The sequence below is a fragment of the Mustela putorius genome, unplaced genomic scaffold, assembly GCF_011764305.1.
Source record: "Mustela putorius furo isolate JIRA1106 unplaced genomic scaffold, ASM1176430v1.1 tig00003898_pilon_pilon_pilon, whole genome shotgun sequence".
NCBI lineage: Eukaryota > Metazoa > Chordata > Mammalia > Carnivora > Mustelidae > Mustela > Mustela putorius.
This window is the reverse complement of record NW_025422047.1, coordinates 5056112-5128200: the sequence shown is the minus strand read 5'-3', so window position 1 is coordinate 5128200 and position 72089 is coordinate 5056112. Positions and strand designations below refer to the sequence as shown.

Below are 72089 nucleotides of genomic sequence, written 5' to 3'. Positions count from 1 at the left end.
TTCACGAGTTTAGAAGGTATGGATTTCTTGCTTTATCATGTGGTGGGACACTGTAAATGGGAGCTGGCCCAACCTTATCTTTCCCTTCTGCCAAGAATGAAATCCAGGTTAATGTGGTATAGGCCGTCCAGCAGGAAGAAACTGCTAGCCGCCACTGGATCCCAAAATTCTATTACCATTCACTGGAGGGATAAGTGATGCATGCAATGTAGATCTTTATTGACATGGTGGAAGGCAACTCCATTTATGGTGGTAGGTAAATAACTCAGAGATGTTTGTACTGTCACATTACAAGTGTTTTATATTTTACTGTAATAATTGCCAGGAGAAAGGTTTTTTTGTTTTGTTTTTGTTTTGTTTTCTGAAGTCTGGGATTAAGAAGTAATTTATGATTCTAGGTGACTTGTCAAGAAAGAGAGTTGCTCCATTTTATGGTATTTCTATTGGTTACTTCTATTTAGAACTCCATCTAGGGTAGAAGATGCTTTAGGTCTTTCGATAGAGAATGGCTTTGCTGACACATGGTTTATTTAGTGCTTGTCCTGTCATTCTTCCTCTCAGGCTAGCATAATCCTTGGATCTGATGGTACCTTCTACTGGGCATAGGCATGGGGAATTAATTCCTTTTTTTTTTTTTTTTCCTATTGTGGGACTCATCATGTATGCACCTGACTTATCTTTTTCTTCTTTTTACCTTCTTTATCTTTATATCCCCAACACTACACAGCAGTAGGGATTTAATTTCTTTTTCTTCATTTTCTCTTTTACTTTCCCTCTGTTCTTAAATCTTGAGCAGTATGAACTCATCATTTTGAGGAACAATTATTTTGGAATGTAGATGTATAGAGATGTTGCCCAAACAAACCAGTTAAGACCAAATTAGAAAACCTCTTTGTCTCTTTTCTTTTTATCTACCTCCCTAGGAGATTGGATATATGATTCATGGATTCATGCTTGACCAATCAGAGTACTCCCATTTCTTTGGCTGCATGGAGTGTTGGGCAGGGGTAGGCACTTGACCCCAGCTAAGGCAGTTTCTCTGAAGTTTCCTCCTGGAACTGTTGAAAAGACTGGTTTTGCGGAATCTGCTAATCTTGTACTATGGGACTTAGGCTTTTGGCAATGTCTTGCCACTAAAAGGAGAATGCCAATTCAAAGATAGAGTTGTGAAACCCCTTTAATCTTGCTTTGAGACTTCTGGATCCAGCCATGCTGGGAACCTCAGATTTTTAGTTGCACAAGGCAATATACAACCCCCTGCTTTTTTTTTTTTTTTTCCTATGAATTTATAAATTAGTTTAAGTTCAGGTCATTTGTAACCAAATAATTCTAATGTAAGTAGTGAGCAATCTTTTGCATTGCAGGCAGGGATCCAGTCTTTCAGATTTTAAAGATTTTTCCAGAAAAATTGGTCAACTCTAACTTTGCTTAACATCTATGACATTATTCTAAAAATGGTCTAGTTTGTTTACTATCTGGTACATTTAGCTTATCTGTAGTTCTAGAAATCTATTGACAGAGCTTTTTCCCGGGCAAGGTCAGTCTTGGAAAGTCAACATGGAAAGAGAAGGTGATCAAGTAGACAGACCTCAAGGGAAAACTGAAGAAAACCAGAAAACCTTTTCCCTCCACGAATCCCGCCGTCTCTTAGTCTACAGACTCAGACACCACTTGTCTTTTTTTGCTCAAGGATATTTCTTGGAGATCAGTGAGGTAACATGTCCTCTGTCTCAAGTGTGAGAGATGGAAAGAGGAAGCATCTTAGCTTCCACAGGATGTCCCTGTTCAGTATCTTGGGCAGTATGTTGATAAGGAGATCTGGATTTATAAAACTTATATGGAAAAACAAGTAGCCCAGCAGTCTGATGAAAAATAGGGTGGTGAAAAAGACATGTTGAAAAATCCTGAAAAGAGAAAGTTAGAAACTGTTAACCAGAGGTTAGAAAACCAGGAACAAAACAAAACATTCCTAAATGCATGCATTGCTCCTTCTTGCTATTCAAATTGTTGTCTTTATTACCAACAATGCCTTGCAAAGGCAGCTCCTTCCCATATGCTGGCTTGCCTGTTACTCTTTCTTCTATTACCATGTTTTATTTTCTTTGAACATTTATCACTATCTGAAATTATCTTGTTCTTTTATCTTTTGTTTTATTTTCGTTTCTGTTTTGCCATCCTGTTTTCCAAAGCATTGGCAACAATTTGTAACCATCAGCAGGGTATGTGTTTCTGTGAGTCCATATTTTTTCCAACACTTGATAACATCAGATTTTAAAAATTTTGCCAAATGGGTGTAAAGTAATGGTCTTAATTTGAATTTCCTTGATGAACAATGATGCTGAACATCTGTTCACAGGTCTTATGTGTTTCCTCTTGCCCATTTATCTATTAGGTTGTTTTGTTTAGTCTTACTGAGTTGTAGAAGTTCTTTATATGTTCTTGATATCAATCCTTTTCCACTATGTGTACTGTGAATATCTTCTCTCTACTTTAAACTGTTTACTTGCTCTAAGGTGTTGAAGAACAAAAGTTAGTAATTTTAATAAGGTCTAGTTTATCAATTTTTTAAAAAAATTTATTTATTTATTTGACAGAGAGAGATCACAAGTAGGCAGAGAGGCAAGCAGAGAGAGAGAGGAGGAAGCAGGCTCCCCGCTGAGCAGAGAGCCCGATGCGGGACTCGATCCCAGGACCCTGAGATCATGACCCGAGCCAAAGGCAGCGGCTCAACCCACTGAGCCACCCAGGCACCCTAGTTTATCAATTTTTAATTAGAATCAATGCTTTTTGGTCTTATTTAAGAACAATTCCCTACACCAAGGCCTAAAAGATGCTCCTATTTTCTACTAACACTTTATGATAGTTTAGAATATGTCCACACATTCTTTGGTATCATGCCCTTCAAGAGACTCTTCTTCCTCAGCATGTGGCCGGGACTTAATGAGTTGGTTTCTAAAGAAGAATATCATGGAAGTTTGTGGCTTCCTAGATTACATACTAAAGACATTGCAGTTTGCTCCTTACTCTTAGGAGGAAGCCAGCTGTCATGAGCCCTGTGGAGAGCTCCATGTGAGGAAGAGACCTCCTGCCAACAAGCTGCAAAAGTTGCCAGATGTGAGTAAGCTATGGAGGAACTAGATCCCCCAGCCTAGCCAAGCCTTCCACTGACATTAACTTTGGCCAACATCTTAATTGCAACCTGGTAATAGACCATGGACTAGAACTACCCAGCTAAGTGGCTCAGATTCCTAATCTATAGAAACTGTCATATAAATGTTTGTTGCTTGAAGCCACTAAGTTTTGGGACCATTTGTTGTGTGGCAGTAGATAACTGATGCCAAATTTTAATTTTTTTTTTTGACATTTAGTCCTTAATACATCTGGCCTCACTTTCTAAATATTCTGTATAGTAGTGATCCAATCTCATTTTTTCCTCATCTGGATAACTACTTTTTTCCCCCTACCATGTTTATTGGATGATTTTTCCTTTCCTCTCTGGCATATAATCACTGTCATACATCACATATTGAAGTTCTATATATGCACTGCTCCTATTTCATTGATTGATTTTCCTATTCCTGTGGCAGTATCACTCTGTTGTAATTACTGCAGCTTCATGGTAAGTCCTGATATCTGGGAACGCATATTCCCCACTCCTTGCTCTTTTTAAAAATTATCCAGGGTGTTTTTGACTCTATTCTTTTAAATAGAGTATATTTTAGAATAACTGTATTTAATGTAATGAAAACCTTTAGGGCAGTTTGGTTGGAACTGAACTAAGTCCTATTTGAAGAGAATTGATCTATTTATGATATTATGGCTTTCTATCCATGATCATGGTATTTCTCTTCTTTCATTCATGTTACTTTTAATGTTTCCTAATTTCTATAGATTCCTCTGTGGTGGTCCTGATTTCTTTTTTAACTGATGAATTATTTTGGCCTTGTGGTTTTACTCTGATTTGCACAAGTGAATCTCTACTTTTTCCTTTCCTGTATTACCCTAATCGAGCTGTGCTGGTCTGCCACCTGCTGCAGAACAAATTCACTACCTACCTCCTCCTACCAGTGAAAAACAGCCCCTTCCCCACCAGTTTCCTGAAGTTTTTCTCTAGAATTGATCTTGGTGACAGGAGTCAGGGTTCATTATAGTGCAGCATCTTGGTCAGAATTAAAATGAGAAACAGTTTACAAACCTCTTCCTAGTATTCTCCTTGAAGCTAAATACACTATTCATGAAAAAGTTCTGGGATGACATTCCCACAGAAATCTTAGGAATAATCCAGCTTTCTTATTTCTTGAGTCAGTACCCAATATACCAGTGCCCCATAGGATACTGGAACAGAGGAAGAGGAGAGACCTTTTTAGTTTGTTGTGATGAGCTAGACTTTTAGGATGTTGTCAGATTCTCTTTGGGATACCAACTCTTTCAAGGCAAACAGTTCCTATCCTGGGAGCCCACATGGGGAGTTCCATGCGAGGCACTGCTGTCAAATTTTAGGCTAAGGCACCCTGGGAGTTTTAAGGAAATTCTGCTAGCTGTTCTGGGAACATTGTATTTCAGGATAGCCAAATATGTAACACTTCACTTATCTGGTATGAGGGGGGTATCCCCCATAAGCAAATTTTCCAGACAACTGGAGGTGATAGTTAAGCACCAGTAATTTTGTTAGCCATTTTGATGGAACTCTTTCTAAATAATATTTCATGCCACTTTGAATATATGTCTCTCTGTGCCTTCTTAAACGCATTATATTGAACATAATCTTACCTTTTTTGGAAATGCAAGGGTTTCATCGAATGCCAGTTTATTTTGCTATCATACTGATTCCCTTAGGACTAATATCCACTTCGTTGTTTTGAATCTTGAGCTCTTACTCAGTTTAAAAGTATTTTTGAACAATTATTATGGGCTGGGTACTGTTGGGTTTGATTCTCTTTCACAATCGTTATTTTCTCTTATTTACTATTAGGCTGGGGGTATATGTGCATTTACAAGTTCTCTACTATTTCTAATGTAACATGTTGACATTTTACAATATCGGGGGGGGAGGCACATCTGACATAATAGTGTGAAAACCCCATTCATCATCCTATAAACCACAAAAGGATCTTTCCATTCATAATCTACTGATGTTTTTGGAGAACCAGATCCATCAAGCTAATTCAGATTGTTAAAGGGAAGAGGGAGTATCAGTTTGCCATATTTCTCTTAGGCGACAAAATTCCTGTTTCTGATTACTACTAGGCTATTCACTTCTGAAACTGGGAAGTTGAGATTAGGAATTGCCTTTGGACAAGGAAGTCATACATTAGAACTGAGAAACATAGTCATCAATGACACTAGTTTTTTGACTTCACTCTGGAAGTACATGTGTATACAAAGGTCTCCTTGTCTAGAGTTTATTATTTTCATTTTTATTTTTATTTTTTCCAGGATGGCTAAGTGGAACTCCCAGTTTTCCAGGAGGTTTACTCAAACATATTTACCTACCTTTTGCAGAACCGTGTTCCCTTCTTTTGTAGAGAATGATCCTGGGAGAATAAAGGACATGAATAAATAAGCAATTTCTGGGAGTTATCATCCCTATCAAATAATATTCAGTGAGCTATTAGTTAATGTTATATTTAGATAGTGTCTTAACAATTTTTTATATACAGAACATGGAATTTTTAAGACAACCACGTGTATGTGTGTGTGTGTGTGTGTGTGTAATTTTGTATCACTTTTTTATTTATTGGTAGGAATAAATTGAGGCATAAAAAGGTAAGATGTGTCATACAGCTAATAAGTGACAGGACCAGGCTTGGAACCTGGGTCCTACAAATCTACATTCAGGGCTCTTTGAACTCTTCTTTTACCTCCTGCTTAATCCGTAACCCTTAAAAAAGTTTATAAGCTATGAAAACCATATAAATATATTCTAAGAGAAGTTTTCAGAGCTATAAAAATGTAAAGATGAGGATATATCCTGGATTTCTGTGGTATCTCAATTCCAAAATATTTTCTCAGTTATTTCATTTTCCTTTTAGCTTCCTTGTGAGATAAAAAAATGAAGAGGAATTACAGTCACATTTTAAAATTGTGAAAATGATGTTCACAGAATTAGAATTAGAAAGAAACTTTTTGGGTTACAAATTTGGTTCTGTAACTTGAGCAGCATGTCAACTGGTCGTTTGCTCAGGCGGACTCTGTAAAGATTGCTCAAACATCATAGGTCATCAAACCATCATGGAACTTTGGTAATCTTGATGAAGACAACAACTCTGCTTTTTCTCCAGTAGTTGGTGAGAAGGGATGCTTTGATGAGTCATTGGTGGACAGAAGGTAGGATATATCAGGGAGCATGGGAAGCTTGGTTCTAGAGAGGTGGGGTCCAGTTAATTTCAGGAGTTTTGTTTTTGTTTGTTGTATAGTATGTAAGGTTGGGACTTGTATATTATATCTTGTATATTATACAAGAATGACTTGTATAATATACAAGGTTGGAACCAGAGTGACCTGTGACTTCCCAGTGGGAACCATGGTCACTGTGAATGTGGTCTAATATATATCCTAACATCTGGATGACCCCAGGGGCAATGGTTGTGGATATTTGCTTTTTAGGGAGAGATGACTTTTTGTTTTCTGACATTATGAAGACCATATATCCAATGATAAAATTTCTGGTGAATGTCAATTCTGGCTCTAAAGCCAATATAAATTAAAAAATTAAAGTCTAACAAATGTTTTATCTTTTTGCCTATGTACTTGCTGCCACAAGCAGGCCAAGAGGCGTGGTGCTCTACATCCAACTCTGTGTCCTTTAGATCTCGGCATGTATGCTAATGGCACCATGGTGTTAAATATGAACAGACACTGAAGCTGTATCATAAAGTAATGACTTCTCATTTTTTTAAAAAAAAGATTTTATTTATTTATTTGACAGACAGAGATCACAAGTAGGCAGAGAGGCAGGCAGAGAGAGAGGGGGGAAGCAGGCTCCCCGCTGAGCAGAGAGCCTGATGCGGGGCTTGATCCTAGGACCCTAGATCATGACCTGAGCCGAAGGCAGAGGCTTAACCCACTGAGCCATCCAAGTGCCCCTGCTTCTCATGTTTTATCTCATGGGTTAGATTAGCTGGTGATGGATGCCCTGGTGCTCTGTGTAGTGAGCGATTTGGGACCATGTTGGGATCACCAGGAAAGAGCACTGTGATTCTGGGAGATGGGAGAAGTGGTATCTGTGTCCTGTGTTGGCTTCCTCTCCATACAGCATACCCTCAGTTAATGTTCCTTCTTGCTTCCACCCAGAACTCTGTGAGGTCTTAGGCTAGTTTCTTTGAGAACACATTATTTGGATGGCGCTAAGAAAGGGAAGATCATTGTTCCATAGCATCTTCTTTGTTTGTGTATTTAGGGTTGGAATGCTTTAGAATTATGTCTGATACTATTCTTGGAATCTTAGAAAATGCACATGGGAAAATTGGTGTGTGTTTGGTGGCTGATAGTGTTTTGGAAACTCCCTTGAAGGCATTGACACTGAGAGAAGCTGAAGGTGGAGTGTAATGCTTACCTTATGATTTTGGCTGTTAGACTCTTTTCTTACAAAATTCATGCTCAAGACTTTTGATCTGGGGGAAAAAGAACCAAGATAGGGACTGAATAAAGTACATACAAATATTCATACTATATCATTGTTATTTAAAAACAGTTTTATATTCTAAAGCTATACTGTCCACTATTGTAGCCAGTGACTATATGTAACTGTTTACATTTAATGACAATAAAAAAAATCAGTTCCTCAGTCACAATAGTCATCTTTCAAGTACTCAGTAGGTGACTAGTGGCTACATACTGGATAGCACAGAAAGTTCCACTGGGCAGCCCCATTCTAAAATCTTGGCTTAGCAATGAAGCCACACTTAATGTTCAGGAAGGATCTCAGGAGACTTGAAGGGGTTCTTTAAGGGCAGGGACCTCCAAGTCCTGGTATTCTAGCCTCCAGGTCACAGTGTGGACTGAGTTTACTTAGAGGCTATGTGCAGTTTAGGTCTTTTTTTCTTGATCCCAAGATTCTAAAATATTTAATAAATGGAAATGCTTCCCAACTGATTTAAGATTTAAATTCTAAAGAGGGTCAGGAAATGAAAGTGAGGTTTTTGGCTTTAGTTTCTCACTATTTAAACTCTTTTGACAAAATCAAAGATTAGTTTTTTTGGAGGGGGCTTTTCTCTATTATTTCTAATTTTTAATGTTCATAGTTTCATATAGTATATAATTTGGTTTCTTACTATGATAGCCCTAGTTTGTATCTACAGATTAGTTTCATGTCTATTCCATATGGTTGAGTTTCTATATATTTTGGGGAAGTAAAGGTGATATTAATTTTAAGACCTTTTTGATAAAATTTAAGGAATGCCTTTCTTTATCAAGGTGCCAGACCCATAACCCTTTTTACAGCATGTGTTAATGCCTTTAATATAAACCCAAATAACTGGTAATGTGATAAAATTATGAAGGAAGGTGTGCTTTTTTGCAGTCTTTTAAGACAGATGGGAGGACCTGCATTTTGATATGGGTGTGGCTTGTGGGGATCAACCAGCTTGCTAAGAGAGGGGACGGTTATATGGTATTGAGGCTCACTCAATTCTGAATAGGAATTGGTCAGAGAAAAGTTTGCTCTGACCCAGGCTGAGATGGAGTTACCACTAAAACCAGGATGTTCCTTTGTTTGCCAAAGCTCACACTTCTCTTTCAAGGAACCGAGTCTCTAGTTCTTCTTCTATTTTCCTCAGTGTTTCCTGGTACTTCTTCAAAGGGAAATAAAAGAAACCACAGTTATTAGCCAGAAGCTTTATGCTCTTTCTAATCATATTAAGCACGTTTTCACTACATTGTCATGTGAATGGTTGGTATTTTCACTGCCATTGTGTCTCCTTTCCCAGTCCGGAGAGGACTACTTCCACTACTCCAGATCTCTCATTGCACTTCACCACTGGGCAGGTGTCTGCGGTTATCAGGATTATAAATAGGAAAAAGGTGCTCATTTTAAATTTAAGAGCACATAACTTGTGAGACTAGGGCACTAATAGAATGATTCTGGTGGTAGAGTGTCATCCTCCCTAAAAGCCTTTGTAATGCCACCTTGAAGAATTAATGTTGTTGCAGTGTTCTTTAAAAAGCCTGGTTTCATTTCATCCTGTACCCTAACAAACCCACTGCTATCCCTTTATTGAGAAACTGTACCTTTATGCAGAGGGCCTGGTCCTCACAGAGCTGAGCCACAAATGCATAGTCTTCCATTACCTGGGAAGCCAAAATTCAGTCTTAAATTTTGTTCAATAAATTGCTATAAGAACAGTAGTGTACTTGGTGCCTCGTAGGTTCTAGGCCCTAAATGTGCTTTTCTAGTTGTTCTAAATATGTATTTCTGTACATATAAACTCATATTTTTTTAAAGGATAAACAGGCTATTCTTTATGGTCCCAAAGAGAATTATTTGGGGACAGTTGGGAGAAAAATAGATACTAATTTATTGATACAGATTATGGAAGGTATCCTATAAAAATAGGGGGACTGTATTCACACAGTCTAGTACATTCCTTCAAACTGTGTGACCAAGGATCAAGATTTCCTTCCTTTGGGAGAAGTAGCATTGAAGTTATTGTCATTACCTTGGCTAGCTCTTTCTCTTGGTCTGCACAGGAAGCTTCCAGCTGTTGTAACTTGGCCTATAGAAAGCGAAGGAGACTGGTAACTCAGCCAGGCAAAAGCGGGTTCCATTCTGAAATGGGATCTTCAAGGTTATCCTACAGGTCGATTAAGTGCCTCAGGACCAATTTCAGATGTCTTTTTATTGGAGGGGATTCAAACTTGAGGTGAGATGACTCTTGACTTTGAATTTAAATGGTAAATATTAGCCAAATGGAGTACTGGAAGATATATTTCCCATGCAGAGATTATAGCAAGGACCAAGACTGTGAAATAGCACAAATTTGGCATAATCGAAGAAGTTATGTGGTGGGAACCTAGGGGAGATTTGTTTAGAATGAAGTGAGGTGGGGAAAGGTAGCCATGTATGAGATTACGTAGGGGTTTATAGCTTCTAGAGAGTTTGATTCTTTATTCTAATTGCAGGGAGAAGCCAGGGGAGAGTTTGAAGTTGTAAAGACACAATTTGGTTCATTTTCTTTCTAAAGAAGAGTTCTTTCTGTGTGTGAAACGTATTGTTTAGGGGTAAGTGTAAAAGCAAGAGGATCAGTGAAGAGGCTGCTTTAGCATCCAGGTGAGGGTTTAGAGTGTTTTTCAAAAGGGTGGTAGTTATAGCACTAGTAGATAGAAAGGAATAGATGCATTTGGGATATATCGTATCAGCAGAGGGGACATACTGCAGTCTTTCCTCCTTTCCCTTTTCAGTTCTGTTGTTCCCACTCTCATCTAGCTACCATTATTTCATGTTTGGACTCTTCTCACAGTTCCTTTCCTCTTCAGGCAATTACATCTAGGACCAAATAACCAAATGTGCCAAGGACTGTATTTTACTTATTTTATTGTATTTCAAACAGAAAATTTTTATTTATTTTTTTCTAAAATTTTATTTAAATTTTAGTTAGTTAAGATGCAGTGCAATACTATTGGTTTCAGGAGAAGAATTTAGTGGTACATCACTTACATACAAGACCCAGTGATCATCATAAAAAGTGTCCTTCTTAATGCCCATCAACCATCTAGCCCAGTCCCTACCTACTTCCCTTTCATTAGCCCTCAGTTTGTTCTCTGTTGTTAAGAGTCTCTTATGGTTTGTTTCCCTCTCTTTCCCCCCCCCTCCTGTATATCTCTTTGCTTTGTTTCTTAAATTCAACATATGAATGTAATCGTATGGTATTTGTTTTTCTCTGACTTTCACTTGGTAAGGGCTATATTTTAAAGGTTTATTTATTTATTTCAGAGAGAGAGACAGAGAGTGAGTGAGCATAGAGGGAGGGACAGAGAGAGAGAGAGAGAGAGAGAGAGAGAATCCTCAAGCAGATTACATGTTCAGCCTGGAGTCTGACACGTGGGCTTGATCCCAGGACCCTGAGATCATGACCTGAGCTGAAACCAAGGGTCAGATGCTGAGCCACCCAGGCAACCCTAAGGGCTGTATTTTAATCTTTTTTTTTTTTTTAAGATTTTGTTTATTTATTTGAGAGAGAGGCAGTGAGAAAGAGCATGAGCGAGGAGAAGGTCAGTGGGAGAAGCAGACTCCCCATGGAGCCGGGAGCCTGATGCGGGACTCCGGGATCATGACCTGAGCCGAAGGCAGTCGTCCAACCAACTGAGCCACCCAGGCGTCCCTAAGGGCTGTATTTTAAAGACAGTGGTCTGAGTCACAGGTTGTTGAGGTAGGCATCCTATTAACTACTGAGCTGATCACCAGCATGCAGGAGGAACAGAAGCAACAGAGATGATGTATATTTCATAGAATTAGAGATGCCACCTGAGAATTCTACAAAATAGGTGGGCAGAAGGGAGTAATTCAAAGGGTTGATAATACTCTGGAATGTTTTAGGGTTGGGCCAAGCACTGCCAGGAAAAAAATGGTCATTGTTGTGCTGGGAACTTTCTATCTAGAGTCTATTGGAATCAGCTCACCTGACGTGGCCAGTATAGCCAGACTTAAAAGTGTTACCACTAGATTCTCGCAGGCTTACATTAGCAAAACACATTTTGGGCAGAAGAAGGAAGAAAATTAATCTCCTGATTATTGCAGAGTTATGGCAAGGGTAGTCAAGGAACTTCATATTCCTTTGTAGTCTTAGTTCCAATTTATTCCTGAGATACATACAGAGTCCTGATTTCTTTCTTCCCAAATAAGTTTCCTGGATGGGCATGCCCAAGCAAGATTACTTAGTGGCTTTGGACTTCCTTTTTTTTTTTTTTTTTTTTATTGCTATCAACACTGATTTGTCCAACAGAACATAGGGCAGTAATGCTCTCTTCTTTCATTTTCTATTTTCAGTGTGTCCATATCTTTGGAGGCTTCATGCACAGAGTATAGGCTTAAGTATGGACTTAAATGTGGATTTAAGAAGCAAGAAAGATTGAGAAATAGGGACAGTCTGTTTAAAAGCCCATTGTATATTATATTGTTAGGTAGTAAAACATAATTTTTATCTTTATACTGAAGAATTCTCTATTTGTTCTTAAATATATAAAAATAACTCTCAATTTAAGAAAAAAGAAACCAGGGGCACCTGGCTGGCTCAGTCAAAAGAACATGCAACTCTCGATCGCAGGGTCATGAGTTTGAGTCCCATGTTGGATATAGAGATTATTAAATAATAATATTAATGATAATAGTAATAATAATATTTAAAAAAGAAGAAAAAGAGAGATTAGGGAGGCAAGGACAAAGAGATAATCCTACAGAAATGATCAAGTAAGAATTTTATCTGCTCTCTGAATAAAAAAGTCTAAATCTTGTATCTTTGATCAGATGGGTTGTGGTTGTGCTCATGTTCTTAGCTCTGGAACACAACTAAGGAAATGCTAAGCACTCTATGATGCACTTAGCAGAGGTCACTCTGTACTTGAGGGACCAACTGACTGAATCCCTTTCTGGATGGGAGTCAATGACAGGATGTGTAAATTACCTAGCACACAGTAGATTTACAAATCCAAACTCTGCCTGTGAATTCATACATGTGTTTCAGCCAGACTTTTAAATAATCACCTTAAAATTGTGAGCCTTTAATGTTTTAGAACTCCAAAAAAGAGAATATTTTGTATATACAATTTCATTTAATTTTCAAACCGAGGCTGGGAGGGACTGATTAAATTGCCCACCTTCTCATATCCTCTGTAAGTACCTCTGGGGCCAGGATTTAAATGAAGGACTTCAGCTGCCTCTAATATTATTATGTATTTGTGCATTTGTATTCTGCTTTTTTTGATGGAAAGAGAATAAAAAAATATATGGCTTCAGACTGAAATTCCTTACTAAGGGCAGAGGAGAATTCAGCACTTAGCAGCCAAGGCTTAAGACTGGCATGGCTGAAACTACAAAGAGTTTGTCCTAACTTTGACAGTTGTTTCCACTTGAAGGCTTGTTTTCTGGTCATGCAGCCCAAACCCATTCGAGATGGCTTTTTTGTTTACCTTTGACTCTTCTGGGGATCCCTCTGTTTTGTCTTGTTCACACTTGGTTGCCTTATGTGATTTTCTTGTAAGCTGTGGGTTCAATTAGAAAAAATAGATTTCAAGTAAAAAATATATCAAATTAAAAAATATGGAGGACAAAGATATTCTCTGCTGTGTGGGGCCAATTCCTTGGCCTTGATTGAAGCTGCCAGGAAATGGTCTCTTGGTGGATACTTGGTATATTTGGGAACATCTTTGTTCTACCTCCATCTTCTCATTAGTTTTTTATTTTATTTTTATTTTTTTTTTTTTTATTATTATTTTTTAAATTTTTTATTTCTTTTCAGTGTAACAGTATTTTCTCATTAGTTTTGACCACCAAGTAGAGTCTGCTCAAAGAAGGAGTACTTCCCTGAACCCCCTCGTCCAGGCTGGATTACTCAGGGCTCCAGCATGGGTCAGAAAGTATGGTAATCATAAAGAAGCCCACTGTATTTTGACCAGGAGTTGAGGTAGAGGGAATACCTGGACAAAGGAGAGGTAACTTTTTGGCATTCAGTATTTTAAAAGTCTCTAGTGAAAGTAAAATTAACCTCTCACCATAAGGGTCCCAGTCCATCCCTTCAAAAGATTGTCAATTGGGATCTATTTCTTGTGATAGAATGAGGAAGCCATGGGATCATAGACTACCTGGAATACCCTATGCACTCCTTTCACCGGGCACTTGCAGGCCAAAGCCATGGCACTTAGCTCATGCGGTTCAGCCTCAGGAGAGCGGAGCAGGAGTAGCAACCATCCCCAGCACAGGTCTCTCTGACATGTGGGATTCTGCATGATCTTTTCCCCTCCCTTGCCTCTTTGATAACTAGGGGATACTCAGGAACATGAGAGCTCCTCCCCACCTTTCTTTGAAGTTCTGCTATACTGTGGACCAGAGTCTCATTCTTCCTATCCTGTTGAGAAAAAGAAGCAGAGTATAAGTAGAGTATAAGTGTGCATCTGCACACCATCATCTGTCTTTATTCAGTTGATTTTTCTCCATTTCACCCCAGAGATGTTTTCCTGCAGTAACTGTACCTTCCTGCATAATGGCAGGTGAAGGACCTGTGGTTTGATCTCAGTATGGACACACCAACTTACCAGGGATTGAGATGTCCACATGCAGGCCTTCCTAATAATAATTTTACCAGAGAAACCCTACCCTCTACACATCTCCTTCCCATGGAAGAACACAATCTGCCATGACTTTGGAGTTGACTATTCTTTGTATGTAAAAAGGGGAGACTATTTTACCTGACAGTGCTGAGGAATCAAACCTATCAAATTGTGCTTCCTGCTTTTTGCTTACGAGTCTGGCTGTTTCTTCTTCCAGCTCCTGCAAGGCTTTTTCCCTCTCTACTGCGGTGCAGTTCTCCTTCTCCCACTCCTCATTTTCAGTCAAGTCTCTGGTCTGGGTGATCTCACTTTCCAGCCTGTATAACATAAGTACACACTATGAGGAATGACAGCCTTCGAACTGGTAAAGCATGTGTCAGTTTTAAGGGTACTCAATGATAATAAATACAAAAATCAAGTTGGAAATCCTTTCTTTCCTGGAACCTTAGGATCAGAATCACTTTAAAGATAAGACAAGCAAGATTCCTATGACTTCCACATCAAACACCCCAGTGTTCTTTCAGCTCAGGTAAGCATCACTCATTCTTTTAGGATTCTTTTTGAAAATTGCTATATTTCAGGGTTTGAGACATAGACAAACACCAAGGAATGAAGAAGAAACTCTTTTCATATATAAGATACAGGTCCCCAGAGTAAGCTGGAAAATTCAATTGTGTTTCATTTCCTCCACCCAGTTCTTTGGGTTAGGAACGTCCCTCATGAAGCCCCAACACTTACCTCTGAATCTCGTTTTCTTTCTCGTGGATTTTGAGAAGAAGTTCTTGATTTGCTTCATCTATTCTCTGCATATCCCTTTCAAGGTCCATGTTCAAACTGTTAATGTTCCTCTTTGACTGGACCAATCTTAAGATTTCCACTTTCTCTGACCTATAAACTCAGCCCCCCAAATGGACAAGGGCCAGTTATCTTAAGATCAATAACCTTTGGACCAAAGAGGGTATCGAGAAGACATGTAACTCATTAGCCTGGCTATTTCTGGTAGTGTACTTTTCCTTTTTTATATTTAGGAAATTGCATTTCTTAATTTCTTAATTATTAATTAAAATATAATTAATATTCTTAATTCTTAATTTCTTAATTCTTAATTTCTTAATTATGCTCTACAATTTGTTTCAATAATTCTTAACTCAGCGAGGGCGGTTTTACCCAGCATTTCTCAGCCAAAGTGCTCAGGATTATAGTGCATCTCCACTTTGGTTCCAAGAGAAGTTTTGCTTCCTTAAATAGCCTTTTGCATTGGAGGGAGTGGTTTTTCAAATTGTTCACAATGCTATGCACTTTTGTCAAGTACTTCTATTTGGGTAGCAGGTACATAATTTATGCTTGGACCCTGCTTTATGCAGAGCCACAAGAAGTTTCCACCACCAGTTAGGACTTGGTCTTTTCCCACCTCCCCCATCTGAAAACTTCTCCACTGCCTGCTGTAATGCTTGAGAATCTACTATGGGAGTCACTTCATTGAGCACACAGAAGTAATCCAGGCATTCACATTCATGAATGCAGACATCTTTTTTGAAGTAAATTTGAATGAAATAATAGTAACTTAATGCTAGTATAGTCTAGAAAGTTATCTGGCACATAGGAACCTCTCAATAAATTTTTCATTTTCTTTTGTGGCACTTAAGTAATTGGTTTCTCTCTAAAATAATTAACTAGAAATAAGATAGTGAGGCAGAGAGACTTTTGTTTTGAGTAGGGATGAGGGATGATTTTGGAAAAGAAAAGTCGTACCTTGGAAGGGCTGGTTTGGAGGGTAATGGCTTTGCAATGGCTATCACTTCAGGAGGGCAATGGGGTGCTTGGGGCGGAGAGCGGTGAGGGATGGATGGATAGGAGCTGAAGGAAAGAGGGAGACTAGAAGATGAAGAAAGGAATCAACAGCAGTCATGCTTCATACCTTGGTTCTTGGATGTGGCTTTGCATAATCATGACTACTTACTCATAATCTAGCTGAGTGTTCTTGTGTCCTTCCATTGTAGATTCCCTAAAATACCAGCAGAGATGTATCTAATAAATCAGGGGAAACAGGTCCATTTATAAAACACAGTAACTGGCTGAGAGTCCCAAAAGACAGGAATAAAATCAAGTTAACTGGTTTCCTCCCTCCCACTCCTACATTTTGGACATAACAAAACTTAGCCTTCTGAGTCTTCTGTGCATGATAGGATTATGCTTCAGTAAGGATATGGTGAAGATAGAGGGATAATGCTGGAAAATTCAATATATATCCTGCTAGTACTGAGATGATTCACCAACACAAAATCCTTTGGAAGTGTATACATGGCAATAAGAATCAACAGAGGTCATCAATTGTTCTTAAATCTCTTTTTTTCCCTCTATGCCCAGCTGCTTCTCTTAACACCCCATGGGCATGGATACATGTGCATAACTGCCCTGAAAAATAATCTCTTTGTTTTCTCGCCTGGCTTCTGCAAGGATCTCCAGATATTAAGATCCTCTAGTATTAAATAGGACTCAGAAAAAATAAGCAGTAGTAAATAATGTGGCTTATTTTGGTACTTAGTTGCCTCCTTTTCTCCAATAAACTCTACCTCCCTTCTAATGTATGATCTTCTTGATTCTGCCCTAGTCTGTTAGCTTCTGAAGGGTTTAATCTTTCCCCACTGGAACCATCCAATAGAATCTCAGAACCTTCCATTGGGTCATGAGTCTGCTATTGACATAGGATGGGTGGGGCAGTATGTCACAGTAGGGTGGGTAGCAATGGTTTCTCATCATTTGTGCCAAGTTCAGAGCCTAGATGGGTACATGTTTCATGACTGAGTCTTCCCTTTGGTGGTGGTAGTTTCAGTGGATCTGATTTCTAGGCAGTCTGAAGGGATAGCCTCTGTCTGTATTCCTCTGGCAGACTGAGCACTTTCCTTGTCCAAATGTGACTCATGTGGGAGCTCTGGGTCCTAACACCAGCATCCCAGTCCCATAAAGTGGCCAATTCACTACTCATTCATTCAACAAACACTGAAACTTTGAAGGAGCACCTATTTTTGCCAGGCACTCTTCTAAGTACTAGGGAGATAGAGTGAACAAAATAGCCTGAAGCACCTGCCTTTATGGAGTTTACATTCTAGGTTATGTGTGTCGGAGAGATGGGACAAGCAACAAAATAAATGAGTAAATTTATCTTATCTGGTAGGTACCTTTTGGCCAGATTCTATACAATTTGTAACTTTTTGTGTGTGTGTGCTAGTCACGGAAACCTGGAAATTTCAGATCTTGACTTAATAAGGACTGCATTGAGTTGATTTGTGGGCCAGAGTGACTTCTTAACATACTGTAGTTTCTAACAAACTATTTGTAAAATTAATGGCCTCTGATGACCCCCATTACCATCTCCCTTCTTCCTGAAAGAAGGCATTTCATTGCTTTATGAAGCTGTACACAGAAGAGTAATTAAGTAACAATTCAGGCCAATGGCCTCTCCTAGGAATTAATGGTAGGGAGAGTTCATTAACCCCAGCTGGTTATAGCTTTTCCAGGAAATGCCCTGGACCAAGGTTATTGTAGCGATTAATGTATTGGATAGAGACTTTAACTGGGATAAAAATAAAGCTCTATCTCCTTCCTGGGGAGGTTTTCTCCTTGAGGGGCTACCAAAGGCAAGCCCGTAGGAGCAGCAGAACCTCAAGCCTGGGGTCTTCTGTGGGATGAAGACAACAGATTGCCATTAGTGAGACCTGTCCTGCTAAATCAAAGTAAAAACAGGGCCTTGGGGGCAAATTAATGTCCTTGATATAAGCTTTCCTGTTATTTGGGAGGTGGCTTTTGATTAACACCCAGTACAGCTGTTTCCACCTTGTTAACTTTTCCATGCCACACCTGCCCTACGCAGAAGAGTGGGGGAGAGATGCAGGTTTTGCTGCAGTCTTGCCAGGGATGGAGTAGCCTTTATGTGGAAGTCTGCTGTGTAGACACCCTCTTTCCACAGGCTAGACATTTAGACTCTTTTTCCTGGGGCTTCACCCTTCTGCTGCGAGGGCCCTGGTCAGATACAAGAGTCCCTGATAACCTGCCCGGGCTCTGGTCCTTTCTTCTGCCTCACAGGAATGGGGAGACATATTTCTTCTGCTCACTTCAGTTGTCCTTACTTTACTTTGGCAAAGTCTTCTCTGGTATTTTTATAAATCAGCCTGATTTTGAGGCTCATAGCCAGGCAAGGCTCTAGAACCTCATTTTAGATCAGTTTTCAAATACAGAATCAAGTATACTATTTTCCTTATGTCCTTACTTATTTTTAGTGACTATTTCTGTACAGTCTTTAGGCTCATAAAATCTTTGAATTTCTTTTCAGAAGACTTCTCAGAATAGCTTTCTCTAAAGCAGAAACTTGAACTAAATTGAAATGTGAAGCGAAAAGAGAGAGAGAGAGAGAGAAAATGTACCAGTAGTTAATGTTGTCATTATTTAATATCTAGTAAACTGTGGTAGTTTAAATTGATAAAAAGTAATGTATTTTCTTTTGAAACTAAATCTTTCTAAATTTATTGCATAATTGCTATTACAACAGCAATAACGAACTAAAAATGAAAGTTCATCAAGGATCTCACTTCAGCAAAAGCCTGTATTTTTTCCAAGTTTTCTTCTATTTTTTTTTTTTTTTTTGCCTGTTAACAAATCGTCTTTTATAGTTATCGTAGAATAGATATATTTTGCCTTTTCATGAACTTCTCCCAGGTTGCTACATACTTTCTATAATTATATTTTTAATTGCTGCATAAAATTCTGTTGAGTTGATAATATTCATAATCTACTTCATCATACCTTTCTTACCATACTATTTATCTTTTTGCATACCTATCTCCTCTTGAACGCCAGGAGGGTACCTATATTAACTTTTTAGAGCTGTCATGAGAGGTACTACCACAGACTGGGTGGCTTAAACAACAGAAATTTATTTTCTCACAATTCTGGAGGCTATGAATCCTGAACAAAGTGCTGGCAAGGGTGTTTCTCCTGAGGCCTCTTTTCTTGGCTTAGATGGCTCTTTTCTCTCTCTGTCCTCACTTGGTCATCCCTCTGTGTGTGTCTGTGTCCTAATCTCCTCTTATAAGGACACCAGTCGTATAGGATTAGGGTCCAACCTAATGACCTCATTTAAAGTTAATTACTTCTTTAAAGACCCTGTCTCCAAATAAAGTCACATTCCGAGGTATTAGGTATTTAGATTTCAACATATGAATATTGGAGGGGGGCACAAATCAATCTATGTGAAGTCTTAACTGGGACCAAATTTATGAATGTTCAGGTTGTTCTCCCTCTCCCTAAATAACAACACTTGAAAGAACACATATGTATAGTCATTGTCTTTTTTCAGGTATAAAAGAATATCAAACTGTATTTTTGCCAGTTTTGAATGTCTTTTCATTAGTGTATCAGTCAACGACTTTTTATTTTACAGATGAGGAAAATAAAGACAGGAGAGATTAAATGTCTTATTGGAATTAAAAAAAGATTTTAAGAAATCTGCCAAACCTGAGGCCACACCTCTCAACATTTTCTGGTTCATTCCTCTGTAAACCTAGGAAAATATAATAGGAAGAGGACATTTCCTCAATTGTACACCTGGTATTAGGGACTAGCAGGTGTTCAGGGTGTCTCACCTGCTAGTGACATGATTTTTGTTTTCACTGAGGTCATTTCAGAGGTAACCACACTTGATCTCTGCTTTAATAACTTTTTGCTTTACTTTAAATTTGCTTCTGTAGTTCGCAGTTAGGAAGCAATTACTAAATGGAGGATTCCTAAAAGGGATAACTAGAGCCTCTGCAACCTGACTTGTAGAAATGTTACACTGAAATCTAGTGTAATTTTATACTCCCTTCTCGTTTCTTCTATGTTCTGTCTGCCATGTACTGGGAACAACTTTAAACTTGCTGATTGCTCCCCTTTGATCATTATAGAGAAGTCTTTCGTACATTGAGATGCTAGGATATCTTTAACTTAACAGAAGTAATATGCTGGAATATTTATACTATGAATGCCTTATATTTAGCTTAACTTTGGCTATATAGTTCTTCATTCTTCATTTATTTAGCAGATATTTTTCTGAGTACCTAGGTAGATAACAGGGTATCCCAAAGAGGACTCAAATACTCAGTTGCATGAGGCACTACAGTGTGATAAATGTTATAGTGGAGACAGCTAAAAATTGCTTTGGGATTCTGATGGGGAGCATCTCACTTTATGAGTTAGGGAATCTTCAAAGGAAAGGTGCATTTTGGATTGAGTCCTGTAGGAAGGGAGTAACTTTATAGAGAATTGGAAAAGATCCTCTAAGAGGAGGCAATAACAGGTTAAAAGGCACAGTATGCTCAGTGAGTGGTGAAAATTCACTGTAGTTTCTGTCTGAAGTAGCACATTCCAGTGTGTGGTACATGAATTATTAGTTGTGTAACTGATAGTTTTATGTGGGTGGAACATGGAGATAACATTTTTGATTTTAAAAATAAATTTTAAGTAGTAATAGTTAAATATTTAGTAAAGCTACAAAGTAGTACACTAAAACTTGATTTAGAAACATTGCTTTAAATGAGAATAGATTTATTGGGTAAAAACTACTTGGTTTAAAGAAAAATATTAAGTAGACAGTTGTTTTGCAGAAAGAGGAATGTAGCAAACATTGTGAAGGTAGAATGTGAGTGACTAAAGTTTGGGAATGAATGCTCTAAGAATGTATGTGGCATTGCAGGAAAGGGATAGTGAGGTCAGCTGAGGAGCCCTGCATAGTTGCTCAGGATGTTGGGCTTCATCTGGAGGCACCTCCAGAGACATTAGAGACTCTTACGTAAAAGAGTGACATGGTCATTGTATTTGAGAAAGATAATTCTGGAGCGGTGAAGGATGGATGGGAGGAAGAAGGCCCCAGTGCTTTCCATACTGTACATCAGGATCAGACATCTCAGGGGAGATATTTTACTTTGTTTCTATTTGGGATGGAAACTCAGGTTTTTATCATGCATTTTTTTTTCCCCTGCTGGAAATTGTATATTGGAGTTTTTTCCCCTTTATATTATTTTCTGTTTGGCTTATAAAGGTGATATTAAATCTTCTTGGTGAATAGAGTTTTATCACACCTGTAATGAGAGGGTTTTTGTCCATAACTCCTCACTGTAACTCATAGCCATTGCTTTGAATATCTGCAGTCTGTAGATGGTTTGGCCTCTCCTTGTTTATTCACATTGTTCTCACTGGGGCTAATTCTTCTTCCCATAAATGGATATGTGATGATCCTGAGAATTTTCTGGTTGCTTTCAGTCACAAAATGATGTTTCAGTTCAGTAATCAAAGGATCCAGTAACAAATCATAATAACAACTCTGCCTTTGGTGTGGAGTGGAGGTTTCTGCCCTCTTGCCGCTGAAGCCTACTGTGGGTAGAAAGACTGTACTGGGAATGGGCTTGTTGACTTAATCTCTTTCCACAGGGAGCATATCTACCTCTCCTTTCCACCAATTTGGCTACAATTCAGGCCAAGTAAAAGAGGAAAGGAGACTTTAAAGTCCATACTTGACTAATTCTGTTAGGCACCGGCACCCTGTCTCATGGGGCCTACTCGAAGTTTAGACCTGATGCTCTCTCTTGTGGATGTTCTTAAGAAGTTGTTGGAGGTTGCCTAACCACTCTTATGACATAATTGGAAACTCTAGCTCTTACCTGGACAATTGCATGCATGTCTAATTGAGTCATTCATTTGCATCTTCTTCAGCCACTCAGACTTTTGTCATCCTGCCAGCTTCTCTTTGTTGATCACTTGCTCTCCTGGGTGACTGGGACTGGCTATATAATTTGTAGAACATAGTGAACCGAGTTCACTTTGTGTAGAACTCTGAGAATATAGGGCCATATCTCAAAATTTAAGAATTTTAAGACAGTGACAGAACACGTCCATGGAGCTGGCCTTGCAGGTGGCTCTCATGAATGAGACCTAAGACAATTTGGTGCAGGCAGACATACTCACATATTCTTTGTCTAAATAGGATCTGGAACACAGGGCAGCTCCCACTTGTTTAGTCTGCTGTCAAAGCAGTTAGCTAACCTGTATCATGCCCTTAGATTTTCTAGATGACTCTCTGAGAGTGCTCTCCAGTATTCTCTGTGTATTCGAGGACACCTAGGAAGATTTCCTAATAGGCTCCTGAAAACCCTTTTCTTGCATTCATTTCCTATCATTGGTAAAGTAAATCCCCACAAACTTTGTGGCTTACCACAATACAAATTTAATATTGTGTAGTCCTAGAGGCAGAAGTCTGACATGGCTCTCAATGGTTAAAATCAAGGTGTTGGCAAGGCTACTTTCCTCTGGAGGCTCTGGGGAAGAATTTCTTTTCTTGCCTTTTCCAGCTTCTGAAGGCCATCTACATTCCTAGGCTCATGGCCCCTTCTTTCTTCTGGAAAGCCAGAGGTGTAGAATCGTGAAATCTCTCTGATTTTCTGACCTTTGCTTCTGTGATCACATTGTCTGCTCTCACTCTGACCTTCTTGCCTCCCTCTTATAAGGTCCTTGATTAATAATTTCTGGTCCAGGATAATATCGCCATTTCAAGATCCTTAAACACGGGCGCCTGGGTGGCTCAGTGGGTTAAGCCGCTGCCTTCAGCTCAGGTCATGATCTCAGGGTCCTGGGATCAAGTCCCACATCCGGCTCTCTGCTCAGCAGGGGGCCTGCTTCCTTTCCTCACTCTCTGTGATCTCTTCCCTTCCTCTCTCCTACTGTGATCTCTCTCTGTCAAATAAATAAATAAAATCTTAAAAAAAAAAAAAAAGATCCTTAAACACATCTGCAAAGACCAGTTGTTATGTGAGGTAACATACCCACAGAGGATGGGGACATGGGTGTGTTTGGGGGAGGGGGTCATCATTCAGCCTACCTCACTTATCTTGAGGCAAAGAGAGAAGCAGCCCTCCCATCCTTCCCTTTGAATTCACATCTCACTAGGCTAGGGGGAGTTCTATACCCCACTGTGGTTATAGACACAGCACAGCGCAGCGCTCTGAAGGGATCTTTCCTCCAATCTTGGCTCTAAATTAGTTCTAAAAGTAGGTGAAGAGATTAAGAATCATCTAAGAAGTTCTCCAGGTAAACTATTTATACTCCAGTCCTTACTTCAGGGTCTGTTTCAAGTTCATTTTTTTGTCTTATGCTTTCCTGATTTTACTGTTAAAATATTCCAGTTCCAATTAGTATATCAACACTGGCTCTTACAGAAAGTGTTAGAATAGCATCTAAGTAGGAAAACAATAATGTAACATTCCATTTTTTGAGTTAAATGAGTCATTTCCCCTTGATGAAAAGTTAATGTAGAAAGTTCTGGAAAGTGATTCTTTTCTTCTGTGCCCTGCTTTGAGTCCTGATACCTTGCAGTTTCCACACTTACATGATTTAGAATAAAATCTCAAATGTTATTTCAAGAACAAGTTTTTTTTTTTTCTTCCTTTTCAAAATGGGATAGTCGAGTGGATAGCTCTGTGTGACCTGTTTGACTTTTTTTTTTTTTTTTAATTTTTTATTTTTTATAAACATATATTTTTATCCCCAGGGGTACAGGTCTGTGAATCACCAGGTTTACACACTTCACAGCACTCACCAAAGCACATACCCTCCCCAATGTCCATAATCCCACCCCCTTCTCCCAAGCCCCCTCCCCCCGGCAACCCTCAGTTTGTTTTGTGAGATTAAGAGTCACTTATGGTTTGTCTCCCTCCCAATCCCATCCTGTTTGACTTTTTCCTCCATAGCCTGACAGCTCCAAGATTCAGTTCTTTGCCAGTCTGCAGAATCACTCCCCTCACTGATCTTAGGAATCTAACTCATGTAGAATCTAGCCAGTCCCCATTCCTGTTTTCTCTGACTTTGTACTGCAGCTTGGTATCTGAGCTAGTACCTCATTCCCAAGACCAGTGTCCTATTTTATTCCTTAGTTTTAGGGTTTGGAATTCTGTCACAAGCCTACCTGGGAACACAGTACTGATTTATCCTGCAATTAGACTATTTTTGTTGGAACCTGATGCACGGATCTCTGACCCTAAATTCTTCCTCAAAGCTGGGCCAATCCAAAGTTTCCACAGTTCTCCAAGGTTCTGCCTGCCCTAGTGCTCAGGTCTCTATAGTCTGCCTGCTTACTGGATTTACCGCTATTACCATTGGTTGGGTTTCCTTGGTTCACCTGCCTTGTCCCCCTCCTTTGTCTCTATACCGGCTCTCTAGATCTTAATGCTTTTTGTACAACCATCCTCTGCTTTGCTGCCAAATCAGAATCTTAATAGCTGTCCTTTCCAGAATTTTTGTTTTACTCCTGTTTCAGCAGCTTCTCTTCCTGTGGAATATGCTACTGTGGATGGAATGCTTGTTATAATAATATTAATGTATAAATTGGGTTTTTTTATGAAAGTGAAAAATGAGATTTTATAATGAGGATGTAGTTTGAAAATTATATGCATGGGATATAGTTTGGTGCCAAACACATAAAGCATTTTTGGGAGCTGTTTCACAGATAACATAGTGTTCTCGAAGAGTGAGTTGTGCTACAGTTCAGGAGAGAGGGTGATCATCTTTAAATTCGATCTTTTTCTTCTGGTACTCATTGATTTTTGTTTGGGTCCTTGTCATTTCGTAGACCTTTTTCCTATAAAAATGTAAATAAACAAAAATAAAGTGAATGTTTTCTTAAGCTGATTTTAGTTTTTAACAAAACATCTCTGAGGTCAAATTCAAGATAATTTCAGAATTCTAAACAGGTTTTATAACCTCTATTGGCAAGGGCTCTGTATTTGCAGAATCCATAAAGCTTTTAAGGTATAGTTGATATTGAAACAATAATGACCCTGGAACAGGATATTTCCTGGAGATTAATGACCAGCTGGGAGGGGTTGATGGCCTGAGGTGTAGTTGAGGGCCATTAACCTCAGACAGTCATTAAAGCCCAGGAAATGTCCTATGTCTAGGTCGTTATTGTTATTATAAATTGAAAATGGAAAAAAGAAACAGGCATACAGATGATCTGAAGGGCGCCTCCATTTCCAATGGTTTGAACAGGGAGCGTTCTAGGAGAATTTATTCCCCTGTCCATTAGCCAACCAATCTCTCTGAATCCTCTGTCATATTGCCCTTCAAGTGATGGGTCTTTGTGCTGGAAACCCCTGAATTCTCTAGACACCTGAGTAGAGAAAACAGTTCCCTTGTTGTAGCTACCTTTGCTCAGAGTGACTGGATTAAACAGATAGTAATGGTGATTAGCTTTGCTCCTGGTCTTAATTGTACCCTCCATTGCCTTCCACTTGCTTACCATGGGATCAGCTGTTTTCTTCTCTATTTAGCTGCAATAAACTTTCCACAGTTAAATTTTTAAGCCCTTGAATATGTTGTCTGTGCTTATTTCCCAGGTTGCTGAGGGCTGAAAGTGCACGTTATTTGCTTTGCAGTTGTGCTGTCTTTAGTCAAGCTACATAGGCATCCTAGTCCAAGTCCTTATTAAATTTCTGAAGAGTACTATAATTCAAAGATATCTTCAATTCCCAACCAAGAAGCGATGCTTAGTTTTGAATGCAGTAAGTTTCAGCTTTTATACTAATCCTATGGTGGCAAATTCACCCTCCTTTTTTTTTTTTTCCCAAACAAAATATTCAAAATGGAGAAGTTACCGCTTTATGGTTTCCACTTATGTTTCATAACAAATAGTTGGATATGAAATACTCAGCTGGAATATTCTGAAACAACTTGCCAAATTTATTTTATTTGTTGGCTGTAAGAAATTTCATGTAAGATTTACCACCCCATCTCCCCCCAAAATCAGAGCAGTATGACCTGAAGATCATTAGGCTACCATTTCATTTAGTCGGTAGTCACAATGTTTGATTCATGTGTTGGATCAGCTCAAATTCACTGATGACTGTAAAAAAATGAAGAAAATAAATAAAGAAAAACTCAAAGTATTTCCCTTGATAACACTGGTCAGGAATATCAGCTTTATAGAAGAATAGCATTTCACTGGATGGTGCTAGGCTGCCAATATTGTTATGAATTTTATAAATATACAGCCCATTCTCAAAAGGCTCTTTTTCTCCCTGTAGTGGTACCTGAAATTCCTGTTGCTTATGACTTTGGCCTAAGATATTGAAAGTCCCAGTTAAAATACAAATGCTAACTTTTCAACCATTGATATTTACTTTAAGTTGTTAAATCTTCCAAACCACAAGTAGCCTGGGGATTCAACAGAATCAAAATGGCTTACCATTTTGATTCTGTTGAATCCCCAGGCTATATCTATATATCTATATCTATATATAATTTATTATTATAAATAATAAAGGGAAGTATCATAAAAGTATTCTTTTTTCAAATCCCTGTCCATGTAATCTATGAAATTCCTTTTCTTGGCAGGATCTTCAGAGTAATTCACATTCTCTTTGATGTTCCTGAAAGTCTTCCTGTTCCACCATTCCTTCTCATTTTAACAGGTTTTTATCAAACGTGTTTTTTTGTGCTAGTCTGTGCTCTGTTGCTTTCTAAAATCTCTTTATGCTGACATTTCTGGTGAGGTGGGCTGATTTTCATGCAGGCTGCAGGATTTGTTGTTGCCTTATGGTGGCACAACTCAGGAAATGAATGTCATCGTGTAGCGTTGTTAGTGTTACTCTGGTGAAATGTGGAAGGATGCTCTTCCCACCAGCTACAACTGTTTTTGTTTGTTTGTTTTTGTTTTAACAATCTGATTTGAGTTTTTATTTATTTCATAATCTGCCTGTTGATTTCCTAATTTATTTTAATTTAATAGTTCTCTTTCCCACCCCTTTGACTTCCTATATTGCCCCTTCTAGTGGGATTTGGTGCAAGTTATTATGGAGATAGTACAAATGATGTCGTCCATGGTGACCTATAAAATCACCCCCTGGCCCTCTACTGTTGTCTAATTCTAGGTATCTTGAATCTGCCTTTGGGATGAATCTCCTCCATATTTCACACTGCCGAAAAGTTCCAGGGATGTCTCTCTGAGTGGTTATGTAACCACATGTCTACTCCACCAGTCAATTCTTATTTATGAAGGCCCTACAGTCATCCTGGGTAGTATACACAGAAGCACCCTGCTGTATCTGAACCCTTGCATTGCAAAGGAGAGACTAGAGACGCTTTGAGGATTCTGACTTCAGATTGTTTTTTCAAGTATTTTTATTTATTTTATTGTGCTTCTCTAAGGGATACCAAAAGGTGTAAGTTTCCTGAGTGCGCAACCACAGTATAATCAAGACAAGGGAGAGAAAATGAGACATCAAATGATGACAATCTGGCTGCCCTTATTCTATAAGAAGATGAGGGCATGGGAATAGAGAACTCTATTTGTTAGCGAGTTTCAATTTATTTGGGTATACATTTCTAATTTACTGCTCTTCTTCACTATATTATGGTGTAATTATGTTTTATAGTACTTCATTGTAAGTAATTAATAACAGGTACCTTAGTAATATGTTGGCTGGGTTGCAGAAGGTTTCAGTCACTTTTAATTATTAGAGTAGTCTTGTATTGTTTCAAAATCTTAATTTTAAACTAAATTCAAAGCTTTTCCCCCCCTTCATTCTACACAGAATTGACTTCTCCTTATTCTAGCTTCTGGCCAGGAGTTTTTTAATCATGTTTAGCAAGGTAGAAGGAAGGAAACAAGGGTAAATTCTTCCTATTTAACTGCCTGTGATGAGGTTGAGTTCTCTGACTGGTTAGTTGTCCTCATTTATTTGGTTCAAGGTAATCATTACTGTGTTTTGGGGGCAGGCATGTTGTTGGTCCTCTCATATGTAGGTTCTTCGGAGGGTTTCCAAAGTCCTTCCCTTCCTAATGTATAGTTCTTGATGTGTTTCTACTTCCTTTTTTAGTATATGTGCTGCCAAAGCGAGCACGTGTTCCTACTTCCTTAATCCCTCCAAAAGTTGTCAAAAACTGAAGTCCCTTTCCTGTCGGTCAGTCTGCTTGATGAAGTCTGGAAAGACAGCTAGAATTCAGCAACTTTTCTCTTGTCTGTTGACCCTTTGGAAGGTCATCCATCTGTGACATGTCACACAATGGGGCAGATAGCTTCACAGCTCCCCTTTCTTCCACCATGCTCTCCAGTTCTCTATGGTTCAGGTAGCCCTGGTATGCTGGCCAAACAGACTGCCAACTGAAAAATAAATCGCCCAGCTTCCCTTTCTGTAGACATCTTCTGTTCCTAACACGGATTGCTTTTGAACCCATTTTCCGTGGTTTTAGGTAACAAGATAATCTACTTCCATTCTCCCTCTTGGAATAGTGTCTCTTTAATAGGCTACTCTCCTCATTACCCTCAAGCTTCTCTTTTTACACTGCCCAGGGAGAGGTGGTAATGCTTGGTAGTAATGCTTGTTCAAAACTGAGGTCTGTTAGTAAGCCCTGTAAGGATATTCTACGTATCAGAATACGGGGGTCTTAGCATGTTTTAGTGTTTAGCTTGGTATTAGACGCAGTTCTGTGGAACCTAGAAAATTCCCGGTTGATGACCTGTTTCAATCCAGAAAAGCATTTTATGAAATAAGATCACTTTTGCTGTTCCTCCCCTCAAGGAATGAAATCAGAGTCAGATAACCAAAGGTGAGGTGAATAATATGAACGATTTGGGGGAGATTTGCTGGCTCAGAAAGGGTGCAACTTGCCAGATATCCTACAAAGAGTCCAGAGGGATGAGACTCGTTTTAAGGACAGCTGGTACAATATATCAACAGTTAACAGAGAAAACAAAAGTCACATTCTGCTCCTGTTGGCTCTGAGAACCTGATCTCTCTCCTGGAATGAGTAGAACTGAAAATATGAAAATAGAATTAAGTTTCAGAGGAGTGGAGCAGAGAACACTGATGTGCTTTGAGTTCAGGTCTTCAGGCTCTGATACATTATACTCCAGGATGCCAGAACCAACAAATGGGATTTCTGATTACATTTGGTCATCACTAAGAATACTTGATTTTTTTCTGTTATTGTTGTCTCACTTTTTTCTTCTCAAAGTACAATGAGAATTCACAGAGAAAATGACCCCTCCCCCGAAAAAAATCAAATGGAGGAAAAAAAGAAAAAGAAGGAAGGGAAAAGGATTTTGAAAACTGTAGCCTAGTAATTTTGATGTTACTATTAGCACAATTTTTGACTGGACTAGTAAGTAGATGGTTTATGAACAGTTATCAAGAGAAAGTGATCACTGAAAGCAGCATGAGTTTGAGAAGAACATTAGCTGGACTGATCAGATCTATTTTCCCTTTTTTTAGACGAGTAATTCAGAGTAAAGTTGAAATATAATGTATTCTAAATTCCATAGGGTGTCTTAACCATTCTCTCATTGCATTTTTCAAAGGTATGATGGGGAAGTGTGGGCAGATTGTTGTTTGTATAGGTGGATTCAGAGTTCTTTGAGAAAAAGCTCATTCACTTAACAAATAATTTTGAATCCTTGTTGTATTCTAGGCAATGTGTGTAGCCCTCAAGATAAGAGACTAGAGAATTGACACTCATTAAGTGTCTGCTGTGTGCACTTATCCTAGGTGCCTGTCCATGGGATCTTTTTTACTTGTCCGAGAGGTGGGCTTCATTATCTCTATTTTCTATATCAGACAAGAACACAGCTAAGTAATCCAAGTCTCCTGCAGCATTATAAAAATCATCCCTTCACCACAGTGTAAGATTTAAATGCATCTGCACAAGTGTGCACACTATATAAAAGGAATAAGGTTGCTGCTGCCCTGCCAAGCACTTCTGGTCCCTACCCAGGTCCGACTGCAATGCTGGTGGTCCCAATGGTTCTATCAAAATAAATCGTGTTTGAAAAATAAAGCATTTAAGAAGACAAGTCACAATGCCTCAGAACCATATCTCCAACTCAAACTTTATCTATTTAAATGTATTATTTGCCTTTCACTAATAAACCTTTATTTTACTTGTTATAACTGAGCAATAAATCTTCTGCACTGAAGTATCTTCCTTGCCCAATTAATCCAAAGGGGGGAAAAAAAACTGAAATGATTAGTAAAGAAAAATGTAGGGGCTAACACACCCTTTTAATATGTTTTAAATATTTTTAAGGTTTAAAAGTGTTTCAAGTTTGTAGTTCCTAGTAGGAAAAACATTATCTGAATGAATACCTTAATGGCAAACCATTGTAGAATGTTTCAGTTGCATAGGGAGCAAAGGGGTAGGCATTCTCTTCTCAGCACCCCAGCTTTCTTCATGAGAAGGTCAGAGGTACACTGGTTTGTATTTTTGTAACATCCATTAGGTGATTGAAGTTGCTTTTCCTTCAGCCGGGGCTTTATTTGTCAGAAGGGCATTATGCTTGACTTCCAAATTTGGCTGACAGTTTTCTGATGAGATTCATAACCTTTGGGTTGTTTTGGTATTTTGACATATTCGCTGGGTTCTGGGCCACCTCCTGGAAGGCCACCATAACTTCTGGACCCTGCATGGCTGCAAGAACTTCTGGATCACTAAAAATTTCATTGAGCCCAGGCATTCCTGCCATTCCAGGCATCCCTCCAGGAAAATTACCAGGCATTCCCCCAGGAAAGCCACCTGGGGAAGAGCTATACTGAGCTCCTGATTGTTGTCTGGCTTCTTCCTCCCTCTGGGCTCTCTCTTGTTCTTCCTGAGCCTTCTTAACTCTTTCTGTTCTTTCTTTGATCTCTCACTCTTCACGTTTTTGGTCATACTTTCTCTCATGTTCAGCAATTTTCTGGGCCCTCGGTTGAACTTCTTTCAGCATTGCACTAGCGTCTTCATCATAATCCAGTTTACAAGCAAGGGCAAGATCATGTGCGGCTTCTTCCCAATGGCCAAGAAGTCTGTGTGCTTTCCCTCGCCACTTATAAGGCTGAACTGAATCAGGATTTATTTCAATAGCTCTGTCATAGTCTCGAGTGGCAGCATTTGGCTTCTGTAATTTGATGAAGACACTGGCTCTCTTGGCATACAGAATGGCCAAGTGAGAACTTGGTTTGATGGCATCTGTGAACAAGTCAATGTCTTTCTGTAGTTCACCATCATTTAGGGCATCAATGACCACCACTTTTTTATCACTTGCCTGATCCATCATTTCCTCATTTATCTCTACATTTTCATCTCCCATTTCTTGAGGGGCATCAATATCTGGTTCAATCACACCTTCATTTCCAATTTCTAGATCACTTTCCTCACTTCATGGTTCATCTGTCTTAATGTTTTCCTCTATCTGGTTTTTCTTCCTTGATACTGTCTTCTGATTTAGTTTTATGAGTGGCAGGTGGTACTTTACCCCCCATGTTTTCCACCCACTCCTGCAGGAAACACGTTTCCTCAGTGCGCAGAATGCTTGGATCGTGCTTACACATTTTCATGAAGGCCCGAAGCTTGCTCACTATGTGGGGGTCCATGGTCCAGAGGCAGTGGGAGGCAGCAGGTGCGGCTGAGGTTGCGACCCAATTCCAGGTGCGGGTACTCTAAGTGTTGGAGTCTTAAAGTGTATGTTTGTCTCTGTGTATTTATATATGTCTTTCTTCAGTTTCTCCTTGCCCTCTCTGTGGGGGCTAATTTCAGATTTTGCCCAGGAAGCTCCTGAGGTTTTCAGCCAACAAAAGTATGTGTGCAGAATTATATTTCCACAAGAGTGCTTGAGGGTGCTCTTCTTATCTCATCTTTGCTTCTGTGCTGGATGATTATCACAATTTTGGGTAAATTTTTAGGTGAAAAATCATATCCAAAATATGCTTCAGTTTTACTTCTTTGATTACTAATGCAATATATTTAAATTTTTTCCTATTAGCCATTTTATCCTTTTATTAAATTTTTCACTTTTATGAGGTAAAACACCAATTTATATAAGTAATTTATATACTTTTTCATATACATATTTATATAATATACATATAATATCTACACGAGAAACCTCACCATAAAGGGGAATTGGGTAGGAAAAGAAATTTTAAAAGATCAGTACACTGGATGCCTGGGTGACTCAGTTGGTTAAGCATATGCCTTCAGCTCAGGTCATGATCCCAGGGTGCTGGGATTGAGTCCCACATTGGGCTCCCTGCTCCTTGGGGATCCTGCTTCTTCCTCTTCCTCTCTTTCTCTCTCTCTATCTCTATTTGTAATGAATGAATAAATAAAATCTTAAAAAAAAAGTTAAAGAAAGATGAGCACACTGTCAGCCCACAAACTGTAGAGAGTTTTCAGGGTGACAATTGTGCCCCAACCCCCTTTTTTGTTTGCCCCCCAAAAAGCAACACTTCAAAAGAGTATAAAGTTCAAAGGCCATTCTTTTCATAAGCTATTGAAGATTTTCCAGCATTAACTGATACAAAGCATGATGAGACGGCATTTTTAGAGAGAGCAGCTTCAGACCCAGAAAAGGGTGATGAGGTGAGTTTATTTAATGTGGCAAAATCAGTGGCAAACACAATTTTCTTTTTTCTTTCAAGGAAGCAGGAATGCAAGTAAATGGTCACTTCAGCATAAGGGGAACATGATGATTCACTCAGTGAGTGGTTGGGAAAGGGCTAAAGATAGGATAGGGAGTTGGTCTCAGAGGTCTCACAATCTTAATTTGTTTGTTCACTTCTGAAAAAAAAAATAAAAAATAAAGTTTTTCAGAGATACCCTAAAGCTGAAAACCTGAAAGCTGAAAACCACACTCTCTTTTGGCTAACTCCTTCTGGAGTAACCTTTCTTTTTTTCCTTTTTTTTTTTTTTTTAAGATTTTATTTATTTGAGAGAGAGAGAGAAAAAAAAAACATGAACAGGAGGAAGGGTAGAGAGAAGCAGGCTCCCTACTGAGCAGGGAGTTCGATGTGGGGCTCCATCCCAAGACCCTGAGATCATGATCTGAGCTGAAGGCAGACACTCAACAGACTGAACCACCCAGGCGCCCCTGGAATCCCCTTTCTAATTTGGCTGGTACACTGAACAGAGCAATGCAGTTTCCCTGAGTGGGTCTCTTTCTGGGCTCTGGTTCTCAATAGGGCAGGCCCCTGCTACTTTCCCTCTTCTGTGGTGAGGGCAGTATGTGTTCAGCTGAAAAAGTTACTTTCCAAATGTGAGAAAGGGGTTAGACTGCTGCTTCAAAACTGTGGAATTATTTGGAATGTTTTACAAATGGTCGCTACATTGACAGCAACAAAAAAGGTAATTACAAAGTGTGTCCATCACAATATACTTTTTTAAAAAAGATTTATTTATTTATTTTATTTATTTATTTGAGAGAGAAAGGGAGAGAGCGCATGGAGGGAGGGGCAGAGGGAGAGAGAGAATCTTAAGCAGACACCCTACTGAGCACGAGCCTGTCCTATGACTCCCAGGGCTAGATCTCACAACCTTAAGAACATGACTCTGAGATCATGACCTGAGCTGAAATTAAGAGTTGGACACGTAACTGACTGAGCCACCTAGGAGTCCCCATTACAACATACTTTTTTTTTTTTTTTTTAAAGATTTTTATTTATTTATTTGACAGAGAGGGAGATCACAAGTAGGCAGAGAGGCAGGCAGAGAGAGAGGAAGGGAAGCAGGCTCCCTGCTGAGCAGAGAGCCCGATGCGGGGCTTGATCTCAGGACCCCGGGCTTGATCTCAGGACCCCATGACCTGAGCCGAAGGCAAAGGCTTAACCCACTGAGCCACTCAGGCGCCCCACTACACACTTTTCACTTCACATTGTGCTTACATTCTCTTAAATATTATTTCCAAAGATGCTCAGACTCCAGACCGACTGAAATCTGTAGGGAGAGGCAGAGATTGGTGAAGAAGACACAGGAGTTAGGGTGGGAAAAGCGCCAAAAGGAGAAAACAGCCTTTCTGTTAAAGATGAGCCATCAGTTTCAAGGCCAGTTTTGGGCAGGCTGGCCTCAGGCTGGAGTCAGTGTCCTTGGGGAGGAGCAGCCACAGGGTGGGGCTGGGGTGCTGTACATATCATTCAGTCAGGCAGAAGCTGATCTGGCATCCTTTGTGTACAAAGGTGCTTCTCTTTGGTGCATTTCTGCTTATCTTCCAAATCATCAGTTATCCTCTCTGGCTTGGGTACTGAGCTCTCCATAAACTCAGCATCAATCTCTGCCTGCTTCAATTTAACAGTGAGAATCTTTATTTCTTCTTGTCTCTCTTTTGAGAGTACTTTTCTTGTGCATCACTCAGCCACTTTAGGTTCCGGTCCGTCTGTCTTATCTGCTTATCCACCTCCTGGCAATGGGAGTCTGCCAGCTCAGCTCATTCCTCTGTGCATTCCAGGTCCCCCTCAGTAATCACTAACTTCTGAGACACCCCTTCATACTTCTAGTCTGCTTCTTCTGCAGTGTGCTCAGCTTGTTTGAGTTGGATTTCCGGAGTTCCATCTTTTCTTCATCTTTTTAAGGCTCAGCTTTCGGTAAAAGCTTCATACCACTCTTAACTCTCATCAGCAACTTTCTCGGCTTCCTTCAGTTTTTGCAGGGCATGGTCCAGTTCCTCTTCAAGCTGGATGTTTCAAGGAGACCACCTGAGCCTCAGCCTGCTCCTAGGCCCACCTTTCTCCTCCACCTCCTGCTACAGGTGCTCGGCCCTCTCCTCTGCCTCATTGGCTTGCACTGCAGAACCTGCAACTTGCACTTCACTGCTTCAGTGGTGGTGATCCCGGCCATGGTACCCCCTCCCAGCGCCAGCGCTCAGCTTCCTGCCTCCTCTGCTCAGAGCCGCAGCCGCTTCTCTGTAATGCTTTTTGGTTATATGAGACAGAAAGCCACTTCAAACTAGCTTAACAAAAAATGGGTCTTTCCTGGCTCACTGATGGCTCCTGAGAACTGCCTTATGTATTGCTGAGTTCAGGGACTTAATAGCATCATCCAGACTCAGACTGTCTGTTTCTCAGCTTGGATGTTCCGGGGACTGATGTAATTCAGGAAGACTTTTTTTTCAGGAAGACATTGACAGAATGACGATGCAGAGATCCAGTCTTCTCAGTCACTCAGTGAAGGAAAGTTCTCTTTTCTAGTCACTGTAGTACAGTTTCTCAAATGATCTCACTGGGTGGACACAGCCAAGTGCCAATTCCTGAAACAGTCATCTGCCCAGGAATACTGGATGTGGGAATGGCCATATTTACCTTGTCCATCCACTTTTGGAGGGATAGAGTTAGTCTCAAATAGTCAAGAGGGAGCACATTGTTAGCCCAAAGGAAACTGTTCTGCTAAAAAAAAAAAATCTAAAAAAATTAGATGTCTGTTCTAGTTTTAATTTTGCTCAAGCTGTTTTCTGATATAAAGACAGAGTATTATGTGGTCAAAGTTAAGTTTTCCTATAATTTCTTATCTAACTTTAAAGCTTAAAAAGTCACAGAATCAATAAAATTACTTTCTGTTTTCTTCAAATTTATATGGTTTATATTTTTGCACTTATCTTTTAAATAAACTAGAATTAAATAGACTTACAAGCAAAATAAATTACTAAATATTTAAATAGTATTTATTATTGAAGCTGATTTATCACATTTCCAATATATAAATTTTAATGAACACTACTTTCTGTTTTTAAGTAATTTGTTGACTTTTTTCTATTTTTTTAAGATTAATTTTTAAGTAATCTCTACAACACCCAGTGTGTGACTCAAATTTATACTTCCAAGATCAAGAGTTGCATGCTGTACCAACTGAGCCCAACCTGGGGCTCCTTTTCTTTCTATTCCTACGCCAGCACTATAGCATTTTAGTTATTGTCACTATGTAATATGCTTTGATATTTGGTGGGACAAATAAATGGCAGATAGCTTAAATGACAGGGAATAGAAAAACCTGGAGTCAAGAATTTTACCTACCACAACAGATTCTGTTTTTACCCAGAAGAGGCTGCCTGTGCAGTGGGCTCTCTTGGAGCTGAGGTTAAGGATAATTGAAAGGAAGGGAGTAAAAAAGTGGGGACATGGGGCCATGGAATCCAAACATCACTACGGCTTTAAAAATATGGCAGTGCCTATGTATTACAAAAGATGTGGTCTTCTCTAATTGGAGCTCAAGGCAAATTACTATGTAGGCAGTTTCTTTTTAGCACATTCTTTTTTTTTTTTTTACTTCTCACTTGCTTTTGACATCTCCAAGTTAGGCTGTTGATGCCACTCATGCTCCAGAGAGTGACACCAGTTAGACGTTAGGCTTTATGAGCTTGCTGCTTCCAGGTCTATGCCAGGGGGAGAAGGTGTTCCCTAGCACTGAGAAATGACCTCTCACAGTCACAGCGAACCCTGCCATGAGGGCTGCTGGAGACCTTCAGTGAACAAAGGGGCCCCTTGCCCTCCTAAGATCATTACCTAAGCGATGTCCTTTTTATTCCCCTTAAGGCTTTTCCGTCTCTACTATGGATCAGAAGGGAATCTTAGAAAGGGTATTATGCCTCTGCTTAGCCATCAAATATTTATTAAACTTAGTATTTACTGGGCATTGTTTAGGAATTTTAATATAAATAAAATATCATCCCCCTTTTTAAGGAGTTCATTGTCAGGTCCAGTAGTTCTTAGTTCCTTGCATTTGCTTTCCCAAAGTTTAGGCTCCCACTTCAAGGCCCTAAGGCACTTGACATTGCCTTCCATATTTAAACAGATTCTCTAACCTTTAGGGTTCCCACTTATGCCCATTTTGTGGCAGGAATGACCCCCCCACACCACCATCTCCTCTTATCCCAGGCCTAAGTTTGTTTTAAAGCATGCAGTATTAGAACCTTTTTTGATTTTTCCTCATGATAGAATGCTTCATTTTAAATTCAGTGTGCCCCTTTTGCTAATGTTGACATAACAAGATTTTCTTACCCTGGACATCTTAGATCTGGACTCTTCAAAGCCCGAGCTTTACCTTATATAGCTCTATTGTTGAGTTCTTGGAGTTTGGGGTACTTATGATTATGTTTTACTCTATTCCTATGAAATTCTGTTGTTAACAGGGACATTCTGGTGGGTGGGGTGAACCTTGTAGCTGTGTCAAAACTGTTTTACTCTCAGGAAGGCACAGTGGCTCTAGGTACTTCTCTGTGGTCAGGGATATGCTTCTTTCTTCATTGATCCTGTTAAGTGACAAGATCCTGTCTTTTGGGATGAAAAATACCCATGTGATTATATGCACTGATTTATCATTCAGTGATCATATTAGCTATGTCGCCTCTTGCATTCTGTCATCTGGGCCCCCCTGAGCTGTGAAGCTATTACCCTTCTCAGGAAGGCACTGACTTACTCATCAAGGGGGACTACTTCCTCTCTGTACTGCTCTGTCTCCCTGGAAGCCTTCCAACAGGACATCAGCGTTTACAAATTGATTTGCACTACCTTGGCCAGAATGTAATTCTAATTCCAATTTCTTCTACAGGCCTCCTACAAAGTTCCAACATTCCTGAGTTTCCCTTTCTTCTTGTCCAGTAGTTGCTCTTTGGTTTTGTTTATTTGCTGTTTTTTTTTTTTAAATCTACCTTTTATCAAGCTTATTTATCCTTCAACGCTCTGTTCATTTGCTAGCTCTTCCAAAAAACCTATCTGAATACTCAAACTGACTTCAAAGTCACAGTCAATTACATGATCCTAGTTTGGTGCCTAATTATTGAACACCTTGCATCACAGGGTAAGGTCATAGGCCTTAGAGACTGTTCTGCTCTGTTTTCAAGCGGCTCAAATTTGGGCAAATTATTTACCACTCCTAGGTTTTAATATCTTCATTGGTAAATAGGGCTAGGAGTGATCTTTCTTCGTGTCACTAGAGTCCCTGTACTGTACTATATGTTGTAGATGATCAAGAAATGAAGAGGAAGTTGCTTGCAGCTTCTTTTTGCCAATGATAGGTTTACTTTAGAAAGTATTTTCCTGTGGCTCTAGGACAAAATTTCTTTTTCTATTTTAAAGATTAATTAATTAATTAAATTTATTTATTTGTCAGAGAGAGGGCAAGGGAGAGCACGAGCAGGGGGAAGGGCAGGCAGAGCCAGAAGTAGGTTCCCTGTTGAGCAAAAAGCCTCATGTTGGACTTGAACCCAGGACCTTGGATTATGACCTAAACTGAAGGGAGATGCTTAACTAACTGAACCACCCAGTGTCCTAAGACAAAATTTCTTATCAATGTTGATTAAGAGTGGTTATAGACAAAAATTTTATTGAATTCTTAGATTAAGGATTAGGGACTTAATGGATCATGATCTCAAAATTTCTGAATTAACTATATAATGAGGTTAGCTCAAATAATCTCATTGGAGCTCAAAACAGGGTAATAACAGTTGTCATACACTTGCCTGACAGATATCAAAAGAATGGATAGCACATTGACCAAAGTGTGTGGTCACATATAAATTATATCACTTACTGAAACGTTCAGAGTGATTGGCTTTTCTCATGAATGATACTGAAATGAATTTAAACAGATTTTTAGGACGTTTTCTTTATGCATTGGTTTTTCTTAGGTTTACCTAGCAATCTTCTTGGTCCTGTTTAATCTTAGAAATTTAAGTGAAGATTGATTTAATAGCAGGGATTGTTTTCAGAGAACTTGTTTTAATGTTGTTTCAAGGAGAGTTACTGGCTAGCTCTAATTTGGGTTATTGCATAGGACAAGGCATTTCATTTCATGCCCTCATATTCTCCTTCTTATGAAGCCTTTCTGCCTAGCTCATAATTTCTAGTTCAAGTTCTGTCACAAGTGAATTGTGGGGCCTTAGGACCTTACTTTCTAAACAAAGGGATGAATTAGATGATTTTCAGCAATTCTGAAAGTTAGCATATTTCCTTAAACATCACCATCAATTGTGTGTGTGTGTTAGAATAAATAATATATTAACTGTATATAGGTTTTATGTATGATATTTTATAATAAATGGTACATGTGATTTTATGCCATTTTCATAACTACCACAATCAAAATTTGTGGTTAAGCCTTTTATACTGCAGCATTCAAATTTTCTTAGCCACTGACCTTTATAAATGACTTGCTGGTATATTGGTTTTCTTGCTTTTAACCCTCTCCTTTTTAGGACTTAGAGTATAACCTTGTCGAGAGTTCTAGGGCTTTGTTTGCATTTTCATTTCCTTTTTGGTTAAATTCATGTACATGAAATATTACATATATAACATGATATATTCAATATATAATATATTACACACGTGAAGTATATAATCCAATTAGGAGAAAAATTACATTTAACATAATATATGTAAATTATACTTTCTATATATAACTTTTCCTTAATTGAATTATATATTTACTTTAATTTGTATTGAATATATGTAATTTTATTCTTAATTGAATTGTATATTGAAAGCCAGCTGGAAGATTTTGTCAGATAAATGTCCCAGCTTGAAGGCCAGTCTCCATGATACATAGAATCATCATTCCAGCTTCTATTAATGTGAAGAATTTTGAATTATTTTGAGTGATTCAGCAGCTTCTGTTGCCTCTGATTGCATTGGTTGTGTGAAACAAATTTATGTAAACTGAACACAATTTTAAAAATTAATGCTTTATTGGGTGTGTGTGTGTAATCTTTTGAACCAATTCAAATCTCCTATTCCAAATGTCGAAATCCAAGTTTAAGGTAAGAATTCAACCTGCTTAGTTCCAACAATAAAAATAACACAACTGATGTGGTTGGATGGATGTTTACCTTCAGATGTTACCAGTTTGCACATGTGCAGGAAATAATGACTGTTGGCACTTCACAACTTTTTCTGCTGCCTGGAGGTTGTTAGATTTTTTTTAGGCATTTGTTCTGTGGATCTCAATTGTAGAAATGTTACAATGGGAAAACTATATCTTAGGAACAAGAAAGCATGGTGTATAACTGTTAATCAAGTGTAACTTACTTCCCCTAACTGTCCTGCTCCCAAAGGCATGCTTGTATTATTTATAGTGGTTTACCATAAATATGGTCCTTAAAAGATTTAAGGGCTTGAAAGTCACAAATACTGGTGATGCTGGGTGTGACCCAAGTAAAGACCACCAGATTGGTTGAAAAGCTTGGTGAGAGTTTCGGTTCCTCTCATTCCTCAGGGGAGCCTTTCTGTTAAGGTATCAGAAGCTTTCCTCTTGCTTCAGGAAGCCCATTGTCCTGTCCAGGGAGAGAAATTCAATTGGTAGGGCACTTCATAGATCTCTCTTGATCCTCCTGGACAGAGAAGAGAAAGCCCAACACCTGACACTTGGAAAGCTTAAGCCTCTGAATGAAAAATTGCCATGAATTTGAATGAAGATAAGAGGAAGGGGACAGTGAAAGATGTTCTAGTGGTGAGGGATCGTCGGTGTTGGCGGCTGCCCATCCCTCTTATCTCACCTAATGGCGGGTGCCTGCCAATGTTTATTTGTCCATTGCCATTCACCAGCTGCTCCTCTACCATGTTGTTTTCCTTCCCAGATGGCAACACGATGTTCCACGATAAAACTGACACAAAAAACAATGCAAAATTTGTCTAAGAGAGGTTCAGCAAGCATGAGAAAAACATCTGATAACTCTCAGAGCCCGCCAAGTTCGCAGCTTACAGTGCCAGAGTAATTATGGGATGATTTGAACAGAGGCAATGCATGGGGAAGCCACTTCCAAATGTATCAGGTAGGTTTCCAGAAGAGGCGAAACACTCAGCTTTCTCGTTCCTCTGGCACCCTGACAGAATCAATGAGTGCTGCCTGTGGCTCCCAGAAGCCTCGTACATTATGGAATCTGTGCTTTACCCCGTGCTGCCTAATTAATGGCCCACTATTTTAAAACTCTTTTATTCAATTAGACTCTGCTTTCAATAAGATAAACACTCTTGCTATCAAAATCCCGGGAAACCAACATTTATAGGCTGCCTTCTTGCCAAAGCATCTGCTTTTCTGTTACCCTTAGTTTTTCATTCTGTCCAGTCTTCATTTGGCTGTTTGAATTCTGTAAAAATTGATTGCTAATTTTGGGGAATAATATGAAAGGAGATAGTTTCTCTGCCATCTTGTAACTCTGAGGGCTACTTTCCCCTTAGTCTCTATATGAGAACACAAACTAAAGAGAATCATTTTATTATTGTAGATTACAAAGAGCCACAGATGTTACTTAAAATGGGGCATTGACTGGGTTTCATATTCATCACTATTACTCAAAGTACTGCCTTTTTTATGGGTTACCATTACTTCATTTTTTGTTAGATCAGGTTTTTAGGTGAAATACTAAAGACTTCTTTCTTTTTTCATTTGATCATGTGCCTCTTCACTTGATGCAGAGTTGTCTGCTAGGGATATTGCATTCATGTCTGTTTAGCTAGATTCTTTGATAGTTATTATAGTTTTTTTAACTTACTTTACAGATAATACTGAGAAAAAGAGTTTTTAAAAATTCTGTCCAGGGGCACCTGGGTGGCTCAGTGGGTTAAAGCCTCTGCCTTCGGCTCGAGTCATGATCCCAGGGTCTTGGGATCGAGCCCCGCTTCGGGCTCTCTGCTCAGCAGGGAGTCTGCTTCCTCCTCTCTCTCTGCCTGCCTCTCTGCCTACTTGTGATCTCTGTCTGTCAAATAAATGAACGGAATCTTTAAAAAAAAAATTATGTCCAGCATTCAGGGAGTCTTCCCCAAACTGGTTCAACTGTGAAACTGTTGGTTTTAAAATATTGTTATTGAAAATAAAGAATAGAAAATACCCAATAATCTTTGGTGAAAAGTATTATTGTGCTGAATTAATTCATTCTTTCTGATTTACAAGTGGTATAATATATTGATACAATTTAAAAACAGATTTTACATTTATTTGGTCTGGGAAGGAAGTTTTTATTGTAGATAGTATCTAACAGGAAAACCCGTTCAAGAAATGTTGACACATTCCCACATATAGGGAAAGGTTGTTGAAAAGGCTCAAAATTTCCTGAGTAAGACGTGAGTTTAGGTGTTATTGGTACCGTTAACATTGGCTGAGTCACTTAACCTCTGATAATCTCTATTTCCTTTTATAGAAAATGGAAATATGAATCATAGTTACCAACTACAAATGTTGCAAGGGTTGTGTCAGTTGACAGATGCAAGAGTTTTGTAAATTGTAAAGCATGTTGCAGCTCTTCGGCAGTTTCAACGAGGCGTTTCTGTTTAGCTCTATCTTCAGAAAGTCTTCCTTCTTCTTAGACTCTAACTTGCCTTCAGTAGAGGATTTTTTTTCTTTAATTTTATAATTTGTTCTTGCAGCCTCAAATCCTGGAGGACAGGGCAGTGTAGATTTTATGACTGTTGTGAATATTTGACTTTCTAAGGGCAGAGGAAAGATCTGCATATATTAACTTTCAAGGCCATGCTCTAATTCAGTTTTGTAGGAAGCAATGTCATTTGACATTTCAACCTTTTCACAGGACAGATAGTTGGGTATTTTCCAAGACAACAAGAGCTGAACTTGAACTCTTTCTTCCACTTGACCATATATATACAGGTAGAATTAATATAATGTACATATTCTAGTTCATATTCATGTTGGGTCAAAATGATTCCAAAGAACAGAGCAAGGTCAGATTGAGAACTTTCAGAATCTTGAGAGGTTGATTTAACTAATCGATGTTCATGTTCATTTAGAATAGAGCAGGGGCTCTTAATCCTGGTTTAAAATGACCTGTATAACATTTTTGCCTGTTTGGTTTCAATTCTTTATGGCTACTCTTGCTTACTTAACTATCTCTGATGAAGTAAGGAAATTAGCAGCAGCAGAACCCATGTCTAAACATTCTGACTTAAATGATTTGGCATGGCTTTTCATTATCAAAAAACTTTTAAGCTCCCCAGGTGATTCTAAGGTACAGTTAAGCTGAGAATGACACATTTAGATATAAGCGTCAATAAATTATCTACCAGTAGGTACACACATACTGCTTTGGTATTTGGCTAGGTTAGATTCAGCTAGGCATGATTTTTGAGTGATCACTTGAACCAAGATTCTATAATAATGTAAAAAGCATGTTTTTGAGTTATAAATATTGACAGTAAAATTTTACATTTTCCTGCTCACTAATTTATCTAGTTTTTAATATTGGTGTTTCCACATGAAATATTAAATATGTGTCACCAGGTTTTTAATTTAGAACAATGGATAAAATAAATTTTTTTTTTAAAGATTTTATTTATTTATTTGACAGAGAGAGATCACAGTAGGCAGAGAGGCAGGCAGAGAGAGAGGAAGGGAAGCAGGCTCCTGCTGAGCAGAGAGCCTGATGTGGGACTCGATCTCAGGACCCTGAGATCATGACCTGAGCCGAAGGCAGCGGCTTAACCCACTGAGCCACCCAGGCGCCCAAAATAAATTTTTTTTAAAAGATTTTATTTATTTACTTGACAGTCAGAGGTAAGCAGGCTCCCTGCTGAGCAGAGAGTCAATGTGGGGCTCGATCCCAGGACCCCAGGACCCCAGGACCATGACCTGAGCCGAAGGCAGAGGCTTTAACCCACTGAGCCACCCAGGCGCCTTGGATAAAATAAATTTCTAAAATGGTAAATATTGATGAATATGGAATCCATATACACAAAAGCTTTGGGGGACCAAGAGGAAAAGGGGTCCAAAGACCAAAATATTTGAGGACTGCTGCTCTAATCTATTATTCTACTTTCTTTAGTGCTCTGTGTCTATCTAGAATTATCTTGTTTATTTGTGCATATATTATGTGACTTTTCCTAATTAGAATACAAATACACAAAGTACAGTTTATTCACTGCTGGCCTTCAGTACCTAGAAGTGTCTGATACAAAATAGGTACTATGGGTTGAATTATGTACCCTAAACATTCATATGCTTAAGTTTTAATCACTATTATCTCAGCATGTGACCTTATTTGGAAATCAGGTTGTTACAGGTGTAATTAGTTAAGATGACCTTTTACTGGAGAAAGGCCAGCCCCTAATTCAGTACTATTGGTGCCTTATAAAAAAGAGAAGTTTGTGCATACACACAGGGACTGAAGTTATGCTGCCCCAAGCCAAGTTACTTAGGGAAGCAAGGAGAGAGGACTGGAAGGGATCCTGCTCTAGGACCTTCATCGGGAGCAGAGCCCTACAGACATCTTGATTTCAGACTTCTGATCTCCAGAACTGTAAGACAGTAAGTTTCTGTTGTTCTAAGCCACCCAGTTTTTGGTACTTTGTTATGACAGCCCTAGGAAATTAATATAGTAGATATTCAATAAAAGTTGGTTAGATGCATGAATCATCTACTGCTTCACAAGTACTACAGCATTTTTCACAGCAATCTGATTAAGTAGTGCTATTGTATTCTCTTTCTGCATGTGGGGAAACTGAGGCTTAGGGAGATTAAATAACTCACCCAAGGTCACATCTCTCTCTGTCTCCTTAGCTCCTAAGCTCTGAACAGTGTGGTCTGACAGATACACTACATAATGTTATATATGAAAACAGATGGTTGCCATGAATAAGCAGCAGAATGCACAGAAAGACTACTCAACTTGGAAACCTAGTATCTGGAATGTCAAGTATTCAATTTCTTATTCAATTTAGCCTTCTTCACCCTGTAACTCCCAACCTGATTCAGGCTCAGAATCTGCAGTGGGGAAAGAAGGCGTGGGGTCTATCTTTGCTTTCTGTTTTCCACCTTGTCCTACATATTTCCTAAGGTCAGGGGGAGGTCAGAGAGAAGAGGGAAAGGGGGAGTAAAGAAAGGACCTTCTTTGTGTAGTGGCCACATGACTTTGTAGCCTTCTGAGTGGCAGATGGGGTATTACTTTTTGTTCTTTAGAGACTTGTATTATAGCATTGTTCCCTGCCAAAAGAAGATGCACCCTCTGGCTGACTCTGGTCTTGGTTCTTTCTGTTGGAGTACCTAACCCTGGATGGTAATCGCTTGGGCATAACCCTTTGATGACAACTCCAGTCCTGCTACTTTCCTTGGCATTCATTCTGGCTCAAAGGAAACATTTGGCTCTTTTGTCCCATAAACTCTGAAAGTACAGGCTGCTCCCACTGTAGCTCTCTTATCCTTTGCCATAAAAGGCAACAGTTCCTGCAATCCTCATACATTTGCATTCTTTCCAGACTAGAATCAGCCTCTAGGTTCTGTGTCCTCCAAACTGCAGGGGTTGTATGTTAAGCCCTCTGAGAGGTTTTCCTGAAGCTTCCCACACTTGGCTTGAGTGATTGTGGTGGGAAATATCCTGATACCTCTGGATTTTAAAGGGAGTTTTGTGATGTCCTTATAGATAAAATCTTGCTAGGAAGGTTATTATGACCAGAATACTAAAAATACTGGGTATAATATAAATGTCCACATTCCAATCAATGGATCATTTTAAGCAATTCAGCTATTCTTACTAAACATCTACTATATGCCAGACACTGCCCTAGGATAAGAGACAGCCCCAATTCCTAAATTCATGTTCAACAAATTCCTTTGGACAGTAGCCTGGTATGTATGTTAATGGACCTTGGGTGAGGACTAAAGGATGGGCAGAGCAGTAGTAAGATAGACTGAGGAATTCTGTGGGGGTGTGTGTGCACTACCATGGCTATGCTGTCAGCCAGGTTGAATACCTGGCCGGGCACTGGGCTTATCACAGGAATAAATTCAGAAAGGCCAGTCTGAGTGGTCATCCCATGTTTCCATATGAAAACTTGAAGTGGGTTCATATTGCAGCTGGAGTGATAGCCTGGTACAATGCAAGGGGATATTTAATACTAGATTAGCATATTGGACAAAGCATTGTACTAGCTTGGATGGTGTATCATAGAAAGGAAGTGTCATTAGGTAGACAGCTTGGGTCAGATCATCTCTGTATGCATCTCAGCTCTATAATTTAGTGACGTGTGTGGCCTTGGACATACTCATTTAAACTCTTCAAGTTTTAGTTTCCTTACCTGCAAAACATACTCATTATGTTTAGCTAGCTAGATTTGTTACCTTGTACCATATATAGTTTGAATAAAAATAGATGAAACTTGGGGCATCTGGGTGGCTCAATTGGTTAAGTATCTGCCTTTGATTCAGGTCATGATTCTGAAGTCCCAGGATCGCATCATGCATCAGTCTGCCAGCCCAGTGGGGAGTCTGCTTCTCCCGCTGGCCCTCTCCTCATCATATTTACTCTGTCTCTCTCTAATATAATCTTAAAAAAAAAATAGGTAAAGGTCATAATCAGGGAAAATACAGTTAAAGCAGATAGTAAAGATTGGGGGGGATATAAAATAAAGAAGTATAGTTCATATACTATATTACAAAAATAATGCATATTAAGGGGTACCTAGTGGCCCAGTGAGGTAAGTATCTGACTCTTCATTCCAGCTCAGGTCATGGTCTCAGAGTGTGAGATCAAACCCTGCATCGGGCTCCGTGGTGGTGTGGGACCTGCTTAAGATTCTCTCTCTCTTCTGTCCCTCGCCACCTCTAAAAAAGTGCTGAAAATGTTGGAGATAAATTTGAATTTAAATTATTAAAAAAAATACATATTAAAATACCTCATAAACTTCAATATTAATTAATAATATTTATATTATTTTCTAGGTTCCAAATACTATCTATGAGTCACACACTCACACTAAATTTAGGTCATAAAGATGCCTAAAATTTATGTAGAATTTCTTAAATGAATATTATTTAAATATTGTGGAGATGATTTTTAGAATGGGAATCATACTCTGAGATCCAGAGTCTCCGAAGAATAAGCGTAGATGTAGCTTCTATTCTTTCTGAAGGCTTCTTTAGTTCATATTTCAGTTTCAGCAAAACTCTTTATTCTGGCTTCTTAGTAACTGAAAAATTTGGTGCCTGCCAGACATGCCTTTACAATCTTTAGGTCTGAAGGATATTAATCTCTTTCTAAAAGACATAGCTCTTTTGCCCCCTTTCCTTGCATACACACACACACACACACCCCTCCTCTTATGTGCAATTTGGTATGCTTAATAAATTCTAGTGATCAAATAGGGAGTTCTTTAGTCAGTAGGAAATTGTCTAATTTGTCTCTGGAAGAAAAAAATCTTAATTACCTTTTAGAGAATTTGTTTAGTTTTAAATGATATTAGACTGTGGGTAAAGTTTTCCTTTAGGGAGGTGCAAGACTTAATATGTTAAGAGCCTATTAAGAGCAGTGCATGATTTTTGCATTTATTCCACAAATATTTATTCATAGCCTATTAAATACCAGTCAGCATTCTAGGCATTAGGGGTATATCAGTGATCAAAACAGAATGAAAAAGGCAAAAATATCTTATTGAGTTAACTCTTTATTTGGCCATCAGACTATAAATAAGATATATAAGTAAAATATCCAGTGCTAGGACCTAAGAAGAATAAAGCACAGGCAGGCAAATGAACCACTAGAGAAAGGGATGTTCAGTTTGGATAGGTGGTTGGGGAAGGTCTTGGGGAAGGTCTCACTGAGCCTGACTTATCAACTGGCCTGTGGGACAGTCAGCCTCTGGCCTCTTCTGGCGTCTTCTGGGACAGTCAGCTCAGAGACCTGTGGGTGACAGTGGCCCTGGACTCGAGGGCTGGAGAGTACTTGTGTGGCTGGAATGGAGTAAGTGAGTATGAAAGTGGGAGGTAAAGTCACAGTTAATGGGGAATGAGGGGCAGTCACAGGAGGCCTTGTAGGCCACAGTGAGGACATCAACTCTTATCTTGGGGCTGATGGGGAACCATTGGAGGGCTTTGAGTGGAGAAATGATATGATCTCACAGTTTAGTGGGGTCACCCTCATTGTTATGCTGAGAATAGACTGCAAAGGTAGAAGTGGAGACCATTCAGGTGGGTATTGGCAATAATCTAGGCAAGAGATGATAGTGGATATTGCGAGAAATGGTCAAATTCTGGTTGTATGTTGAAGGTGGAGCCAACAGGATTTGCTGTGGGACTACTAGATGAAGAGGGGAGAAAAACAAGCATTAGGGAGAATGGCTCTGGGGCTTTTGGTCTGAGGAGCTAGAAGAGCTAAAGTCTTGATGGGAAGCATCTTGGAGGTATATGTCAACCTCTCTTCTCTCCACTCATCTCTCCCCAGCTCCTACCACCACATTGCCTCTTCTATCTTCTTCAGCTCTTTAATCTCATTCACAGATATCTTGCTCCTTCAAGCTCAGGACCATCACATTTCTTCCTGTGACATCTTGTTTACCATCTTATTTAGTTTTTCATTTTATTTTTGATTTTTATTTACTAAAGAGAAAGAAAGGTATAAAAACTCCTTAAGAGCTAAATGTAATATGGTGAGAATTATGGCCTTTTAATTCAAAGGTCCTGTTTTCTTCTCTTCTTCATATATAATGAAGCCAAAAGATTGATGGACTAGATATTAGGAAGTCCACATTATTGTTTAGGCTCTCTGATCTTGGGTAATAAGCAGCCATTTTATGGACTTTAGTTTTGTCATCATTAAAACCCAAAAAAGGATACATGGCTGGTGAGGTCATTTCTGGAGCTGGTAAGTAGATGATTACATCTTCATCCCAGGCATTTCTACTGGTCAGAAATAACATGGCTCCAAGAATGATACAGAATCTTTGGAGTTGGTTCATACTGATGAGATACCACCGATAATATATAAACAATTTATTGCGTACTTAGTCTATTTGAGGCATGATATTAAATGCTACAGAGAATATCAAAGATGAGAAATTTACGTTCTTTACCATAAACATCTAATCATAGTCATTTACACAACCAACCCACTGAAAGGCATCATGTGGTATGGTGACAAAAGGTCAAAATGGAAGTATAAAGATCATTTCTAACTAGAGAATGTCCATTAGAAAAGACTCAAGAAATTGACATTTGAGTTTCATCTTGAAGAGTGAGATTTTTATAAGTAGAGATGAAAAAAAGAGCATTAAGAAAGCTATAGTATGCTGATGGAAAGGTACGCTAACAAGTTTAGAGAATAGTGAATCATTTAGCTTAGAGGCCAAGGATGTATTAGAAAGTCTCGAATGTTATTACCCAGAGGAAGGTAGCTTGGATGTCCAGGAAATGGCCAACCTGAATATTGTTTCAGGCCTTCACGCCTTGTTTCTACTCCTTACCATCACTATCTGACCCTGCTCTGTTCCCTGCATTCTCTAATTAAGCTAAGCTCCTTGAACAGTGGAATCCTTCTATTGTAGTTGACATTAATTTCACTTGGCTTTCTCCAGCCCTATGTCTTGCTTTGTAGTATTGCTATTCAATCCCAGATCTGCAGCCATAGGACATCTGGAAGCAATGCTTAGTGAACACCTTTGTATATGAAATCTCTAGGCCATTTCTTAATCACCAGTGAGTTTAAGCTTTCACTATCCTATTAAAATTTCCAGTTATATTTGATCACCTTTTCTTTTACAACTTTGTTAATTAATTCTCCAATATTCTCTCCTTGTGTCATGAAGTCTAGAAACAATTCAGTGATTTACTAATTGCCTTTAACAATTCTATTAATAATATTAAAATGTATAATATGAAGCACTGCCTTTGTGTGTAAGTTTGGCATTGTAAAGATTTATGTAAGTTGTATCAATAACAAAGGAGGAAATGTAGATACACATTTTATTCCTAAACGAAGAATATACATTACTATTATTTAACCCAAATTGGACCATTAGTGATCTTTGTGTATGTAATGTGACCCTACATCAGGGGGTTTTTAAGATGTGGGAGTATATGAGAATGGATGAGGAGTATCCTATATCTTTCTTTTTACTAAATGCTCATAGAGATTTAACATTTCTCTTAATTTTCAGTGTAGGCAATAAACTACATTCACTTTATCAATACTTGTGATTTGTAACCAGTAGATATCATAGATTTTTTTTTTGGGCATATGATTGTTGCAGGTCTCTCAAAATGTCATTTATGTTCATGACTACTTTAAATTATTGTACATATTAAATCCACCATTAGATATGAGTGTTTAATAAGTTAGAGAAACATATATCATTGTAATTTTTATTTTAAAATGTTTTGATGTATTTACATGTAATTGGTTTCTTTGTTCTTTGTTTTTTTAATATACATATAAAAATATTTTCAGAAGAGATCCACGGATCTCACCAGACTGTCAAAGGAGTCCTTGGCACACAAAAAATTATGAACCCTGCACAACATAATGTTTTGAATTAGATCTAGAATGATACATAGGCTATAAGATCAGACTTCCCCTTTTGCCACTCCTATTTTCATGAATAAGTGGATGGTCCAGAGTAATGGACACTCTTAACGTGTTGATAATATGGGTATAGCAAAGGATTGAGCACATTTTTCATAAAACCTCCTTTTCTGTTTAACTAAATGATTATACATGGTAATCAAATACAGTGTACTTCAACCCAGATAGAAAATGTAGAAACCTGGCACAATCTTGGAAATGTTAATAGGTATATTATATTTAATATTGTATTTTCTCTGTTGAGTATGTATTTAACAAAGAGGAAATGCTAACAAATGTTTCTACAAAAAAGATTTATTGGTTTGTCACTTGATTTGAATAGTTCTTCAAGTAACTATGCTTTGTCATTATGTATGTGTATACCAATACATTTATATGTATAGGGCTATAGTTATGTACATATACATGGATATACATAGATACCAAAATTTTATTTATTGTTTAGCAGAGTCATTTTTTTAAATTAATGATATGCTTTATAGCTAAGACTTAAAATGGGAATTTTCCATTGCCTTAAAGACTAATGTTTTCTATGTGTAAATTTCTCTGCTTCTTACCTATTGGGGTTTTAAAAAATGAATTTATAAAATTTCCACTAATTAATTTGTCTAGTTAGATTGTATTACTATGTCACATTGCAGTTTAGTCATCAATTCCTCAAATATTAGTATAAAAAATAAAATTTTGGATCTTAAAATTTACTTTTCAAATGATTTAGTTCTGGCAAAGATACTTGTCTGTTTATATATTACACTATCTTTTTATCCTCTGACACATTGTTTTTGATCATTTGCTGCAACTTCTAGTTGAGAGCAAGTTTCCTATTTTAGTTACTTTATAAAGCTTTCTTGCACTAGGAAAAGGCAGAGGTGATTTATACATTTTACATACCCCTTCCAACAAATAGTCATTTAAAAGATTGATTATTTGTTCATATTTTTTTTCTATGCAAATATTGAATAGACTCGGATGTATCATCTATTATTATCTTGCTGTAATAGGTTTTATTCTATTCATGTATATTGGATGTCTCTAGTTGGGTTGTGTTTCAAGTTACTTTCTATATATGTCCATTATTTGGGTAGTCAGGCAACTGGACTGAGCTGTGATTGGGTTCCATGGTCCATGGCATCATCTCTTGTGTTTCCAGCCTTTCCAGTGAAGGAGCTGCCAAGTTGCCCTGGATCGGGCAGATGCTCAATAAATGCCAATTCACAACAAATAGCTATCTGATCAAAATGTTCTTACTACATCTTCAAATCTCTTCTGATGTAGGTGATGTTGAAACTTTATTTGGTCAGGTAAGTGGCCATAATAGACCCATTTAATGCTGTGTGATTTGGGCTATATATAGGATCAAGGCAACTTTGTGTTTTGGAATTTCAGAAAGTCACCTTCAGTAAAAACATGGTATAATAGCTGAGGTATATGTCATATTAGAAAATTTTACTGTACTTTGTCAAGCAGGCATCTCCAGCACCTGTCCATCATACTTAGCACTAATCTGAATGGGGAAGTTGCTGTGTAGATCACCTGAGAGAATATTTAGGTTATCACTCAAGATATCTTAATGCTCAAGGATATCTCTCAACAAAGACAGCATTTCCTATGACAGTGTATTTTAAAGTTTGGTGTTGACCTAGTAAGTTTTGGGTTTGTTACCTATGTATAACCAGGTAGTTTGCCAAGGTAGAGGTTTGTGGGTTGCAACTAACAATATACTGCATTTTCTACAGATATTTTAAAGGCAGAGACCTAGTAAGGGGACCATAGAACTTTGAGTTTCTCCTCTTGTCTTTGAAAATCTTATGCTACCTAAAAACTTTTTGTTTTGTTTTGTTTTGATTTTTGGTGTGCTGAGACTAAGTTCTAAAAGTTTCCCAGGGAATTAAAACAAAATAGGTGGAAGGAAGAAAATCCATTGCAACAATGGTGTAACTGGAGATTTCCTTCTTGTTAATTATTTCACATATCTTCAGCCTTTCAGTTGTTACAGAGCCCCAACAAATGCCAGGCACTGTGCTAGGTTCTAGGGGGGTATAGAGATGAACAATATATAGTCTACATCTTCAAGGAATTGACAAGCTATTTTGTAAAGAGCTAACTACAATATAGGACAGAATGAAATAAATACTAAATGGATAGAGAAGAGGACAGATATCTACTGGCCACAACCTGTCCTAAGAGACTGCTTATATGACAGAGAACCATGTGTTCCTTGATGAATTGCTATTAAAATCTAGTGTTCGACTGAGAGGTTAAGAATATGCTGTGTTTGCCGACCAGGGTTGAGAGGGATCTATAATGAAATTCATTTAATGAGGCTCTCTGAAAGCAGAAGTGCTTTTACTAGAGGCAGCTTCCACTTGTCTAGTCATTATTGTGGTTTGCTTATGAGTAAAGGGCTTTGTTGTAAACACATTCTTTTTCCGAAGGGCTCTTTTGACAATAGAAGGGGATTGCAATTCTCTCTGCAGGCCAAAAGAGGGCACTTGGAGCTCTCTGAATGGCTGTTACAAACTGCAGCAGAGCTGGTATTTGGCTCAGGTTTGTCAGGATGTTTTCTGACTCCCACAGAATAGATCTGATTAAAATACAGTTTTGGAACCTGGACAAGATATGGAACTTACGGATAGGTAGGCTCTGACTTTGATCTTTTGAAACTGGAGACACGTATTTATTTAAGTACATCTAATATTAGTGATTTACAATCTTACTCCCTTTGTATATATAGAACGATAATATATTAGTCTCAAAAGGAGCCACTGCCTTGATAGCCACAGAATATAGCAGCAAAAGACTAATGTTTGTATTCACCCTGAAAACTTACCTTTATAGATCTGTTGCCAAAACTCTGCTCGTTTGTGCTTTGTTTGGACATTAGACTATGGAAGCTTCGCTCCTTCCTTTTATTTCTTTTAAAAGTCCTCCATTTCTCAGCTGGGAATGTTGGATTATTTTGAGGTATAGAAGACTATAGTAGCTTATAAGATGGGGCCCTGAAGCTTGAAACTAACATTCTGAAGACTGGTTTGTGTAGCCAATATAAACATGACTGACCAACTTTGTTCACAATTGCAAGGATTAGTTGTATTTTTGTTTTGCCTTTAAGGGCAATCCTGCCTAGAGGCCAGGATGAACTAGGAGATCTCTTGAGGTAAGATCAAGGACAATATAAGAATTTCCATTAATCCTTTAAAAACAAAATAATGAACTGGCCAGAGCATGGATATGAACTGAGATTCTTGAGTTTTAGCCTCCATCCAAAGTAGACTGAGCTGCAGAGAGATCTGAGAGCCTTATCAGTTTGCATTTTTAGTTGTCTTCCCAATTAAATGGAAAAAAATAGATTTACCCTCATTCATTTGGACTTTTCCGGGAGGATTAATTTTCACAGAGGCACTAATATAAAATCTTCAGGCATGTAAGGACCATTTGTTTCTTTTTTATCTCTATCCTCAGTGACAAGCACAGTCTCTGGCGTATAGTAGTGACGGATAATGAATATTTGTTGAATGACTGAAGGAAGGAAATAAAAACGATACAATACTTTCTTAAGACAGCATACTTTATTATTTGATACTCCATTGACAAAATTTTTCTAATAACAGTGCTTACACCTTACATATGTGTACTGCTTAAGATCTTACAAATACATTTTGTGTATTTTATTTCAGGTGGATTCTCAGTTCTGTAATTGAAGAAACCAGAGTTAAACAGTTTTTAAGAGCAGATACAAGTAGGATGACCATATCATTTATTGTTCAAATGAGGATAGTTTTGAGATTGAAAGGGACTAGGATTAATTATGTCACTTCAACAACACAAACTGGACTCTTGTGGGAACATGAAGTGAGCACTTGTATCTGGGTCTTCTGACTCTGTTCAGTACACTATGCTCTCAGAGGTATAATTTCTACATCTTTCCCTTGTCAGCAGGGTCATAATAAATAACGGTCATGAGGCTTTGCAGGATCCTATATGAATCTTACAGAACTGAACTGTTTTCAACGTGGTTTTGGTGTTAAGTGTATTTTTCTGTTTTATGATTCTTTAGAAATTGGCAAAGTATTAAAGATTGAAATGCTTAGTTTAAGCACTCAGTATCATTATTGCACCAAATAAAGTAGAGGTTTCTGTGTATCCCTTACATGTTCACAAAAACATTTTGTATATGCCAAGGAGTTTGATAGTCTTCCCACTTTATAGATGAGGGAGATATATTTGCGATTTGTCCAATATAATCAATCAGTCATCATGATTAGACTCAATTATAAATTCCTGTTAACACATAGTTTATTTCATGCAAAAATGTAAAAATCCTGCCTTCATGGATAGGTAGCTGTCCGTAGGTATCACATTCTCACATTTTCTATTGTATTTGTACTTGATAGCCCGGGTTCTCTTGTTTGTGCATATGTATGCTTCACATATTTGGTTTACATACAGAATCGAAAATATTTTTGCTTTAATTACAGAGAAGGAGGTCAGGAGAGTTCCCAAGGATATAATAAAAATAGCACTTTGGAGGGTAAAAATCATTAAGAATCGTTAAGAACATTAAGTACCTGGACTTGTGTTACATTGTGAAGATGTTCTTAGCAAAGTTCTGTGATCTCCATGCCCCACTATTCTATCATTCAGGCTTTATTTCTTTGAGTTGTTCCTCTCCTTTTTACTTTAATTACAATTATCTGTTACTGTCTGAAATTAGTTAGAGTGAATTGGGTGATGCTATAGTAACAACCTGAAATTTCCTATAGCTTATAACCACAAAGATTTAGTTTTGGCAAGTCCGCCCGGGGTGACTGCTCCGTGTTGTCATCACTAGGCTGAAGGCACAGCCATGGTTGCTATGTGGCCAATTTTGTGGTACTAGGAAAGAATGGTCAGTCACACTCTGGCTCCAAAAGGCTTGTTTTGGAAGTGATACATGTTTCTCTTGCTTACCTGTATCTATCCCAAGCAAGTCTTATGGCCAAGGATGATGTCAGCAAGGTAGGGGTGGTGGGGGAGAACCGTAAGGAGGGGACCTGGAGTATTTGGCAGGTGAGTAATGCAGTGCAATCTCCCATGGTCTCACTTAGTGCTAGCTGAAATGCTTTGTTTGACTCATATCTCGCTTCAGAGAACCATTAGGATTCTTACTTCTCCTCATTTTTTCATAAGAATTTGACTTTACAAAGACAGTTTGAGATGAAAAACTGGGAGATCCTCATCTTGCTAAATTTCAGTCTTGTTTGGCATGTCTCTTCTTCAATATTTCTTATCAAATAATAGGTGCAAATCATTAAGCTAGAGTACCAGCCCTATCTTAAGGCAAGTTACAAAGCAATGGTTTAAAAACAAGTATAATCAATTAGCTATAAAAGAATATGTATTTGAAATTCTAGACTCGAGGAAACTTCATCTCATTGAGATTGTCAGATAGTTTTGGGTTTTGAATTCTAGGTTTTCATATTATTAATTACAAATGTGTATTTTTAAAAAATCTCATTTCCTGAATCCAAGGAGTGTTGTTTTATTAACATTGTCTTACTATAGTATTTCATACTAAATTTTGTCTTTACCTTTGTCAACTCTAGATAAATTGTTCCAGGGTAGAGGAAATTAGGTGTTTGCCCACTGCCTTAATCTTATACTTCTTTTGGTAGAAGCAGGAACTGAGTTTGTGAACTTTGCTTTTGCCCTCTGAATGATGGGGAAGTTCGCTGATGTGCTTCTGACCAAGAAACAGTGTGTTGGGTGCCAATGAAATTCAGAGAAGCCCCCTGATTAAGTACAGATAGGACTTGCTGGAGGATGTCTAATTCTGAGTCCCTGTGTACTCTTGGTTAGAAAGCCACACATTGGCCACTATGTGGAGGGAGAAAGAAGAAAAAAAACCAGAACCCACACAAGAAAGGTCGTTTGGTCTTCTCTCTCCAGTCCCTTTTACTGACAAGGCTTACCATTGTGACATCTTGCAAAGGAGAATGTTTACAGGGTCCACCTGCAATATCACAAAGCAAAGAAGGGTGTATTTTGAATTGGGAGGCAGTAAGTTGGTAACTGGCACAGTGACTGTAGAATTCATTGTTTAAACTAGAAAGCAAAGAGAGAGCAATTAATATTTACTGTGAGACAATAGGTGTATAGTAGTACTGTCCTAGAAGAAACTAGAGATACATTTAGCCTATGTGGGAACTAAGCCTGAGGCGTGAATAGAATCTGGGTAGGGAAGAGTAATGTCACTGAAAAACACTGTGGCTGCAGGCAACAGTGTGAATAAAGGGAATGGGTGCTGGGGACATGGAACAGCTACATTCAGTATGTGGCATGGGAGAGAAACAAATATAAAGATGAAATAATGGTCATTTTTGAATGCTTTTTGAATAAAAGGCTTAACAAACTTATTATCCTAATATTGAGGCCCATAAATTTGGAGTTGTTTTTTTGTCAGGGTCTGCATTTCCCTTTCTACCATTTCCATCTTCATGACTTGAAGTACCTTTAGAGGCATTTGTTACACTCTCTACTCTACTAAGAATTCAAGGCCTTCTGCAGAACTACAGTTGGGTTGCTAAAAAAACTGATCTGGTCTGTCAAAATTAGATGAAGGAAGCAAATTTGGAAGAGAATTTGCTTATTGTCAATCTTTGAATGTGATTTTGTTTTGTGAAATTTATGTGTTTATATAGGAGAACATTAGAAAAAATGAAAAATTCACCTTTCTCCAGAATGTATGCAGTAATATATGGTATAATGCATACCAAAAAGAAGTCTGTGTAGCGTATTTTTCAAGTATATGTGTGTATGCATATGTCAGATTAAGAGAATAAGATTATTCTTAGTCTAAATTCTAAAACCATAAATATTAAGAGCTAATTGATTTTTCTCCATCTTCCTCCTTCATCACTGACTATAGCCCCCAGTAATAAGATTCGTTGTAAGAAGCCTGTTATTAAAATTCTCTGCACAAATGCTGAAGATGTGGAGGCTCAGAAATGTGAAGTGGTTTGCTCAAGTAACGAGTTAGTGGTAGAGGCCATTTTTAATTTTTTTTTATTTTTGGCTTTTTTAGGTTGATAACCCTTCTATTCTAGTAGGTTCTCTTGCTCGCTTCTAAGCTCACAAAGAAATTATCAGAACTTCAGTATGTGGATTTCACATGTAAGTGAACATGGCCCCTGAGATATGCCTCTGGACATTTGTTTTCTAGATGAAGGGAGACTATATTGAATTGCCACGTTTCAGGGCTGGCCCCACAAAGCACGTTTCCGTCCTCCTTGGTGCTCTCTGTTGATCAGCTCTTTTTCCCTTTATTTCTGGCCCAGCTCCCTCATATCTCAATTATTTTTTCCTCCTTTGTCAAAGGTCACAGGTTTGGGAAATGGGGACCATATTCCTTTGGAAGGCAGGGGGTCATCTTCCAGATACTAACAGGTTTCCCATGTTGAGCCAGTTCTGTAGCCTGTAGGTCCCCACACATGCCTCTCCACTCTACAGTATTTTCTGAGCCTTGGGTCCCTAAGCACTCTGGTCTAACTCTGACATCTGGTAAACCATCTTGGAAAAGCTTCTTCTGGAATTTCTGTACATCCCTATACACATTCCAGATAACAAATGAAAAGTATTTGGGAAAAAAAGAGAAATGAACAGTTCTCAAAAGTTTACTTTAGATTGATTTATTGGCTGACCTCTCTGTACCTTTCTAACAAACTTGCTATTAAAAACAGGCCCATCTATTCCAATTCACCACATGTGACCCCATTAAATTCATGGCCAGCTTTCCATTGTATGGAACTCCATAGAGATTTGGAGGCTTATTTCCAGCATTTAACTTCCCTGGTAAAAACCAGTGACTTTAATGATAGCTGAGCACAAGGGAAAAAATACTTTTTAAACATCTCTGTTTAATAGATGATTATACAATGTTGAAAATTTGATTAAAATCAACTCTGTAGATATTTATAAAATATCTATCAGTGACAATTTTGAGCAGTGTCCATGCAGAAAGAACAGAAGTTGTGGTCAGCTAGCTTGCTTGCTTTTCTTTTCTTTTTTTTTTTTTTTTTTTAAGATTTTTATTTACTTATTTGACAGAGAGAGAGAGAGAGATCACAAGTAGGCAGAGAGGTAGGTAGAAAGAGAAAGAGAGAGAGAGGGAAGCAGGTTTCCCACTGAGCAGAGAGCCCGATGTGGGACTCGATCTCAGGACCCTGAGATCATGACCTGAGCCAAAGGCAGTGGCTTAACCCACTGAGCCACCCAGGCACCTGCTTGCTTGCTTGCTTGCTTTCTTCCTTTTTTTTTTTTTTGTCCCTGATACTAGTCTTTCTTTCTATGGGCACTCATTATTTCTGCCATGAAATAATAAGTGAAACATAGAAATCGGAGGAATTGATAGCAATCCCCATTTCCTTAAATCCTTGTTTCCCAAATTCTCTAAATAAGTTCATGGAAATTTGTAAAGCAGCTTTATTAACTGGGAAAATTTCAATGAAAAACACAATAATGTTTAAAGAAAAAACAAATCTGGTTTGGCATATAATAGCTGTGTGATCTTGTCAGAAAGTCTTACTTTACAGAAGGTCCATGGTGTAAAAACTATAAATAAAGCAGCATCTCCAAAATTTTGAAAAGAGCCACATCACCCTTTCCTCCTGCCTGATTTAAAAATATGTGACAAAGTAAGAGAATTAGGAAAAAAACGTCTTCCCATACCCTGTCTGGCTAATTCAGACCAACTGGGAAAAATCACATGATGGACAACACATCAAAAATCTAGGCTGAAAACGGCCAAATCTATGAATAGCAGATATGGGAACCAGCCCAAGCCTTGTGTGTAGAAGGGTGACAGATAAAAATAGTGCCCTAAATTTTTCAAAGGTGATTTGAAACCTCCCAAGTATAGATGACCTTGCTACTGAAAATAAGATGACAAGGGCAAAGTTGAAATTGTGACTCCTTCAAGGGTCTGTAGACTTGAGCTAATGTTCAAGAAAGAAAGGCTGATTTCTCCCCCGTCATCAGCAAGCTGCACACAGGCACAGAACATTTCTTTTTCTCTGACAAATTCTTAATATATTTATTCTTCCCCTCTGCTCCTTTCAAGAAAGGAAGGCAGCAGCTCAGGATTGTGGGTTTTCAAAAGCATCCCATTTTCAGTTCCCTCCTGCTGACAAAAGCAATGTCCAGAAGACAGGAGGTAGGCTTAGTGCTGGGGAGAAAAGGAAAAAAAAATATTTTTTTCTCATATCATAAACCTTTTTCCCCCCCCTGGACATTTCTTCACTGTGCTTCTGCCTCCACACTGTGCTTCCTATCAGGAGGGTGTGGCTTGCAGCTTCTGAAATAGAGAAGTTTCCAAAACTTGCTGGCCCCCACATCAACTAGATAGAAAGATAAAGGCCATATCATGTTTTTATTATTTCATGTTTTTGAGAAGGGAAGGAGTGCAGAAGGAAGTGAAGTTATTTCGAGTGTCCATTTCTGAGGTTCTTTGCATGTCTTCCATTCTCTGGTGTTGATTAAAATATCTTCACATGTCTCTGAGGCTCTCTAAGCTGGATGGGGGAGAGTTTGGTGACAGTGTGGAATACCATTAGTAAGATTTCTTTTGGTGACAGACAGATGTAAATGTATCCATCTAATTCTCTACTCTCTGGTCTCTCTGCAGATGGATGTTAATAATTAGCAGTTGCATCTCCTCCCTCTTTATCAAATTGGATTCTCCATAAATTCATCATTTCCTTTTTATTTTCTCAAAGTAGCAGCAGCTCTGACAGCCTGCCTTTGTTCTTGTGTTTATAAATAATTTATAACACAGAAATATCTCTTCTTAGTCTTAAAACATAAACTAATGGAATAACACAACACACTGGGCCAAACTACCTTCTACTTGGGAAGAAAGAAAACCTCAGAGTGGTGCATAGAGCTTCATTCTTAACAAAGGGATGCTGAAGATTGTATGGGGGAAAAAAATATGTCCAGCTTAATTTAGTTTTTGGTTTTAATATTCCACCCCCCCTCCAGTTTCTAGCCATGTATAGGAGTTCTAGACAACGCAAATTCTTTTGTGGTTTCCTTTCAAAATAGTATGCCTTGTGTGATTTCCCAAATACACCGTGCATTTCATTAAGCTATACGGAAATGAAACAATTATTCAATTAAAACATCCACAGATGCTAAAAACAAACCATGGTACATTTATTCAACAACTTTATGCTCATAACCCATGCACAATCTTTAAACACCAAAGTACAAGGATTTGGTCCAAATTAGCAATAAAATACAATGTGTTTGCCCTCTACTGGGTAGTAATGACTGTGTAGTTTTCCTTACATACCCAGTGGCCTTGTAGACAGCTTCATAACTGTTTCATGTAGTCACTAACACAGTGTTATAAACAAATATGGTTAGGATTTGTGCTAATTAAGGTAAATAGAATAATGTTGAATCCGTTTTTCTAAGCTAAGATTTTCAGGAGACTTGGTTTAAAATTTTTCCTTATATTGCTTTAGGCTTGCACATCACATCACAGGAGAGAGTTTATAAGTCATCATTTGATACCCTGGAAATATATTCAGGTTGTAGATAAATAACCCGCCTAACAATGCTAATGCAGAATGTCTGGCATGTAATTTAGATAGGAATCTGAACACCTCCTTACATCAGCTGTTAAGATTTTGCACTGAAGCAGAAATAATGTCTTATCTTCCATCTGGAAATGGGACATAGAATAGTGACACAAGTTATTTACAGAGTTACTGCAAAACAAGAGTGGTAACAGAGTAACTACAAAGCAACTCCCTGGGTTACTGCTGCAATATAATGTCAGATAAATAATCATGCCAGGGTAAATAAATTGGGAGATGCCCAGTTTTATAGAGCATAAATGTAGCTTGCATTCCTGTTGGGGTAGAGCTTTTCCTTGCATGTTGATTTCTGAAGCTTCTTCCCAAGTCAGAGCTGACCCTGCAGAGCAACAATAATGTGCATAGAACTCTCATGCCATTTCTATCTCTCAGGAAGTTGGGGGAGGCAGCCCTGTCCACTGCCGGCGTGGGGGCCTCTGTACAGTCCTGAAAGACAAACATACCTTTAGATTTAAATTGATTGAACGAAGGGGCTGGGTTTGACTGGAGAGGAATTTGGCTGGTATTTCGGGTCAGGTCCTCTCTCCTGGTCCCGATTGTCTTGCTCTTGGCAAATGATTTATTTTTCTCTTAAAAATGTGGTGGGATTAAAAAAAAATGGGGTGGGATTAATATCCTGACTTGGGGCTTTGGAATGTTTTCTCCCCGGAAACAACAGCCAGCATTATTGGTCCGAGTGATTCAGGAAGAAGCATTAAGGGTAGATTTTTTTTTTTTTTTTTTGGTACTGGGAGACAAAATAATTACTGCCTTGTACCAAAGCCTAACAATTAAGAAGAAATGAAATCCTCTCTTTGGCTTAAAAACATTTCTACATAAGTACTGGGGCTCCTCCCCCCCCAGTGGCCCACCCACAGGATATCATCTGGGCTCTGCCTTTATCTTTGGGGTCCTTCTGGGGCAAGGATATAGCAGTATAACTCAGAGAAAAATATTTTTTTATTCAAAGCACAGAATATGAAGTGCCCTAGAGTCAGTCTCTCTCTCTCTCATTCTCTTTCTCTTTTTCTCTTTTTTGGTCCCTTTGGAAAGTGACAGAAGTAATTGACAGAATGTATATGTGGAGGTGGGGTTGGGGAAAGATAAGGTGGGAGGAGGAGAGCATTGCGGAATTTGGAGTAAAGATTTCACCAGAGGAAAACACAGTTTTGACTTCAAAAGAGACAATTTACTGCAGTTGAGAGAACTGAAGGGAAGAAGGAGAAAAATCCCACAGAACTCAGTTAATAGATAATAATCAATTTAATGATGGTCTGATGGGATCAGAGCACCTTCCAAAATTCTAGAATTTTCCTGTCTACCGTGTCATAACACAAAAAGGCAGGGTATTTTTTTTTTTTTTTTTCCATTCAGGTCCTTGTCATCTTGCTAATTCTGTATTTAGCTAAATGGCTGAAGATGTTTTGGTTTGTAAGGCAATTCTTGTTCCCAGCTGCATTAAACTGCTATTATTAATTACCTCCTTTGGCCTAACATTATGCCTTTATAACACACGTATTGTCAGGCGCTCTGCGATTATTGGAAGGCTATGCCATACACAAAGGCATTAAGCTTAAAACAATAGAGGCTGCTTATTTGATAGTAGAAGATGTCAGGTGGAGACAAGCACAGTTGGCTAGAACTGACTTGAAGCTCGTCATAAGGAAATAAGGGGCGAGGTGATCACAGCACAGCATTAACTGTGCGTGAGAGACACACAATTCTACATGGCAGCTTCCATCATGCATTTCTCATGGAAGAAGGGGGGAAATGGGCTCTGGGTAAATGATGGGTGAATACAGAATCAATTGTAGTGTATGACAAGACACTTTCTCTCTTTGTTTAATATATAAATCAGGAGCACTTATGAATTGATATTAATTAAAATAATGTATTTGCTTTCTTTCAACAGTAATGTCAGCCTTGTTAAAAAACGGAACACTAAATCTTCATTAGACTTGCAATATTAAAAAACTTGCATGAAATATGAATTAACATTTAACTTGTTGCTAGTTAGATTAAAGGGGAGAGAATGCAGTAGGCATTTAGCATTTTGGACAAAGGCAGAACTGGCTTTCTCAAACCCAGGAATAAGTTGATCTCCAGAAGCCACACTGATGAGGGAGGGAATCATCCATCATTACCTTCTAACAGGAGTGACTGCAGCCCAAATGGAATTACCGAATGCTCTTGCATCCACGGTATTAAGTTCGTATCAAAAGGCTAAAGCATGATGAATCAATAAAATGTGTGAATGTGAAAATTCAGTTTGTAAAGGTCCTTAGAGTTCTTTTGGTACATATTTGGGGGCATAAGCAAAATAGCAGTCTTGATTTTAGAAGAAAGCATAAATACATTTCACTTTTCTATCATCTTTTTTCTACACGGAAAAATTATGAAAAGCTCAAAGTGCTGTTACTTAGCTATGTTAAATTTTGGTAATCTGTGACTACCAGAGGGGAACAGGTGGGTAAAAGCCTTTTCGTTTGTTCTATTCAGATGGATGGGTATTTGATGACTTCTGATCTTCGTTGCACCAGTGGCCTGAAATTAGAACAGATGTAATTGAAATGACCAGGCTGAGACCTCCTATTGCATTCAAAAATACATTATGAAACTCCAATGATCCTATTGGCAGTGTGTTGTCTTAGGTGCAAGCTGCTCATAAATGTGCTTGCTTATGAAATACACCATCGATCTTATAATTACATTCCACCTGGATTTATACGTTTGGAAAATGTGATTGAATTTCAGACCGCTCTCTGGGGGCGACATGTACATGCACAGAGAAACCACAAGGTGGTGGTATGGTGTCACCGTATTTTTTAAGAACAACAAGAAAAGGGGGTTTGTTTAATGAGCTTGCACTCACAAGCCTGCTCATCTAGTGAACTGTGACTTTTCAAATACCAACCTATTAATGTCAAAGGCAATACTGAAGGGAACAGTTCTGTTTGATTTAAAAAATACAGACAATGTGAAGTCCACTATGGCCCAGTATCTATCACCTATGGGGCTCCATTCATGCCTAATGCTTTATTCAAGCTAAGACCTAGTTTTTATATATCAGATTAATACATATCTACAGCTTTGCACCTTTCTAGTTTGATTTTTTTATCATTAGGGCTCACCGGGGCCATTTTCATTCCCTTACTATAGCATCTGCAAGCAGGTGGATTAGAGATAACTCTCATTGTGCTTTGTTTTTCTCCCGACACTGTCATTAATCATTCCTTAAGCCACACTTCAACTTCTAGTAATCAGGACTGGCTGCTCCTGAGCTGCACAAGAATTGCCTCTCACAGTGTAATATGGAATTGGAAGCGAATGGCTGAGGCCAGACGCCTCTTCTGCATTCCCCATCTATCTCATCATTTAGGTATTTATCCATCTCGGGCTTGTACGGAGAGCACCTCTCTCCTTCCCATGAGGACGCAGATTGCAACAGAGGATCAGATTTGTTACCAGGCTTTGGGCTTTGATTGTCCTCTTATAAGTTCGGGATTAAAGTGAAATTTCCCACAGGGCTATGCAGGATTTGCTAGCATTTAACTGTTTAACCTGGCTGTTTGTGAATGAGAATCCCGTGGTCAACTATTCCGTAGAGAATATTATGGTAAGCCGAGCCTGAGTGGTACACATTCCGGTGTGTGCCTGTGAAGACGGCACAGTTGATTCCAATTAACTTCATACCTGATATCAGTTGTTTTCATGTACACAGAGAACAGTGATCCCAAGGCAAAAAGCAACCCAAAGCGTTCCCTTTTATGAAATATAGATGTCAGTTTCAAATAAATGCAAATCTGCTCCCTCAAAATTATGATTTCCACTTGCGCTTTTCACACTGATTAGAGAATTAATCAGTCTTGCGTTGGGTTGTTTTTTATTTTGTGGGGGTATTTTACATTCTCTAATTTGTTTACCAGTTCTAATCTAACAACGTTGATTCTTTATTCAACATACCTTTGGATATGACCGAAACAGAAAGAGGGTTGTGAATTTATTTACACTTACTTTATTCACAATGATAAACATGTACTTAGAATGTCTTAGGTTAGATATAGAACTTGAACAGATACAGCTTCCTAGTTCTTTGTTATTCCTGAAGAGGAAAATTCTTCTAAATTGCTTTCCCCACAGCAAGGCAATGTGTAACTGGGGGAAGGATTATTCAAAAATCAAGTCCATATTATCTACTTTTCTTGTTGTTTTTTTAGATTTGTGTCTACTGAAGGAAAAGCTTTAAAAGAAGTCAAAATCATTCTGTTCCCTAGTATTAAGGGGGTTGTATGGCCACCCACTGTACTTACTCTATTTAATGGGGATATGTTTTTTAAGTACCTAAAAGGATAGTGCTCATTTTATGTGCCGATTCAAAAGAAGCAGAACAAGGAAGCAACAGAAATATGGAATTTAGCAAACCGTTGAAAGCTTATGGGGAAGCCTATCGTTTGCAAGAAAACCAGCCAAATCATTAAGCCTTTTTTCTTCCACAAATACTCCATCGTATTTTTTACGTTAATTTTGCAATGTTTTTAAATATTGAAATACACACTTAAGCAGAAATAACTTTTTAAAAACCCTACATTTTAAAAAGATGGTTACATTTGATTGAAACATTGAACAAAAAACAGTTTCAAGCATCTCACTGAAAATCCTTTTGCAAAGGCTTGTGTAGGTGGCAAATTGATCATTTTGGGCGAGTAAAGGAATGGGAGACTACAGCAGTCTGTGGGCTAATTTATTTGTGGTGTTTGAGTCGGACACCCTCTTATTAGGGAACAGCTTTCAAAGCAGTTGTGATGGACACTGATCTTGAGCCTGGTAGGGGCTTTGCTTGGGTTTATAAAACAATAACACTGCAGGGTTTGGTACTAAATATCCTTAACCCCATTTATAATATCTCAGAGAATTAAGGAGGCACTGAGTTAGGAGTACATGGGGGAAAAGTTCTCTCTCTGTCTCTGTCTTAAGTGCAAGAGAAATCTTCAGATTCACATGAGTAATTTTCAGCTGTGTATTATGCTCCTGAAGTAACCTCTTCATTCCCATTGTTTTAGTGTGAAATCATTTCCTCGGGAGATAATTAGAGTTGCTCCATTTATTACATTAAATGATTAGCATGCACTTGAAATGATCCAGTGTATTTTCCTTTATTGCTGATGACTCTTAAATATGGGCCTCTATTCGTAATGGATAAATTAAGGTTGTCTTGGCTCTTTGTAGCCGACTGTGTAGCCAAACAAGAGAGACTTTCTTTTCCAAACATAGGCCAGGTGTGCAGTGGCTGAGGTCTAGGTCTGAAGCGATTCTATTCATATGGATGTCCCACCTGGTTCAACAAAGAGCTTGATAACACTGCTTAAAGGGTTTCTCTCCCAACCCCCTTAATAAAAATGCTTTTAATGACAGTACTTTATCTGGCATTACTCATCCTATGTGTGGAGTAAGTAAGTTTAACATAAAGTGACCCAAGATCGCATTTCAAAAAAGTACCTCACAGGAAAGGCATGCACATTATCTGAGTAAGCAATATGACCTACAAAGCCATGGAAAAATGATATTTTAAGAATTACCAAATATAGATTTCATTTGAATGCAAGTGCTTCTTGCTCTCTTTGAACTAGCCTGGTCGTGTAGCTGACAGAGACATCTTAAAAAGCCACTGGAAAGTTTGGATCAAGTCGACATGGCATGTTAAATCAGCACCATTGCATAAATAGAGAAGTGGGGAAGAAATTGGTGCATTTTGTAGTCAATTTTGTATACTCAGATTTTCAGTAGATGATCATAAGTCGGAAAATTTAAGCATGCTGTTAGAGAAATTTAAACGAGTATTTAGCTAAAAGATGTAAACATGCACAGACATGAGGACTAACCCTGATTAGGATTTAAACAGTTTCAGATTTGTCCACTCTGACTAAATAGGTGTTAATATTTAATAAATTTCATCATTAAGAGACAGAAATTTCTTTATAAGAGACAGAATTTTACATAGTAGGAAGAAGAATTTCCAAGGAAATTAAAAAAAAAAATCTTATAAACTTCTAATAGTTTTATATATTTTGAGGATGAGATTATTTTTTCTCGCACCTCGACATGATTCAGAACTCTTTCATTTTGTCTTTATTGATTTGTTTATGTACTTACTGTGTTCTAATAGCATTGTTATTTATAAGAAAACACAGGATTACTGTGGGAGATTTATAATGCATGGCAACAGCTGGAGATTTAAAAAAAAGAAGAAAGGAGGCGTGGGGTATGAGGTCCAGACTAGGTAGCTTTACATTTTGGCAACAGTGATCCCTTCTCTTCAGGAAGAGGGAGGCCATTTGGATTCCTTACTCTTTTTTCTCAGGTATAGTGATTAGAAGAACAAGTTACCAGAAATCAGGTATTCCCTTAGCAAGTGTGAAGAGGAATTTAATACTTCTCTCATATAACTTGTTTACTCCTCCTCTCTTATAACTCATATTCCAGGAATGATCACATAAATTCTCTGTAAACAGTAGCTAGCATTCTACTACCACACAGCCAAATAAAAAACACTTGTGGAAAAGTTCTTTGTATCCAAACTATCATCTTGAGAAGGGAGGCCTGTCGGTACTTAGTCGAACCATACTTTATTTTCCTTCTTGTACTAGAGCAAGAACAATACCAGATTCCTTATTTGCGCTTTAAGAATTTCTTATTCAATGACATTTAAGTGTAATAAATTTAAAATGATAATGTTCTGGTTAAATATCTAAATAACCTTAAATAATCTTGATATATTCCTAGTCATTTAGACAGTTGAAAACTTTGCATATTTAATCGTTTGTAAAATAGCAAAGTGCTACTGGGTTCTGACTGAGGCACGCTGACTTTGGGAAAATGTGATTTCCGAAGATCTGCTGTATAATAACATTCTCTCTGCTTACATTCCACACTGCCTACCCGAAACACCCTCCTGCTAACATTTACTCAGATGGGACACATTGTTGTAGGAGAGCAGAGAGTTTTCTAGATCGTCTAGTCATGTTTTATGGAAAGAGTGATCAAGATCCACAGATATGCAGGGATTTGTCTGGACACACATAGTGGTAATGTTAGAACTTCTATTAGCCCCTAACTCTGTGTTCAGTGCTTTTTCTACTTCCACAGAAAAACAGAATCCAACAGAAAAATATCTGAAATGCCTCCTTCAGCTTCCTTTCCTAGTGGGAAATGTTATTTACAAATAGGGAATTGGGAGCAATCCAGTATAATCAGGCATGATCCTTATTGATGACTATTGCTACCAAATATGATTTTAATTCTGTGCAACACAGATTTTATTTAAATTATTTTAAATGGATAATGGCCAAATTATATTAACCTTTAGCTAACTAGACCAAAGGATCTTTGGAATATGGCAAATTCAATTAATACAAAGGCATTGGCAGTCTATTTATAGTGAACGTATTTTTAATTTCTTTGAGAACTTCTGAGAGCACTGCCAATGCATGGGTTTCTGAATTGGAGGAGACATATTATCCTGAAAGAGTACTGTAATGTTGTTTAGCTATGACAGCAGAATTCTCAGGGTAAGGATGCTTGAAAGTCTTTATCAGTGTCCTTATAGGAGAAATGATCCACTTGCAAATGATGGAGATGGAGGATAGGTTTAAATTGCACTTCTTTTTATAACTTTGTGAATTTCTTTTTAGTGTATGTCTCTTTCAAAAGATGAAGTTATAACGGTACTAATACTAGTGGTGTGGAAGGTTACAATGGCTGAGCACCATCTCTCTCAAACATTTATTCCATTTAAACAAAAATACCTGATAGCATTTCCATTATTCACAAGAAATCACACAATATAATGGTTTCTAGCACTCCTTTTGTAATAGCTTATTTAAATACTTGGGGCTGCAATTCAGATTTCCACTTTGTTCAGACTTCACAGAAATACTTTATTCAATTGATCACATTTTTATTCTTTATTGTACTCTAAATCGCCTTTGATTTCTTAGAACACCAGAAATAAAAATCAAGTCTCTAGTCATGTAAAATAAAAAATTCTTCCCTGTGCATTTACTTAAAGACAAAGTAAAAACAAAAACCAAAGCAAGCCAAACAAAGTAATAAATTAAAAAAAAATAGAAAGAAAAAATACTTCCCAACCAATAATTTAGCAACAATTAAAGTGTATTATTAAAGTGTATTATGTAAGGGGGGGCAGCTATGTTCTATGGATTGTTTTATATTTTAGAAATTTGATAGGCTTTTCTTGGGTGGAAATTTGGTAGGCTTTTCTTGGGTGGAAATTTTATTTCAGCAATCTTTGTGATATTAGACATTTGTGAAGACAACCAGAAACCTCAGCTGATGCTTTTAGTGATTGATTGAATCAGATTGAAGATAACCCTACCCCCCAAAATAAATCTCATAAATATACATGAAATCACAAAAACTGGCTAAAGTCTTAACTTTTAATAAGCCTGTGTTTCAGCAGTGTTTTAAATTTAAAGAAGAATGACTGTAGCCACTCCAGTTGACACATCAGGCTGGCATAACCCCTCTTTATAGGAAACTTTATCCCAGAATGTATCCTAGAAAAATCTTGAAAGCACTTCAGGGTACTTGCAGAGAAAAAAAAGAGAAATAAGGCTAAAAAACTCAATGATAACATAATATATGTTAAGTTTCTCTCAAAAAATTCTCATAATATTGCCTTTATGCAAATAAGAGAAAGTCTGTTAAAATTAATCCACAGAACAAGGGCAATTCAATTACCACAACGAAGGTGACATGAGCTGCCAAGAGAAAGGAATTCTGGTACAGTTTGCTTTTTTCTTCGGGTCCCTCCCAGGTGAAAATGAAGCACCTATAGTGGCATATGGGATATTTGACTTCATTATGATAGTGCTGCAACCTCTAAAGGAAAGATTCATGGAAACACACCAGTGTGTGTCTTGATATAATAGAAGTAAAAGACTCCACTGTTACAATACATAATTTAACTATGCAAATACAGACCTAGGTGTGGAGTGATTTATCCATTTGCAATAGCTTGAAATTCTTTGAGAGGATTTTAAAAGACTTTATTGTCTAAAAATGAATATTTATAATGCTTTAAGGACAGTGGTTACTTAACAGCTAGCTGTAATGTTTGGAATCAATAAAGAATGAAATGAAAAAACATATTTAGAAAAACTTCCAAGTGGTTTTTGGAGAGATTCTGTGAAGACATGCATCAAATTACTTGAATTGATATAACTCCTTTTAGAATATGATACCTGCATGTATATTTCTCATATATATGTATGTATATATACATAAAACCTATGTATTGAGTTTTATTTAGATATCCTCAATGGCACCGAAGGTACTTTCCTTTTTATTGTTCATTTTTCTTTAGTCCCGGGAAACGAAAATACTTCTTTTAAGATCATGTGAAAATGTTTTTATATATTGAAACAGAAACATCAAAATTCATTAAGAACAAAGCTCTGGCATATTAATCTGTCTGCCAGTTCTCAGCTTAGTGTGAATTCATCTGTTTGTAAGTCTTGAAAGTAGATATCAAAATAGAAATGCTCAGTAATGATTTTGGTAGTATTAACCAATTTGCCTTTTATTAAAGGCGCAATGCTTGATAATCTTGTGATATCTGTGATCTGAGTAAACTGATTAGTAAATTAGAAAAGCAGTCTTCCTTCCCACGTTTTTATCCTAAATCTATATGAAGAAGCATCCATTACTTGCAAAGTTTCAAATGTTATTTGATTTATATACACTTGAAAGAAAGATTTCCCCTTGAAACAACAAGGAGGAAATGTCCAAAGACATGGTAAATATATAGTTTCTTAATTGCAAAGCCAAAATAGATTACACACAGCCTTGCAAAAATCTAAGACATCTGCTTTGTTTGAGGCAAGAAGAAAGACATCTGGGGGCTTGAATGTTTCTTTGTGACCTGCTCCAGTGTGAGTAACCTTGTAGTTAACTAGGCATTTAGTCAGGTCCCAGAAAGATCATTGCCTGGACTTTGCCTCAGAGGCTGATGGGGACCCAGGCCAAAGCAGAAATGTCATACCCAAAAGATCACTGAAGCCAAGCAGTCGGGGTGGAAGTGTCAGAACTGGGGCAGTGTAATACCAGCCGTCAACCATCTCTCCCTTTCTGGCAGTCACAAACCTATACACATGAAATAATCGATGGGCAAAAAAAAATATTTTTGAATCTAAAAATAAAAACGTCAGTACCAAATATTCTAGAACCATTTGTTTTCTGACTAATTTGTAATTCTATTATTATTTTCAAATCTCCTTAAATGCTGGGGTCTTTTGTTATGCAGGAAACCTCTGGTGATTTCATATGGCATTGATGGAATAAATTCACATTAAAAAAAATTTCAATTATGGGCTTCTGCAATTACATTTGACTTCTCTAACTGCAAAGAAGCCACAATAAAGTAGCTCTTCTGCTGTTTGGTTATATTCCTGGGTCATGTTAATGTGTGTTCAGTGTAGCACAAAGTGGTTTATTTGTTCAAAGCTGTCTCCTTGATGTTTGGGTTCGCTTGTTCATCGGCCAAAATGAGCACCCTTCCCCCGGTGTTCCTGTTCCCTGCGTGACTTTGTAACGGAGTCCAGATGCAATATGGGTTCTTGTGCTGCTGGACAAAAAAAAATATAAACCCCCAAACTGGTCGAGAGTTGTTGATAAATCTTTCCATTGGAATTATACTTGTCTAAATGGCAGAGATGCAAGATTCACTTTTTATTCAGTATTTGAATGTGCGGACGGCACATTTAATTGCTCCCCATAGGCAGGAATTTGGCAGCGAGAAAGCAGTGCGTTTTAATCGGTCTGTCTAGCTATATTTTAAAACACCCCTTACCACAGTGCCTGCATATTTGTGTTGGCATTAACAGAACAAAAATGTGTATTGGACTTGAAAGGTGTTTTGATGGTAGGTAAACACATTTATTTTTCACCTGATTCTGTTTTCTGTGCTTACTATGCCAAAAAGGCAGCGGAGAGGATGGTGCTTGGATTAGGAGGAACTAAGAACTGACGGTTTCATTTCTCAAATACTGCCTCTAGAATATGGATTCATTTAATTAAGCTACAAAATG

General features: G+C 38.2%; 1 protein-coding gene, 1 non-coding gene and 2 pseudogenes across 12 annotated transcripts; all 4 read right to left on the bottom strand.

Annotated features, from left to right (window-relative positions):
* Positions 1-1452: 1452 nt before the first annotated feature.
* On the bottom strand, positions 1453-16916 carry TMCO5A (transmembrane and coiled-coil domains 5A). 11 transcript variants are annotated; one of them, XM_004751062.3, is made up of 13 exons: positions 16837-16916; positions 16220-16264; positions 16012-16134; positions 14998-15147; positions 14453-14576; positions 14007-14057; positions 13123-13194; positions 9657-9713; positions 9229-9288; positions 8728-8792; positions 7556-7613; positions 5494-5534; positions 1453-1904 (listed from the first exon to the last, which is right to left on the bottom strand). In XM_004751062.3, the coding sequence occupies exons 2-13, from the start codon at positions 16252-16254 to the stop codon at positions 1706-1708; spliced, it is 1035 nt and encodes a 344-aa protein (XP_004751119.1). In that variant the 5' UTR covers positions 16255-16264; positions 16837-16916; the 3' UTR covers positions 1453-1705. The 11 variants fall into 11 exon arrangements, with proteins under 11 accessions (XP_004751119.1, XP_004751121.1, XP_004751118.1 ...); XM_004751064.3 differs by having other exon boundaries at positions 1454-1904; positions 16012-16116; XM_004751061.3 differs by having other exon boundaries at positions 1454-1904; positions 16220-16287; positions 16837-16900.
* LOC123388397 lies at positions 5009-5111 on the bottom strand. The gene has a single exon (XR_006602945.1). It is a non-coding gene; the product is annotated as a small nucleolar RNA U13 (small nucleolar RNA).
* A 13691-nt stretch (positions 16917-30607) lies between the features above and the next one.
* On the bottom strand, positions 30608-31685 carry LOC101690541 (annotated as a pseudogene).
* Positions 31686-34220: 2535 nt separating this feature from the next.
* On the bottom strand, positions 34221-34920 carry LOC106005624 (annotated as a pseudogene).
* Positions 34921-72089: the final 37169 nt, after the last annotated feature.

What these genes read in the sequence shown, in the direction of transcription:
- TMCO5A (XM_004751062.3), bottom strand. Translation starts at nt 16,254, where the DNA reads ATGGAAGGACACAAGAACACTCAGCTAGATTATGA. An exon ending in AAAGAAAACGAGATTCAGAG is followed by an intron (nt 14,577 to 14,997) that starts GTAAGTGTTGGG and finishes TATGTTATACAG; the next exon opens with GCTGGAAAGTGAGATCACCC. An exon ending in AAGAAGAAACAGCCAGACTC is followed by an intron (nt 14,058 to 14,452) that starts GTAAGCAAAAAG and finishes TTTTCTCAACAG; the next exon opens with GATAGGAAGAATGAGACTCT.